General features: G+C 28.6%; 2 protein-coding genes across 2 annotated transcripts; both read right to left on the bottom strand.

Moving 5' to 3' along the window:
• Nucleotides 1–20,542: 20,542 nt before the first annotated feature.
• Nucleotides 20,543–42,368, bottom strand: LOC119676003 (serine-rich adhesin for platelets). Its single transcript, XM_038087226.1, has 6 exons — nt 41,519–42,368; nt 34,850–35,922; nt 31,611–31,845; nt 29,813–30,351; nt 26,784–26,889; nt 20,543–21,478 (listed from the first exon to the last, which is right to left on the bottom strand). The coding sequence occupies exons 1-6, from the start codon at nt 42,366–42,368 to the stop codon at nt 21,036–21,038; spliced, it is 3,246 nt and encodes a 1,081-aa protein (XP_037943154.1). The 3' UTR covers nt 20,543–21,035.
• A 9,469-nt stretch (nt 42,369–51,837) lies between these two features.
• On the bottom strand, nt 51,838–55,567 carry LOC119684231. The gene is made up of 4 exons (XM_038098235.1): nt 55,397–55,567; nt 52,672–54,180; nt 52,281–52,481; nt 51,838–52,227 (listed from the first exon to the last, which is right to left on the bottom strand). Exons 1-2 carry the CDS (start codon nt 55,435–55,437, stop codon nt 52,815–52,817), a joined length of 1,407 nt encoding a protein of 468 aa, XP_037954163.1. The 5' UTR covers nt 55,438–55,567; the 3' UTR covers nt 51,838–52,227; nt 52,281–52,481; nt 52,672–52,814.
• Nucleotides 55,568–72,089: the final 16,522 nt, after the last annotated feature.

The following is a 72,089-nucleotide window of genomic DNA, read 5'->3' as shown; positions in this document are numbered from 1 at the left end:
CCATTGCCTCTGAGAGTAATTGCTTTTGGCTTTGTGTAATAATTGTTAAAGATGAAAAAAAAGCACAATATGGTTGTGATGAATGCGAAAGAAAACACTTCGTCTCAAATCCTCAAAGACTACAATTACGCAGAACATAGAAAAACATTTATATTTTGGACAAATATTGTGCTGGTCAAATACAAACTTTTGCTCATGACCACGAGCGAAGACAACGTGTTAGCTTTTATTTTGTATTATTATCATTCTCAATGCTAAATAGAATTCGCCAAGAAAAAGTGTAATTAATATTCTCAACTTAACACAACAACTAAATTTCCTAAGGCAACGAAATAAGAAAGTTTTTTTACTACCCATAAGGTATTGTGTATAGAATATTTACTTTATAAAAAAAACATGAAATTATTTTTCCATTTGCCAATATTGAAAAACATTTAAGTTTAATATAAACAATAAGTTAAACTTAAAAAATATATATACTCCTATTTTTACTTTTTACCCATTCAAACGTAATCATATGCTAAAAATTTCTCTGCACCTCATCTAAAATAATAGTATTAACCCACATATGTATAAATATAAGCTGTTGTTTTTTCATGTAAATCTTCTTACGAGTATATGAAATAAAATATTCGTCAGTAAGTTTCTTACGTTCGAACCAGAAAAGCCATAAATTCTCTTAACTAAAAACTCACGTTTTCTTATTAAGCATACAAAACTCTCAGAGGAACCATGTGTAAGTATTAAATTAATTAACTTTTGTTTGACTTTTCAATAGAATAAACCAGTTGGTACAAGACGCTGGTGTACTGTGAAAAACTGTGGCTGGCTTGGGCCATAAGCACGTTTATAGATTCACGCCATAAAAACACTGGCAGCAGTTGCTCGAAATTAGCCAAGAGTAAGCAACTCCCTTACAACAGATAATTGAATTGAAGTTAGTGCAGATATCGTAATCCTATATGAATACGAAACTTATTATTTACCTAAGACTGAATTTGCTATGTTCAAAAATTAATGAACAAGTTTTTGTGTAAGATGCAAATACCATCCTCCTGTCTCATTCTATTTACTACTACCATAAATTTTGTTGTTAATGCTTTTTGTATTTATGCACACATGAAAAACATGAAATTTAAATACACCAAATTTTGAGCATTTCACGATTAATATATTTTTAAACAAATTTATTTTTCAAAATATATAAAAAGTCTGTTGTTCATTAAAATTTCATCAGTATAAAAATATTAGTATACAATTAGGTGCTATTTTTAATTTGCAATGAGTTTAAGGGTCCTCCATTTATTTGATCGAATTAGCTAAACATACTTTTGGAGTCAAAGTTATAACAATTAATAATAGAAATTATAACACTACAGATAAATAATTATAATTCTGTTCCACGAGCTACTCGTAGTAAAACTCAAGTAAAACACAAATAAAATTTACACGAAAATTTGCCGGTGGAACGCATTTCAGTATACACAGTGGACCTTGTATAAGCTTTTCAATTCCTTTATTCGAAAATTAAATAAAAATAGATAGATTTAAGTAATTTAATTTGTTTAATTTAATTCAATTGAAAACAAATATTTAGTTGAAAAGTATTGATCAATTTTAACAAACTAACTTTTAACAGATAATATATGTAAATAATTTTAATTAATTTTATTTAATAGTTTGTTTCCACTGCTTGAACTTACAAAGTAAATTTCATTAACCATACAAGGAGCTACTTAAACATAAAGCAAAGAATATTATAACACACACTGTCTCATTTAGGCGGTTTTACTTATTACAGCCCCTAATGTGACTGATTTACCATACGAAAATATTTCATATACATGAGCTCATTATCAATAAATCACCTCATTTAAGGCGAAAAATATCCAATGCAGTCCTTAAAAATGTGAAATAATATTTATAGATCGTCTTCTTGCTTCGCTTTTTCATTTTTCTCTATATTCTGATATCCCGGGATCCAAATTAAAAATACAGAGTACAATCATGTATTATAATAATTGCAATATTGTTCTTGAATGACAAGTCTGCAATTAGTATTCTCTATATAATCGTAATAACCAACACTTAACTTGAAATACACTATCGAAGTATAGAATTATATGTAAGTAAACCGAAACCACGATTGATTATGAAACCATCTATCAAATTTGCGGTGACCAAGATAATTAACAAAAATGTATGGGACGTCATATATTTCTTAGTGGTAGAATTTTGGGGAAATTCTTGTAGGTTATTAACTTCCAAAAATAAAAACAGCTCTGAGAAAAAAAGGTTTCCTAATGTTTATGAAACATTTTTGTTTTTTTTTGTGTTTTTGATGCAGGTATCTGGAACTTACTTACTTATTACAAAGTTGACAAAGCGCCATCACTTTTCGAGAGTTTATTTTCGTTTTTATTTTTGCGGTGTTTTATATTGTGAGTTTCAAAACCGACACATAACCGTTAATATATACATATATATATATATACATATATGTATATATATATATATATATATATATATATATATATAGTGATAACAATCATGCTAGCATTTATCAATTATAATTTAACTCGTATACATCTGTTCTATTAAATATTAATTATTTTTATATATGTTTGTGTACATTTTAGTTGTGTACTAACTGCATGCATGAATGATGTGAAAAGATATAAGTCGTTATTGATTTTTAAAAACTATATTTCATTGAAACATAAAAATATTTACAAATAAGTTTACTGTATTCAATTAATTGCTTTATAAAGGATGTTCAAGATTGTTTTATTTAATGTTTGATTTCAAAATAAAACGATTTATTTTGAAATGAAATCCTTACCTTATCTTATATTAATGTCGCTGCGGTTATAGCTTAAATTGCGCCAATAAAAACTTAACAGCAGCCAGAAAAACCTAAACAATAAAGACGAACGACAACAACAAAACCAACAGCAGTAGAAATCCAACCAAACAACATCAATAAGAACAATAAGAACAATAATAATAAAAATGATGTGACTGGAATATTTATTCCCTTTGGGGCGCGAATACGTGTTAATTATTTTATGCTGCAACTCGAACGGAAACGCGAACAGCAAACGGCATCGAGCAACACCGGTAGCAGCAGCAGGAGCAGCAGCAGCAAAAGTGTTCTCAGTGTTGCTCCCGGAGGATTCAATGCGAAATCATTACTTTTGTGTGTTTTGTAAATTTTGTGTACTTTGTTAAGTAAGCGATAAAGCAAAGTTTTCACTTGGAATGCTCGTAATTTATTGTATTGTAAATATATTAAAATATTAATAAATTGTACATCATTTATACGTAAAAAAAAACAGAAAAAAGCCAACAACGTCAACAGCAACAAGAACAACAGCAATAATAGCAGCAACAACAACAGCAACAGCAGCAGCAACAACAATAGTAGTAAGAGTAGCAGATATCGTATCTACAGCTGCAATTTAACTTGATGATGTATTGCTGAGATTATGACGGTCGAGTTAAGATTATCGTTGTGTATCTTAAGATTTATAAGTGTTCATAACTCATAATTTAGCTTATAGAATTTTTGATACTTGCAACATCTGTTTTGCTGATTTTCTGATTCTCTGATTCTCTGATTTTCCTCAGCGATTTTTGAATTGTAACTTTTATCGCATCGCAGAGTTTTTGGTCTTTAGTGTTGGTCCGCACATTTTCCTTTTTATTTATGAACTTCTCTGCGTTATTTATTATCAATCTTTGGGCAGTAAAATGAAATCAAATTTTCATTATGTTCCCAAAGTTGCCGAAGTTTCAGACATTAAAATGAGTTCATTGCTGACCGTTGTCCATGACATATACTGAATTATCTTCCAGTTACTTCGGCGAAACTTTGCGGCACAAGTGTTGTTTATGAGTTTCGAAATGCGAGTATCTTGTAAAGTACAAAAAGGATGTGGATGTTTACAATACAAATTTGCTTATATACTCGTACACAAATTTGAACTGCTCGGCATCCATTTTTTTTATATTAATTCTTTTAAATTTTATGTATTATCTTTTGCAGAAGTTGCACTTTTGCCAACAATTTTCAACATAAATTTTTTAATTTCTTTTCATATTTTGCAGTTTAGTCAACAATCAATCTTTTTTTCTTTTAATTTCTGAACCGATTAAGGATAATGAATCATAATTCTGAATAATATTTATTAAATTAAATTTTTCACAGTCTTCTAATAATTGATTCTAAGGCATTTCAGTTTAGCAGTTTGTTATAATAAATAGACCTTTTAGAAATGTAAAAGACTGTTAAAATATTTAATATGAAACAAGTAAATTGAAATACTATAGACTAAAAGCAATGAGACACTTCAGTTTAGTATTTTGTTGTAAAAAGTAGACATTTCAAGCATTTCGACGACTGCAAAATACTTAAACAAATTAATGAAAATAACAAAAAACTAATTGATGAGTTATGATATGAGTTATTGATAAAGACATGAGTTTCTTTTGGCAATGAAATATTTACTTATGAAAGTTTTAACATTGGAAGAAAACAAAGTAAAATAATCTTTATAGCACATTAAAAATAATAAAATAGAGCTAATAGTCAAAAAGTTATAGGAACATTATTTATATATATATATAGAAAAACTAAAAATAATGAATATTATCTATATAGAGTTCGATTTATTAGGTGGACATATGTGGCAACTCTGTTACTTTGACAAAGAAGGTGAAAAAGACTAATGATAGCAAGTGTTTGAAGTGAAACTCACGAGAAATTTTGTCAAACAATCTTTAAGAGTTGGTTATATTAGGTGGACCTGTGGCAACTCTGTTACTTTGACAAAGAAGGTAAAAAAGACTAATGATAGTAAGTGTTAGAAGTGCAAACCGTAAACAAACAAAATTTTGAGTTTATTTAATGGAAAACCCTCAAATTTTTAAAAAGCACTCGGTAGCTCGGTTAGTCAATCGGTTGCACCGTCGGGCTAAAATATCCGATTTGGGTAGTTCACAAAAAAAAAAAATAATAAAAATTTTTGTAGTTGTAGTTTATTACCTTTCGAAAAACCTCTTTATTAAAATATATTTATATAGATTTGATAGTTTAAAATATAAGATAACACAGTAACACGGTTATCAGCAAAGTTATAAACTGACAAACGTTTAAACGCTCCTCTTTCGATACCTTCTCGGTAAAGTTGTGAAATCAAACTGCCAAAGTTCTTATTTATTTATTGCGGGTTTTTAAAGAAGTAAAAATAAAATTTGATTAAAATAAGTTCTTTTTTTAATCCCTTATCGCTATCAATATCTCTCTATACCTTATTCTCCCGAACACTTTAAAATTCGAGTTACCGATCTCGTCGAAACTTCTCTGTAGTAATGTTTTTTTTTTTTTAAAAACATACATTTATTTATTGCATCTTCTCTTAAAATGAGACTAACAATAAGTTGTAAAATCTTATAACTAATTCCATAATGTTACAAATTTTTATTTTAATTATACATTGTATAAAATAAAATAAAATAAGTAAACCTTATATCACGAACCTCACTTAGATTAATGGGTTAAATTTCATTAGAGTGAATGTTAAGTGGTTTCTTAAGAAAGTGGTTCAACTTTAACAGATTACTAAAAAGAAAGGTGCGGTTTTTACTTCAAGCTGTTGAATATTAATTAACGGATGGACGGTCAGCTCTTTTTAGACGGGAAGTAATGGATAGAAGTGCGAGATTTCTTGCTAAGGGATTAACATGCTCTGTCAGCCTTTTATTGTATTTTTTTCTTATATTGTCAAATTCAGTTTTAACTAGGGGAATTTGTAGATCTCGGTGTATACTTTCATTCCTAATATACCATGGGGCACCAGTGATAATTCTTAGTATTTTTGACTGAGCTCTTTGTATAATTTCAATATTTGAAGCACTAGCATTGCCAAATAGCTGGATACCATAAGTCCATACTGGTTTTATGATGCTGTTATACAAGAGTACTTTATACTCTAGGCACAGGGAAGATCTGCTATTAATAAGCCAATGCAACTTAGAGGCTTGGAGCTTCATCTGAATTTTTTTAGCTTCAATATGTTTGCGCTAAGTCAGTCGTCTGTCTAGGTGGATACCTAAGTACGTTATATTATCTGCTTGTGGTATGGGAATGTTGTTTAGTAAAATTTTTGGAGATGTACTCCGATTTAAGGTAAAAATGACGTGTCTACATTTTACTTCGTTAATTTTAATTCGCCATTTTGACAACCATTTCTCCACCCGATATAAGTGAGATTGAAGTTGGTTTGAAGCTAGCACAGCGTTTTTGTTTCGGCATAAAATTGCCGTATCGTCGGCAAACGTTGTAGTGATAACTGAACTACTTATCGGGATATCAGATGTGTAAAGTACATACAATATAGGGCCAAGAACACTTCCTTGTGGAACGCCAGCTTCTATTGGGAAATTATTAGAAGTATATGATTTGCATTTCACTTTAAAGCTTCTATTATGCAGATACGATTCTAAAACTGAGTGGACATTTGCAGGTAATGAACAGCGTATCATATATATGAGTCCATTATGCCATACTTTATCAAATGCTTGTTTAACATTGAGGAATACCGCGGAACAATATTCTCTGAGCTCAAATGCGTGTCTTATTTCATTCCTTATACGATTCACTTGCTCAATAGTTCCATGTTTTTCCCTAAAACCAAACTGGTGGGACGGTATTAAGTTTTGAACGTCAAGGAACGGTTTTAGCTTTAAAAGCAGTGCCCTTTCATAGAGTTTAGAAAGGCATGGCAGTAAGCTTATTTGCCTGTATGAAGAGGCAAGCGTGGGGTGTTTACTTGATTTATAAATCATAATAATCATGAATGTTTTCCACTCTGTTAGATAAAAGCCAAATTTAATTATGGCATTAAAAAGTCTTGTGATAAAATGTATGGCCAAAAGGGGTAAGTTTTTTATCATGATGGGTGAGATATTATCATATCCCGGTGCTTTTTTGCAATCTAACTTATTTGTAATTATTTGGACAAGATCATTGGCCGTGATATTTATGTCAATAGATGGTGCTGGTGGATCTTGAGTGGGAAAGTCATATTGTCCTGTTGCAGGATTTGGTTGGAACACCTCTTTTAGGTAATCAGCAAAAACGTTAGATTTTTCTTCATCACTTCGCGCCCAGTTTCCAAGAGAGTTTCTTATTAGAGAATCGAAGTCTATGGGAGGATTTATACCTTTGCTAGCATTCCACAAAGATGAATGGTTTTTGCCATTTGGACATAGGTTTTGAATATATTTATATTGTCTGACTTTGACTTCCTTGTTTAATGCAGATCTAAGTCTCCTTTGGGCTTCCTTAAATAAGTTTTGCGCTAAAGGGGACCTAGATTTTTGCCATTCAAGCCTTAATCTACGGTTTTGTAAAACTAAATTCTCTATGTCACTATTTGTAAGTACTCTATTGAATCTGTAAATTTTATTGCCTTTAGGGGTGGAGTTTTCTGCTGCTGAAATCAGAATTGAATTTAAAACCGAGGTTGCGTCCTCAATATGAGACTTACACTTTATCTTGTAATTTGTGTGTATGTGTGAGTTAATATACTTTTTATATTTGAGCCAGTTTGTTCTAGGACTTGTAAGGCTATAGGAACAGTCATATAACTGAGGACCATCAAGTAAGCAAAATGTAACTGGAGAATGGTCAGAAGACAAATCGCAGCTAGTGTATGTTGAGATAAAATTTTTGCTTATGCCTTTGGATACGGCGAAGTCTATTAGGTCTGGTATTTTATTGTTATCAGCAGGCCAATATGTTGGCTGCCCAGGAGAGATTACGTCTAGTGCATTTTTTCTACTTACAATTGAATTGTAAAGCTGTTTTAGTAATGTTAATATCAATACACAATTTTAATTTCACAGTTGGGGTACAGTAAATATTCTAAGTTCGAGTTCTCAAAGAGTGTCTCCTAAAAACAAATATAGACGATTTTAAAATATTGAAGAAATATTATTATTACTGTGTAGATTGAAAGAAACCAACTCCTTTATGCACATTTTATTCCCTCATTGAATGCTACTTTTTTTGAATTAGTTTTTATTCTATTTTGGAGAAATCAATTGTTTAAAAAATTTATTTAATATATTAGAATATAATAATCGAGTTAATATTTCTAATTAAAATATGGAAATTATGATCAAAATATGAATCGTTATTTCTCATCTTTTTTAATATTTAATTCTCTTACGAGTTGCAGATAACATATAATGATTATCAAAACTGTTGTATAATATTTAGATATAAAAGCTTCACAGATAGAAAAAATCTTTTCTTGTTGAGCCATAAAAACGTAGTTTCCCTCATTTGCATATAGGAAACTACTAAAAACCCGATGTTACGAACGTAAATGCGTTATTTGCAAGCGAAAGCGGAATCAACTGATGGCGCGGAAAATATGTTCTGGTCCAATATTAAAATCCCTCAGACATGTTCAGATGATATTTTTGTTGTAAAATTGAGAAGTTAATTAAAAAAAATATATAACTTTCTTGAAGTACAAATAATTTTTTTTTTCAAAATTTAATTGTCTCACTTACAACAACAGCTAAATGGCATTTTTATACAATTTCCAAAAAGCTTGAGTGAATCTCCTCCTCTTCATTTTTCTTAACTCACGACGTGAACTTCTTCTCATCATCATCAAGCAACCTTGTTGAATTGTGCTCATCAAGAGTGTTCTTCAGTTTCTGGCACTTGAACAAAGAACATTTTACAGTAATTTTTGTAGGTAACTTCTGTTGTGTGCGTGTTAATAGTTTGTCAGAAAGGTGAAAAGGGGGAAAGGTGATGGTGGAAGAGGAACAAGGTATGAAAAGTACATTGAATAGCAATTTACTGCTTCAAGTGTTTCTTGATGCAGTAAAATTGGCAACAATATGTGCCATATACACTCACAAAACGCTCTAGCTTCCGACAGTCAACAGTCAACAGCCGCCCATAAGTAAACACTCCTCCGTCTTTTACTTTTAGCACAACTGGCAATTGTCTGCACCTTAATGTCGTCACTTTGCTGTTATTGTTGGAGGAGCTCATAAAATTTAAGCATTTCAAAAGTTTTAGCATTTCTGTACCGCTTAGCAGTGAATGGCTCATTACACGGTTGCCACGTACTCATATTAGCAAATTTTTTCATATAAATATTTCCAACATTTTTCGCAATTTTTTCGCAGTGTTTTCGCAGTGTTTATTTTCAACAGTTTCCAGCTTTCAGTTCACAGTTTAAAGTTAGTCCTGGCGCAAATGTGTGCAAATATCTAACCGAAACTTTTAACGTCATAAAGATTTCTTCACTTCAAATCGACTTTTTCTGCTACCTCCGACTTTTGCAGGATGTAACAAAAACGTCAAGATTTTAACGCGTTCTGCATTTGCCGTATGTGTGGATACGAATGTGTTGCATCTGCAATCGCACATTTATTTGCTGCTTACATAAACTCAAATGGAAACAAATTGACACATTTTCACACTTGTGACATGTTATGCAAGTAAACATTGAGAAAACTATTTTTTATGGTTTTCTTTGTCGGGCTGGAAACTTTTTATAACACAAATTTTGCATATTCACAACATTTCAGCTTCGGCTTCGGCTTCTTTGGAAAATTGCCAACCGAGCATAATTTTCACACCCCAGTTAAGATGACAATATTCCCCCCGCCAGTGATGCCAGTGATGGCATAAAAATTTAAATCGTTGACATTTGATAACTTTCGGTTTGGTTCCTTTTTTGTTGTCATTTCACGTTTAATAATAAGTTCCTCAGTATTTTATGCGACTATACTAAAGAGCTGATTTAATAACCCACAAAAAAAAACAAAAAATCTTAATGTAACGAGTTAATATATTGACTAATATAAAGTTTGAAAACTTTACAAGGAAACTGGGAGAAAAGTTGTAAAAACCTTTTTAATATCTTAAGCAAATTTAAAATAACGACGGGATCGCTTACAAAATATCCCTAACCACATACGATGAAGTCCTTTCAAAATCAAAGTAAAAACCCTGTCAGTCATTTGCAATAAGCTAAAAAGCATTATTAAAAGCTCAACCTAAAGGCTATTCTTACAAACCATACTATAACTGGAGCTACCCATACCCAAAATAATAAAGATTCGATCAACAATCCAAATAGAAGAGGGGTATTCGCTCTGTCTTGCAAACTCTTTAGAAGGTGCACGAAATGTACAGATTATGTGAGCTTGCAATGGATGACATCAAAAAACACACACAAAGTTTCTTGCAATTGCTTGCAATCTTACTATACATAAACCCATGTATATATGCTTACAATGAAACAAAAAAAGAGAACAGAGGCTTCTGTTGCCTCTCAAGTGGATGTAGTAGTGGATCCATATACTGCAAAAACCGACAGAAAAAAAAAAAGATTACACTCAGTTCTTTTAAATTTCAAGTAGTCGTTTCCAAAGAGTCCTTAAAGAAATAATGCACTTTGTCTACATGAACTGTTTAAGCACCCCACTACAATCAGAAAAAATGTACTTAAGTAACACCAAGGCTTGCAGATTATTGGCATAAGACATCTAACCATTTCTAATTAGATATTTTTCCATTTCCAATGCTCATAATATGCGATTGTTAAGAAGAGAACCTAGTATTTAACTGGCATTCATTGAACTGAATGAGAATGAGATCTATACTATTGAATCAATGGAAATCACTTTCAATCTATTTACTAATAGTTTTTATTTGTCCACGTTAACTTATCAAGCTTATATGCTTACATTATATATCACAGGTTATTATGTTCTATTGATCATTATAATATGAATAGAAAAAATTAATTAAACTGATTAATTAAATTAATTAATTAAATATATTCCACTAAATTGTCTGTTATGATCATTTTTCTGATATAAATCAAAAATATATTTTAAAATTATTTTCGAAATAAGTCCCACTTAAATATCTGTTATAATCATTTCTCTGAATTGAATCCTGAATTGATTCTCTGAGAATCTATACTCAGAAAGAGAAAAAAGTACTTTGATTGAAAGAAAAATTATATTAAAGTATATTAAAATAAATGTAGTCTAATCCAGAAGTAATAAAAAATTAAATGTGATTTTTTTTGAAATATATTCTATAATTCAATTCTATAAAATTATATTTAGAATTTTGAATATTAAGAAAATTTAGAAGTGCCAGTACCAAACGATTACTTCTTAATAGATCAAAAAAATTTTTATTTTATAGACCATGTTCTATTGATAGTTTCTATGGAATATAGTATACCTTACTCATAACTCGGAAGGCTTGTAATTTTGCTTTAATTGATTGTATACCTTGATTCACTGGAATTATTTGAAGCGTATGTTCGCTTCAAATCTTCGGTAGGGATGTACTTTTGGCGTACTTAATAATGTTCTTTGAATGTTGAGTTTTGGGAAATTTTTGAGCACCAGTCTTATACAGACACAAACGTTTTCACGCTTTTCTTTAGCTTTTCTGTAGAATGTGGAATCTTGTGTAACTTTTGAATATCAGACTTGATCAGTGTTGATCGAACCATTGTCATGCTTTTTTGTGACCCAAATGTTCAGTCAGCTAAAATCCGCATTAAAATTTCGTGAATTGCTACTAAGTGTCCTAAGAGTATTAATTTGTCCTACAAAATATATAGTCACCTTCAAAGCAGGTCTTATTGAGTCCAATACAGATATGCCGAAGTTTAATTCATTTCCCATGCACTTTTTGTAGGCTAACTTAGGCACTGACTGCAATTGATTTGAAACGTTAATAATTGTAGCTTCGAGAAAGAAACAAGTAATAAGGGCCCATGCCTATTAATAAGATACAAACTACATAGAATTTATATTCCAATTGAAACTAAATAAAGCTAACATTTGACCCTTCTTGGTTTTTGAATATATAGAAGTATCAGCTGTGCAATTTTAGGAAAAAAAAATTTTTTTATTAAATAATCATATTGTATATACTTCGTAGTACTGTTAGACCAAAAGCATTCTTTTGCACAATTTATCAAAAAGTTATAAAATGATAAAATTTATGACGTCCTTCATAAAACTCCAATCAAAGTTGCATCTCACACATCAATGCCACAACAGGCACAATATCCTCTGGGAGCAAACATTTTGATTAAAAACTGAAAATAGAAATACATGGCAAATTTGAAGTGCATCGAATGGGTGCACCCAATCATACCTACTCATGCAAATAGTTGGCTAGGAGTTGTGCTACTTATTCCTTATTCCTTATTCCTTTTTGATTGAAATAATAATAATGCTCGTAAAAAGTATGCACATGCAGGATACGCTTTTACGAATGCAAATATTTTGATATGAACTTCACTCAAACATATTTGATCTCTGCCAAAACGAATAAAGAATCAATTTGTGCATGTAATAAAAAATTCATATGCGATTTATTTTCATTCGCACAAATGCATAAACAGCACAGAGTAACTCCGAGCTGATAGCAATAAAACACTGAATTATTTTTTTGAAATATAATAAAAATATTTATTATTTAAAGAAAACTTTTCATTCAAGTATTTCGTTTGATTCGCAGTAATCAATATCCCGCTTACTTATTCCTTTCCAAAGATAAACGTTTGCATTTAATCAAAATTTTTTCGACATTGAATCAGTAAAAGAGGAAAAACAAATTTTAATTTTTAAAAATTTCATACTTTCATCCTAAACACTGAAAGCATGTTAAGCAAGTTCTTACGCATTATCAAAAGATGGAAAACTTTTTAAACTTTAAGAAATATTTACGAAGAATAAAATTATAATATTATTACTTATTACTTTTATGAATGCATGTGATTTAAATTTTAATAAGACTTTTGGTTAGCTTTTACCTTATCAAAATGCATATTACTCAAAAACAAATGCATTTGTTTGAAAATTTAGAAAGCGCATTATGCCAAGTTCGATGAATATGGAAATGCCTGAACTTACTGACTCATGTTACTTCTGAGAAATGACTTTGGTTGGTCATAATCGTCAATAAGTAGTGAATCTTACCACATTCTTTGCAATAAACAAGAGTTAAAAAAAAAACTAGGTCTATCCCGCGTCTATCCCTAAATTTAGGAAATTTAGCAGTACTATCTTCTTTGTCGATGTACTTCAGTACAAACCTTACTACAACTCGCGCAACTTGTTTTATAATAAACCAACTTTTTAATGATTTTTTTTGAAAGCAATAAAATCTAGTGATGATAAATTCTTAACTTATCAAAAAGTCATCATCGAAGACTACAGACATATATGAGTACTTACCTTAAACACGTAGATAGCTATTGACCATTGTCATAATCTTTAAGTTGCCAAGAAGAAACGAGCAATACTAACCATTGTTTCCTTAATAGTTTTAAGTGTAGTATTACTAAATCAATTGATTTTCTAAATAGAGTTAAGAAGATCACGTGTCTACTCCTGCCAACTCTGTCAGGTTAGTAAACAAATACGTACTAACATATTCGTCTGTAGTCTCGGGTAAAGATTTAATAGGTGATTGATAGATTCCACTTCCTCTTCGTCATGGGTTGTCCTGCGTAATCTGTCAATGTTGTACGATTGTTAATACTTCAGTAAGTATTAACAATCGAACTGCAGATTTGTTTTAACCCAGAAAATCCTTCGCTATTCTCCTATCTAGTTTAAGCCGTAGAGCCCTCGTTTCCTCACAGTCTACGCGATTATTCAATAATTTTTTCGCCATCGTAAATTTCTAAGTAATCCTCTAACATATAGGGTTTTATATGAAGTATCCTCGTTATTATGCATATCAGAGCTTCTGCTGATGATCTCATCTGCTAGTTCGTTTCATTCAAAATCTTTATGTTCAAGAACCTGACAAAACCAGACATTTTAATGATCAATGTTCTATATATAACGTGTGTTACCTAGTACTTTTGTATCAATAAATATTCCAGCATTCTATAGATTGATTAGAGCATTACATTATACACAAATTATGGTGTATTTCTAAATGTTAGTTAAAACCAAAAGCTTCTATAAATTTATTTACTTCCACTTATGTCAGCAATTGATAACGAAAATAAAGCAACTTTCTTGTTTTGAAATTAAAGATATATAACATAACTATATACTACTATATATGAATAATACAATAATACATTTTAATACCAGTTAGAGACACTGCATATAGTCACTACCACACATCAGTTTTTCCACATAAAAATACACAATTCCTTATATTAAACATAAACAAGTGATTATTTCACATATGCAGGCTCCTAGCAGTTTCCTGACATGGTTTTCGTTTAAGCCAAATATTTAATGTAAGCCTACCAAGTTTTCACCCTTAGCAAATACCCAAACCGTAATTATCCTAAAACAAAAGTGACCAAAACACAAACAAAACATTAATTTAATTTAATTTACTTAATTATGGGCCTTACACATATATGTGTGGTTGTGCACATGCATAAGTGTGTAAATATTTTGGCTAACCAAGGTGCAATTAAGTCAAATTTTGATGAGGGAAACAAATTAGAGAGAGTATTGTTCATTTTTGGGTTAAACTGGCAACTGCACACCGACATATGCAGAAATTCCATGAAACATGTGATTTTATGGTTTTTCTGCTGGTACCTCTGAATATGAAATGTGAACTTAATTGTTAGAAGCTACAAACCAAGCAAATTAGATTTAATTTCATTTACATTACGAGTATGTGAAACGATTACATGACCCAAAAGTTTTTTCCAAAGGCTTGGTTTTTGAATGAAAGATTTTTAGAAAACTGTTGGCAGAATTATAAAAAGAATATTAAGTTAAGAATTTTCAAAAGTAAGTATTTGTTATGATCCCATATATTTGTAATGTATGGTCAAAATTGTACAACTTTTGCACGAATAGCAGCAGAATTATTGTGTCATACCCGACAGTTCTTCAGGTTATCGGTGCAGAGCAACCATAGAATAATAAACGAATCCATATTTGCTGTTCATATGCTCTAAAACGACATTTTAAACCAGTAACGGAGTCGATTTTTAATATCGGTACAAATCGACTTGTAACCATTTAATTTTTTCATTCAGAGTAGCAAAAAAATACTCTCAACTTACGAAAGAAAACAATGGAAGCAACAACAATGCTCTTAAAATCTTCAGAGTTAGGTTTTACTTGTAAAAAATGTTAAGTCTTAAGTTTTAGTGCAGCCAAGTTTAAAAATCAGTGTATTGTGTTTACTGGAAATATGTTGGAAAACTCCACTCATTCCTTAAAAACATATGAGCATTTCATTTACTAATAAATTAATAATAATTACTTTTATTTAAATTAATTAATTTTCAGTGTTTAGAATTTTTATATTTCATATTATACACACCACAATAAAATACATACATATGTCAAAAACTAGTATTTAAAATATTTTAAAAGGGATGCCAATTTGTTTTAATCTGACTTAAAACTGTTATTTATTATTCTTAAAGAAAAAATGACGTCTAATACAATATACATTCTTTATAGAAATAAAATATATTTTATTTCCATATATATTTATATTATATATATATATATATATACATAAAATTTTTTAATGTAAAGTTAAGTTAAAAAAATGGTTGCCTAATCATGTTATCTAGATATGATTCGAAAATAAATTTGTAAAGAAAAGAATTACATTAGCAATAGTTTTCTTAAACAACTAGATTATTCCATAATTTCATCTTTATTCCATAAGTCTTCCATCATTATACTTCTTCTTCTGGTATCCTTATCTCCCACTGCAGCATAGGGCCTCATCAATATACTTACTATGCAATAATTAGACATCACATTAGCAATTGGAAAAAACTACCCAACACATATATGCAATTATTTATAACCAGCAATAATAATAATAACAAATAATTAATTTGTCAACATTATATATTATTTGGATAATATGATGGTCACTAATAGAAAAGCGTTCAGAAAACAATATGAAAAATACCTAGGCTAAGCAAGAGTAAATATCATTCGGGTTCAATTTACTGCAAAACTAGATCACATGTAATGCTATCATATGAATGTAAACTATAAATTAAACAGAACTATGAACGTTCAAGTTATAGAATGACCTGCAGTGAAGTATATTAGAAAAGCTTTTATTTTCTAAATTTTTATTTTCTGTCTATTAACAACTCCGCCAGTCTGGTGCAACGTTTTATTCGATTCTATTCAGCACACAACTAGACCGTTTGAACACAATAATCAATGCAAACCGTCTAAAATTGGCCAACAGAAAAATAGTTATTTTTCCATTAAGACAAGGCCAGGCTGCACACATCTTTGATGACTCGGCACAAATTAACGGATCTAGGTTGTGAAGTTTTGATATATACACCATATAGCCAGGACTTTATTGGACAACCAATTATTTCAATCGCTGCAAAACTCTTTATGGTAGAAAATTGAATGGTCGGAGTTGCTAGAATGATGTTAGATAAACAATACTTTTGCTACTACTTTTTTAAATTAATTTATTTGAATTAATTTAATTAAAAATTAATTAATTTATTTGAATTAATTTAATTAAAAATTATATTAATTTAATTAAAAATTAGATTAATTTAAAAATTTAATTAATTTAATTTTAAATTAAATTAATTCATTTTAAATTAAATTAATATCAATTGCTAAATATTCTTTAATAAAATAAGAACAAATATTTTACGTAAATAATTTTTATTGATATTATGACGTTACCTTTGGCGATTTTTAAATAAATTTTAATTAAAATTAAATATTAATTATTATATTATTTAAATAGATTAAGTATATATATGGTATTAAATAACTAGAATATGCTTAGAAATTTACACACGCATATTCATAATTACTTGCTTAATTTTAGTTTGATATCTCAGTAATAATGCTTTTGCACAAAGTTTTACACAGTCAAAATATATTAAATATTTATTTTTATATTACTTATTGTGGTTTTATATAATAAATACATACATTAGATTTTATTTTAAAATATTAGTACTAAATTTACACTAATTTTTATTTTAAAATGAAGTATTTTCTATGTGAGATTGTTATTTCTCTATTTTATACGATTATTTTACTTTCATCTTCTATTCCAGTATTAATGATTAATTATATCAAAATAAAAAATAGTGAAAATAAAATTAAATTGATTAATAAAATCAGAAAGTTTCATTTTATTATTATTATGCATATATTAAAATGGCATGAATAACTGAATTATAGTTTAGTTACTTACTAAATTGAAAAATAAATTTCGATTCTTATTTTCTATTTCAAATACATCTTTATGGGTTTTATATGGGTTTAGAAATATTTATGAATTTATTTTATTTAATTTTTAATTCTTTTATTTCATTTTTTTTTTTGTTTGTTTTTAATTATCAATAATTTTTGCTTTTATTTAATTAAAATGGAACATATATTTATTTAATTTTATCTTAGAGTAAATTCTTTATACTAATATATATAATATATTATATATATATATATATAAAATTTATATTTACAAAATGTTAAAAACTTAAACTATTTACATTATTTTAATCTTTAGGAAATAAAATATACAAGTACTATTTTGTATGTGAAACTATTTTATTTATTTATTTATTTATATGAATTAATATTCATGTTTGCAAATAGTATGAATTTATTTATTCTAATGTATGTAGAGTAAATTTCATACAAATATTTCTATTTATCCCAATGATTAAAGAATGGATTAGTATCTGAATATTTCAGTATTTATATTTCTGCATTTTAGTTGTTTATTTACTTTCAAAGTAATGAATAAATAAATTTAACAAAAAAATATTTAACAATGTAATACATATGTTCTGCTTAACAAAAGGACACGAATTAATTTAATTGATTTAAATAAATTAAATAATATATGAAACTTTAGTTAATCAAATTGCTTTATTAAACTGTATTTAGCAATGACAAGATCGAAATTGAAGAATGAATGTTAGAGTATAGTTTGATTTATTTGAACTAAATTGATAAAGATTTAGTTTTATTCTTAATCAAAGCATGATTAAATCTTGATAATCAATCTTTTGGTAACATGGAAAACCATATCTAACTATATACTTCAAATACTCTTTGTTGTAAGATCATTTCTAGCAACCCTTACCAACTACGTATATCGTATACGTATATCACATTAAATACAAATCGGATTTCTTGTCGATTAATATAGACTCGATTTTATTTTCAAAATAATTATTGTTAAAAACTGGACTACTGAAAGTTCCATTAAAGAAGGTTACTGCCTTGCTGTGAAATTACCAAATTAGATGGATTTTACTGGGTTGCTGTTTTCACTAACAATGGTGTTTCACTATCTGGTGGTCAATAAGCTGTTTCAGTTAAAACTAAATCCCGAAGAAAGACTTAAATACAATTTATGAAATCGTTTTCCATGAACGGGCGCTGGTTTGAATAGAATTCATATGGAACATACTTTGTTCACAGCATAAAATCATGTAATCATTTTCCGAATTTAAATTTAACTTTGAGCTTACAGCTGGATTTTATGAAATCTAACGAATTAGACCATATCTTTTAGAGTTGCATCTAAATCTCTTTTAAAGCGATTAAACAATGCCTTTACCAATAAAAGAACATTGATTTAGTATTGAAAACATTGTTTGAACTCTAAGTGCGATATAATCACTCGATTAAACCATTAATAAATTTCAGTAGATGATAAATGAATCAAATAATACTCTTAATAATTACCCCAAGTCATTTTTTGTGAAAAAACTTATTTACAAATTTTCTCAATAACTACTTTCATGTAAAGACTTCCATCTATTCTCTTGATTCCAACAAAGGCCTAAAGTATCTTCAACGTGCTGAAGAGAATATGTAAAGCGATGGCCCGCTGCACATCACTATTCTGAAATTTAAATTCATGGCAATCTTATAAGTCATATCGACTTAGTTTGTGTTCCAGTGTTCTTAGTCAACTCCCTTTTTAACTTCAAAGTTATTACTCTAATTATTTGTATGGTTTTTCTATAAATCAAAGCAATACTTATTTCAAAAAATGAATTTTATTAAATTTTGAAAATTTGAAAAAATAGAAATTTAAATGAAACCAGCCTGATTGGCTGGACACCCGCTATCAGAATAGATGACAAAGGATAACCCAAAGTCGAAGAGTCCTACTGTACCAAATTTTACTTTTAACTAACTTTTAACAAAGCCCTAAATCTGGAGCTTTGTGAATTAAATCTGGAGAATAAAATCCATATGAAATAACTTTCTTTTGTGCGGTGTTAAAGCTGCACAATCACAAAGAATATGCATATCTTTTTCTTCATCTTCGAGGCATAATCTGCATTTCGAATTAGCAGATTTCGAAGTTTATATAGGTAATATGTCATAATGAATCCCGTTAGCAACCTTAAATTAACTTTTGAGAATTTAAGAATGTTTTGTAGGAGTACGGTTTTATCCGTGCTTTGTCTAACTCCTGGGAAGTCTTCTCAGTACACCAACCGCAATCGAACACATACAAAAAAAGTCACTAAAACTGATAAACGAAGAAAATGTTAAGAGTTTGGATTATAGAAAATTCTGGAACATCCCTTATGTCTAGGTCTTACGTTGTCAGAAATATGTTTAAAACACTAGGGGGTACATAATTAAAAAAGTTGAGAGGCACTCCTTATATACGTACGAGACGTCAATATTTTGCATGATGTGTACTAAACATCTGATTCTGCTGTATCTGGTTTTGCTAGACACTAATAGACATTAGCTAGATTAACTAATCTACACCAACTTATGCAGTGTTACGTTTTCGATGTGGATTGATTATATGATTCGTTAACTTGAATATGATATAGCTAAAAGTGCACTAGACAAAAATCCTTGAGCCAATAGACGGGGAAGAAAACCTAGAAACACTTGGTAAAGACAATCACCTCAAAAAGTACAAAATCCGTTAATTAAAAAATGAGCTATAAATTAATTAAGTTAAAAAAAATTTTTGTTCAGGTGATATATTTTTACTAGCTAAATAATAAATGCAAAAAATGCAACTGTGTGAAATAAAAAAGGAGAGATGGTACAGGTAAAAAAGAGACGATCTGACATCGGAGTAAATATGTCAAAAATGGCGTTATTTATAGTGTTGATTATGATTTTATTTTATTAATTGTATGGGATAACTTTTTCATACCATCATTTTTTACATACAAAAATACACTCACAGCACTGAAAATGAGAACAAAAAAATAATATAGGGATCGCCTCGTATACATTCAATTAAGAAAAGTAAAATGCTTATATTACATTGTTCAATACTATAAATAAATAATAAATTTAATATTTGAGTAATTTCAAAATAAATGATAATATATAGAAAAGTATTACATGATAATATATCTATAATTATTTTATAATTCGACATCACACAATATGAAACTCATAATTTTTTAATTGCAACAAAATTGGCGCTCGTTGTAAAATGCTTTTAAATTTACTTAGTTTATTTATTGAAATTCTTTACTGAACTCACTTGATTTGCTCTAAATGGTAAACATTTACACAAATATATCTTATATCCTTTCTAGCTTATTGACACATTGTGCCTTAGTATACAAAACTTTATGTAATTAGTACTTAAAACTGCTCAAGATTATTTTTATATGTCTTTTTTTTTTTTTTTTGTTAATTATTTAAGATAATTCGCCTTACAATTCATTATCTTTGTCGTTATTTTATTGTTTTTTTATTGCCAAGTTGCGTTGATAATGGAATTTAAATTTAACGAGTTAAGCATTTAGACAATTTACTCGTTAATGGAATAAAATTCAACTTCATTTAAAAAAACTTACTAAATTTAAATTCGCATTTGTTGTATCTCAAAATGTGCAATTTACTTACAGATTCTTTTAAAACATATCTAAGGGAGGAGTATGGAGGGTTTTGTTTTGTGCTTAATTATCCTTGTTGTACCAAAGTCCGTAACAGTTCGGTAATCAAGTTTTTTCCCATTTCTTTTGACTTAATTGTGTTGCAGGTGAAATTGCAGTAGCTGCTGTTGTTGCTGCTCCTGGTATTGCTGCTTCTGCTTTTGCTGCTGCTTCTGCTACTGCTCCAGCCCCTGCTCCAATTATAGTTGCTTTGACGGTTTTTGTAGGTTTCAGAATTTCTCTAGCATCTGCTGGCCAAATAACGTATTGTTTCTGTTCCGCTTTTGCTGCATTTGTAACTGCAGTTGAATAAATGCAAATTGTGGCAATTTCCATTTTTAACTTCTCCAGCATTTTGGTTTTGCCAAACTGAAAATAGAATTTGGATATCCAAAAAAGTAGTAGCAATGCTACCAAATTCACTGTTTGTAGCTGCAGTCGCCGCTTGTTGTCTGCAATTATCAAGTTACCGCTTACACCGGATGTTATGGCTGATGCGGAATATTCACCTTAAAACCATAGAAAAGAATTAGGAGAAAGAACAAAAAAAAAAGTAGATTTAGTAAGGTATTTTATTGAATTTTAAAGTAAAGTACAAACTTGATTTTCTTAAATTTAATCAAAGAAATTTAAAACAAAAAAATATTTTTTTTAAGAATTTATAAAATCATTACACTTAAAAAATCAAATTAAATTAATTAGTTAAATTTAAACCAGTTATTACATAAATTAATTAAATAATGAGATAAAAATATAAAGTGAAAGCTATAAGGCTTTTAATTGTGTCCAATTACCAAAAGTTAGATGTGGTTTTTAATGTCTACATAACCTTCGTTGTTTCATACTCATATTTATTCCTGCGGCTATAGTTTACTCTATTTATTCCAAATAATAATTAAGAAAGTTTACATCTTTTCCTAATTTCAGGACTATTTAACAATATAACTGTATATAACTAATTATATATAAAATATGGTATTAGAAACCATGATAATACTTACCATAACGTAATTATATGTAAAAACTATGATTTGAATAATTTTTATTTACTTCAAAAATAAAACATTCAAAGTATTCCAGAATTATGATATTCGAGTTCGAATACTTGAGTAACATATTTTAAATGCTCGAAAAAAAATTGAACTGTTCAAATATATTCAATCCTGTTGGCAGGATCGCCATTATTGTGGGTTGGTCAAAGCACTCTTGAAGTCGAACCATTATTATGTACATAGCCGAATGAAATTATAAATGAAATACTATCGCTATCGAAAAATTATAATACTATTGCCACTGTATTCTTCAGACTGATAATCGTGATCCCTACCAAAGTGGTTGAAGAGATATTCATAACATAGGGCTTTTTAGAGATTCGACAACTGATTTATAATCAGTATGTTTTATAGTTTTAAAATAAATAAATATATGTCAGAACAGTATTTCAAATTGTGTAAATGTTTATTGAAAATCGTCGTACACTTGATTTACCATCGTGTACAGCAATTGAAACTTTGTCCATTCACTTTATGATTTATTTTACTTTTTAGTTTTTAAGTTTATAAGAATTCAAGTTATTTAAATAGGAAACATTCCCGTGGGTTCGGGAACGAAATCTTTTCTAACATTAATGCTTATTTATGATTAAATTGCTACGGCAACAAACAAAATTTTCGGATTTTTTTGATGTACTTCAATAGACTGGTAAAATCATTCTTTACTTCCATTTTTAATCACATATTTGTTGTCTAACTAAATGGACTCAATATACATTATCTTTGGTTTGAACAAAAAGACGTAATGTGCTACATAGCGTTCTACACATTCAGATTCTCGAAGAAAATATTCGAAAATAATATATAACATTAAATATAAAATAAAATATAAATATATAAAAAAATATTATATATAAAAATATATAATAAAATATTGTATATAAATATATATTAAACTATATATAAAATAATATATGTTATTCGAAAATAACGTAATAATACATATACAATTTATATAATATAATGTAGTATAAACTTCAATGTAGAGATCGTAACGAGAAAAAGTAATTGATGGTGGAATGGGGTTCAGTTACTTCAATAGTGACGAAAGTGTAATGAGCTGGAATTCAGTGCGCTATAACACATTGAATTAATATCCTTTATTTATTTCAACTTACATACATACATACATACAATTTATTTTTTTTGTTTTGATTTATTTTAATTTAAAAAAAAATTTTGATTCATGTGATCTTGAACGGTCCCGGTTTGGCATATAAATTGACTTCAACGATTGCGTAATCTGAAACATCTAAAGTGAGGGTATATATGAACTTGCAGTATTAATTAGACAAACTAGGGTCGTTGAACTATTGGGACGACAACATATGCAGAATTATTGCTAATATATATCCACAGTAACTTGAAAATTAAACTACCATTGCAAAAAATTAAATTGCATTTTTCGATCAAATTGAAAGAAACTCCTTATTAAGGATTACGTTTAATTATTTTATATTCATTTGAAATTTCATTATTTTTTTAATTAAATTTCATTGAAGTTTGTATTAAAAGTTTTATTTTTATATGCAATTTCCGTTTAATTAAAATCATCTCTTAACGATCAATCACTTTTTTAATAGTCTTCAGCTTATTCATTTATTGCCAACATATAATTCATTTATTATATCATATATTAAATCCAATTTGTAGAAGAGTTAAAAGTATTCAAAAATATTTTTTTATTATAATTAATTATAATAAAATTAATATTGAGCGTAATTAAAAAGTACAGAACGCTTTACGGGTTCTTATTGATCTCATTCAGCAATGCAAAATCATCAGTCATTTCAATGAATCTGTGCAACAATCACGTAATTAAAATTTTATTTCATAAATTCGTCATATAATTGTACATAAAATCAACAAAATTGTAAAATTTGCAATTAACATTCATTTTGATACATAACTACCATGTGTCCTTCCCTTTCCCGTTCCAAGCCCCGTCCGCAGCACCTAAGTATGAGAGGTTATTGTGGTAATTTGCTGCGGCAATTAAATTGCATGTTCTCACGTTTAATTCAATTATTTTTTAATTTTTAATGCGAAGTGTCCATCGCAGGCAAATTTTCTGCCATTCAATTATTTGCATAAATGTTTTTAAACGAGATATGCATTTCAATTACAATTGTCTGAGTGAACATATTTTTTTAATATTTTAATATAATTACGACGATTCATTGATTTTGTATTAAAGAAGAAAACAGCGGAAAAACAAAAGACGGGACGGAAAATTAAATGAAACTTCCAATTGGAGCTTTTCTTTTTAACTTCTGTTTATAACTAATAGCTATTATGTTATATTATACGAAATAGGTACCTAAAAATGTATATTCTTACGAAAGAGGCAATAAAACTTTGTAAAATAGGTTCTATACTATTTTTATTGACGCAACAGAGCATAAAAGACGTACTCTAAGTCCAGAAGGGGACACAATAGACCCGACGGCCGCAATGCCACATCACCTAACAATAATAATAATAATATATTATTATTAGTAATTATATTATTACAAGATTTTGAGAATTTATTTTCATTACCTAATTACAAAAATGCATTTATTAATAAAACAGATGACAGGTAACACATAGTAGAGTCATTCAACATTACAACCTCACATATAACCTTATAAAATATTTATTAATTACATTAATTCATAGGTCATAACGGTGATCCTAGCTATTTGTTTAGACTTGGTTGCTTTTTATGTTGAATTTTCTGCATAACTTTCACTTAATAACTTAAGCTCACTTAATTTTCATACTTATATCTGCAAAATTTTATGATTATTTTGAGGTGTACCAGGATAGTGACTAATATAATAAATGTTTCAATTTTTTTCGAATTCGCAGAACAATACTGAGACTAACTTCTTGTTACTACACGGTTCTGTCATGCAATTGCAGACACCAATATTCCTGTGAAGTTAGTTGCTTAACAATCGGAGCTGCGATTAGTGATTAGATAAAAATCGAACAATGTGGCTGCTAGTATTACAATCCAAATACACTAAAACCACATAAACACAATAACATTGATGTAACAGATTGATGTATTACTTTGGAACGGCATAAAGCAGTCACATCCTTTGTGATTGCTCAACTTTGCTTCAGGTCAGATGGAGGAATAGTGGAAGGATTTCATTTCGCTGTACGCAATTAGAAACTTCTCAATGAAAAACATTCCGGACTTTATTCGAAAGGCTGCAATTTTAAGCAACTTTACCTTAAAGTTTTCAAAATTGAACTGTGAAATTCTAAGAAGAAGAAAAGTATTTCATATAAATATCGTATTCAGGCTGTAATTGTGAATATGATTTGGATGCAGTAATATCTTGGATTTGGTAGCAGCATTGATTAATACGAATTTTACTTGCAATACTGAAATATTGAGCAATATCTACAATAGTGTTGTCTATATATAACACATATATTTAAAAATTTTTTAATATGCTCTATTGCATAGAGTGCATAACCATATTATTGTTGAGTGACTCTGATAATAGAGCTGAAAAAAGAAATGTGCCTGAGACATTTACTGGTAAACAAGTCGGTCGAAATATAGACTTCACATCTCTGTGGTACTATCAATTAGAACATTGATGAAAGTGTTACTGATTAATATAACTATTATATTGTAGAGAACTAATGCTTCTGCTTAATTCGACCAGTCATGAAATGTAATAGAAACAATATGGTTCCGATTAGCTTCTTAGTAAGAAAGTAATGTGTAGATACTAATTTCAGTATATACCTGTTTGTTTAGATCTTTACATGAACAGAAGAATCTTGAGGAGAATGGTGAGTGGTATTAAGAAAACAAATTATACAAGTATTTTAGAAAACAATTATTAGACCCATTCTAGTTTTCTTTTCGCTATAAGACGCGTTACATTCAACAAAAAAAATCAACCCTAAATAATAAATAGACCCGTTTACTGATTGTTACCATAAACTGGCTATGCCAATTTTTTTTTAGTTTTTCTATATAATTATAACCAATATGTACTTATTTTATTACTTCAAGAATGATTTGATGTATGACAATAAAATAGATATTGGAGATATCATTACATTACATAAACAATGAGTAATAGGCAAAATAGGAATGGGCGTGTTCGTTAGTCTTTACTAATATATTCCAAATAGTTTTTAAAGTTAATATGTATTATAATATTTTGGAACTATGGTCTTAATTTTATGTATACGATGTATTGAACAATTTAGCAACAATGTGTGACCATAATTTTAATGGGTGCATGAACTAATATTACTCTATAAAATTAAATTTCATAGAAAAAATGATTTTTTTTTTAAGAAAAATAAATGAAATATAATAAAAATCATTCGCAAATCCCGAAAATATTCATAAAAGCATCACTGTTTTACAATATATTTTGCAGTTCTTCAAAAACAATAAACAAAATAAAAAGGAAAAATAGATAAATGTGTTTCAAGTTGACAGCAGTAATAAATAAAATAAAGAGGTTGTTTCATGCCAGGGGGGTACATGTATTCGTAGATAACTGCCACTCCAACCACCTATGTACCGCCACTTACGGCAGCAAACGTTTAATATAGAGCATAAATATTTGTGTGTCCACAGATAAGCCCACAATTTAAGTGTGCCTGACACTAAAGTTAAAAATACATAAGTGAAATAGTAAAACGAATTGAAAGGATATAAAAAGAAACACCAAAAAAAAGGAAAAAACAAAAAAAGACAAAAATAAGTATTCATTTTAATTCAATTAAAATTTACCATTGAGCACATGTAGAGCAATCGTTCTGGGAGCACTGTTCGAGGGACTGCAGGTATAATTGCCAGAATCTTGCTTCTCTACTGATGGTATTATCAATGATGCAATCTGAAATTGAAATTTAAAGGTGAACACAATAGTTTCGCAATAAAATAGAATAATACAGAATGAAATGCAATCGCATTGTGTCAGAAGATAAAATGTTTTACATATAAATTCGTGTGTAACCAAGAGCTACGTTGCACACGGAAATTAAATTAAATTTATTGACACTTTCTAAATAACTGTAAGTCCTTGCGGAATAAAATATTACCACTTTTTGTATATATATTAGGTAAATCATTTAATATTGCACAAGCAAGAGCTAGGATATAAGAAATAGTAACAGATTTATCATTTTCTTGAGCTGGGTACGCTATTTGTGAAAATATCTCATTTCCATTACAGAAAATGTTTTATGACTCTTTATCGTATGAATAGAATGACTTAAATTCAAAATATCACAAAAACATAAGCACACTATTACTACTATTAAATAAAACTTTAAAAAGAAATATCTGAAAGGTTGAATTTCTATAACATCTATAACATTTTGAAAGAAGACTTATCATTTAAAACAACTTACAATTTTTTAATTACTTTTTAAAAAAACTATTAATCGATAGTTCTATAGTTTACACATATAGTTTTATAATCATCTTCAGAGTGGAATGAAGAATATAATGGGTATAACATACATCAAATACATTAGATTCCTAAAAAAAGGAAATACTTGAAAACACTTTATATATATTATATATATATTATATTATATCAAATTGCCTAATATAACATATAGGTATATAATAGATTAATATCCCGATTCACGTCACCCCGATTGGCGTTGATTGGAATAGCATCGCCAAAAATATATAAATTTTGGCTTAAAATTGCGTCGGTGGTATTTTAATTTGAATCGTTTTTTAACACATACGTACGGAGGGGATTCCCATTTCATATTTTGTACGTCACATTTTTTAAAGAGTGACTTACATGTTTCAAGTTTTTAGTTTAAAAGTGTCAGTTTACATTTGTGTGGTGAAGTGGAAAGGTAGATTTCTGCTTATGAAGTACAAAAATAAATCAAATACAAAAAAAATTTTCTTGGAACAAGATTAAGACATTTTAAAACGTTTTAAACTGCTGACATTGGGAGAATTCTAGGTTTAACTCATTGATAAATGTACAACATTTTTTCGCCACATTTTTTCGCTACATTTTTTCGCTACATGGAGCATCAAAATTGACTGTACATAATCATAGTTCTACAGTCTAAGTTTAGCTATATAATCACAGTAATTCTATGCCTGTCACAGTTCGCAGATTTCTAATAATGCTAACTTCAATATTACATTAAAAGTATTTACATCATACAGTTGGGCTAAAACGAATAAAATGGGAGAGATATCATACCAAAGCCTGGTTCAAGTTTAAAGTCCACCAAACATTTAGAGAGTTTCGGAAATATAAATCTTTATATTACCATAGAGTTCACTTTTATGAAATAATTTTACAGTCATTTTAAACTTCTTTATATAAAGTTGTTAGAAACATATTATTACTGTACACATTATTATTGTATAATTACTAAAATATCTTTTAAAATAAAATCAGGCAAAAAAATAAAGTTAGAATAATGTCTTAATAAAGAACCGTGTATATCTAACACGGCAATTATAAAAAAAAGAGGTAAGGTTAATCTAGCTGGCCGTAAGCAACGCTTACACCAATTAGATCTATAATACATTGTACTTTTAGGGCCGTCCCAATTTAAAACAAAAACAAGACCACAGCTGATAGTCTAAAGGATATTCAATTTAATGCACAAAATGTTATTTTTTATCAATTGAAGTTTTTAAGCTGCCGATAGCTGACTTACAGCTTCTTTGGATATTACCGAATATGCTACTTGTTGTTTTCTCATATAATATTAAAATTTTAACTAAGATTCAATTTCATCCGAGAAATAACAGTAGCAAACAAAGCAGAATATATCATTGTATGATCATTGTAATGATTAAACATAATAATAAATGTTTCGTCTAAAGATATTTTTTAATATGAAACATTTAAGTTATTGTACTTTAGTAGAAAAAAAATATCACCAAGTAGTGATATCTTTCTTTTATATAAAAGTTATGTGACTGATAGATTTGTCTATGTAAAATACTGGCAGAGGAGATATCATTATACAAAAAATAAAACATTGCAGTGGACTACCTCTGTACTTGTTATATCCAATCGATATGTAAGTATATGAGAGTAGTGACTGTATAGGTTTAATATTTGCTAATGATAAAATTTTATTATGCATACTGAAAAAAATCTGAATCTAAATTCTAAAGTGAACTGATATAGACAAACATATAGTCTGATATAAGCAGATATGATATAAGCATATATTAACTAAAATGTAAAATTTACCATAACTATGAAGCTTGGAGATAAAAATGAAATTGAAAGACTTCATATTTAATGAGAATAAAAATTAATTATGCCAAAACTGGTAACTACTTAATGTCAATGAAAAATACAGAAATTTGAACTATTAAATTATTTGCTTTGTGTTTTAATTCATCATCTTTCCATTTAATTGCAAAGTAAACATAATTGAAAATGGATATCAATTAGATTGAATATGATGTCCTTTTAACCTAAACCTACTTAATTAACACACCTTTACTTCACATGAATTAATTAAATGCAAATCTGCACAAAGACCTAAAATTTTGTGTTTCAGATACCAAATCAACGCTCTCTTAAATGTGAATTGCATTTATTTTCATTACAATAATTTTCAGAATATGTAAGCAACATATCTTATGGACGCGTATATCATATATCGCATATCCTACAACTCATCAAACGTCTTTTGACATATTCATTTGTCGCATGCAACTAACTCATCTAGCAGCGAAATCCTTCAGTGCATATTGCAAATAAGTAGCATTAAATCGAGCTTATAATCTCCGCCTGCATTTATTACACTTACTGTGATGTGCCTTATTTCTGTCCAAACGAACGCTGCTGTTGTCGTTTCTGTTGTTGTACTTGTTGTCGGTTCAGTGGTGGTGGCTATTGTTGTTGTAGTCGTTGTAGATGTTGCTGTTGCTGTTGCTGGTGTAACAGATGTTGATTCTGTGGATATTGCTGCTGCTGTTGATATAAGTGAATCTGTCGAATTACTATCGTTGACGGATGTTGGCATAGTCGAAGATGAATAAATTATTTCCGTGGCTGTTGACGTTTCAGCTTCATCAATTGATGTTGTTGCTGTAGTTGTTGCTGCTGTTGCTGATGTTGACGTTGATGTCGTTGTGGTTGTTGTTGTAGTCGGATCCGGTGGCAATTCAATGCGTTCTACTTCCGTACGCCAACCCTTGCGATTATGCAAATAAATTTGTTTCTGATTAAAGAACCAATTTGTAAATAATGGTGGTTCCAACGCTTCAGAAATTATGCAAAGCAATTTCACTTCACTGCCAGCTTTAACATGCCGAGTTGATTCTCCAATCAATTCGGTTTTTGGTTCTAACAAAAATAAATATAAAATTTTGTATATATTGTAACATTCTTTACATCATATGTTATACTATATATAAATATGTATTATACATATAGAAGGAATTTAATTGACTAATATTTTAATCATAAGGACTACGACAATATAAGGACTTCTTAAATATAAACAAATATTATGTACACAAAAAAACGTTTTTAAAGAAAATCAACATTTCTCAGAAATATTATACATAATATATTATTATTATTTTTATCATTATTATTATTATCATTATTGTTATAATTATCATTATTATTATTCGAAGAAATATTCATACTTTATACAAAATTAAGTTTATCGATATATTTAAATATATGAAAAATATGTAAAACGTAAGCTAAACAAACAGACATAACTGAATTCAATTTATATAATTATTTTGTACAAATGATGATGTCTTATAATGTGATTATAGGTAAATGTATCGTATGTAGAGTCACGTAGCTGAGAGATAACCGAAAAATATGGATATCACAATTAAAATTTTTAAAAAAAATAAAACTTGATTATTCAGGTTATTTAACTTTAGCTACTCGATTTGACTACTTTAGCTTTAGTGTCAGCTGCACCATTCTGTTCAAGCAGTAAGATATAGATAGATATATTGGTTAAATTATTCTCGGACACATCACTTAATTTCTGAATACGAACTTCTATAATTTCTTGCAGTCTGACATAATGACCATGCACCTATAAACCTGATAGATCCATAACTACCAACTACCCCGGATTAGAGTTGAAAGTTCTTATTAACACATTACTTAACACATTTGTGTAATTAGCGAAATTTTTTTGTTTCTATCTAACTACACAGATTACAGTTATTAAAGATTGTTATTAATGACGCTCATTACTTAAGATTTATATTTAATTAGCGAATTTTCTTAGATTGTTCATTCCAATAAATGAGACGAAATTCAGTATCTTTAAACTTATAGCTGACAAAGTATTATATTTGATTTGTTGAGGGAAAGATATATACATATGTATATAATATATATATACAATCAATTAGCTTATAATTATTTTTTTTTATACTATAATATAATATGTATAGATCACAACCGTCAGTATTATTATAAAAGAGCCAATATAACATCAAAGATTATTCTAATAACGATATTTTTTAACTTAACTCTTACCCAATTATTTATTAATATGCTATATTATTTCACTCTACTTAAATATATTAATATATATATGTACTTTTAAAAGTTTGTTTACTCACCAATTATACGAAGACTTACAATCGCACTGGACTTGGGCTCTGTTGACACTTGACACTCATACGTGCCTGCGTCCTTCAGTTGGACGTACTTTATTTGCAGTGACCAACGCTCGGGATTCGGCGTGTAGATTGATTGAAAACGTTGATCGGCTATAAATGTCGTTTGGTCAACGGTCAGAATGTGACCATCTCGTACACGCAACCATGAAATTGGCTTCTTAACAAGTTGCTTGACCTAAAATTATAAATTTTTTATTTACTCATAATGAACTTGTTTGTCTTATTTTGTTGCATCTTCTATCAAAAAATTATTAATAATGTCGTACCATGTTTCTGACATTTGACTTCCTACGAAAGGAATTACATTAAGTCTTGGGCGTTTCATTTAAAAAACGTGCTATTCAACCTATTTATGGTATCATAAGCAAATAACAATTCATTACTCTCAATAATGACGCAATGACAGTAATAATTTGGTAGCAATTTTCTAAAGCTTCCTTAATGTGCACAAAAGCCAAACTGTATTCGGTAGTGGCGCAAGGATTCAATATGACAACAGGACACAAGCGGCTCCTTTTAAATTAATATGAAATGTGCCCTGCTTTGTTGAGAGTAACCATTGTACAAAGTAACTTTGTCATGAGATATTGTTGTTGTCAGTATTGTTATTGTACGTGATGTTGTTGTTGTTGTTGTTGTCGTCGTCGTTGGTTGTCAGTTTAATATCTAGCGTACTATTCATAAGTATTGTAGTTGGGAGCAGCTTTCGAATGGCAACCTCAGTCAGTGTCGCTCTAACAAAATATATTAAAAAAAAGTTTGTATTTGACCTTCGTGGCAGTTTCTCTTAGTTATTATTTTCTAAACTTTATTACGCTGCCCTGATTTCAGACATTGTCATTGCATGTCAACTAAATTATGTTTCGGTTACATTTTCTTCAATGGGAACATTTTTAATATAGACTCGGGATAAGATTTTAATGCTCTAACATCAACAAAGTGCGAGTAAGTATAGCTGAACTATATTAAATTGTGCTGGAACAGACAGACAATGAACAGCAGCGTAGGACTCATAATATTGTAATAAAGGACAGCAGAGCAACGTCATTATGATGTGAGCTTATAGCTATCATTGAGTACTGCCGAGCCACTCGAAAGTGTGTGCCGAATGGCACAAGGTAAGTTGCTTGGTTCGTTGGTTGGTAGGTTGGTTGGTTGGTAGATTGGTAGGTTGAAGGCGCACAATATTGAGGTTATCTCAAAATTAGCCAATTTAAATTTCTTATTATCACAGAACTTATCCTGTTATAAATTTTGGTTAATTTACGCAAACAAATGGCAGGATTAGATAAGTGTGGAAAAGTTGAAGTACAAGATTCTGTGAGGATAAAAGCTGTTGAGTGCATGTTAATAAAAGTTTACGACTTTGCAAAACGGAAGTGAGTAAAAGCATTTAAAGCTTTTAATTGTTTTAAGGTTTGCACAATTAACGCAAAACTCAAATTACTTTTTGAAGTGCATGGATAAACTTTTGAAGTGATTATAATTAAAATCTTATTGTATCTATTTTTTTTTTAAATTTTTACTAATTCATGATTAATTTTTGCATAAATAATTAGGACAAAAGTAAATTATAGAATACATTTGTATATAAATGAGCTCCTTTTGTATTTTATATTGCTAAAGTTACGTCTTATTTAAAGTCTAAAATTGATTAACTAAATTTAATAAGTTGATTTAATTTTCAATTATATAGATATTTAAGTAATTCATGATACATAAAACAACAGTTATAAGAACCTATTGCTCCTTAATAAGTGAAAAAGTATTCGTCGTTTTTTGGTATATGTTTGATTACTTATTTTTTTTATTGAAAATTTGATTTTAAAAACTTTTATGATGACCATTATTAATTGTAACCTTTTTTTGCCACTTTTTAGTTAGCTTTATAAATCCATCGATATAAAAATTCTGTGGTGTATCGACAAAAAATTTAACAAAGTGATTTTCACTGGCTGCTTGGTGGGCTAATTAAGAGAGTTCCACAAAAAACGATAAAAATGTAGTCAGGTTGTGCAAGAACTGAGCTATACGATGGATGCATCAAAACTTTTTAAACAAGCTTCACAAATTTATTTACAGTCATTAACGATGTGTGTATCTTGGCATTGTTATTGTTTCCATATGTCTACTATTCCATTAGAACAACGCATGTTCTAATGCCCAATTCTAATCGCTTTTCCTTTATTGTTTCGTTCAAGCAATCTAGTTGTGGGTAGTAGAAGCCGAATTAATGGTTGTACTGGACTGGAGCAGTTTGTAATATAAAACTAGACTTTCAACCACACCAAACACAGCATTACCTTATTTGAGTGAACCAATGCTTTATACAATATATCTTAATATTTATAACGGTGATTTATTTTACAATTACTTTGAAAAACAAATATATATATATATACACCACATAATATTTCTTTACAAATTAACAGGCTACATAACGCTGTTACCTGCATTATAATAGCAACCAATTGCCAAGAGGCATTCAGAATTGCAAGCGATACATTTCGTTTCTAATTTATTTGAAGACTTTCATACAAAAACAGAATTTCATTGTTAAAATGTTGTAATTATTAGTTGATGCTTTTATTACCGATAAATAATATAAACACTCCTTTTTAGGTCCTTTTGTTTTTCTTGTATTAAAACTACTCAGTCCCATCTATGTACGTGCTGTGGATTAAAAGTCAACAATACAGTCTTAAAAAGGATAGAGGAAGAAGCAGTCGAAATAAAAAAAGGCTATAGTGATAAGGTTTTGGATGCAAGAAATTAGGGTCCCTTAATTGAATGGCCAATTAGATGTCATTAAATTCGTTGTTTTCAGTTTAATAATTTCTATATTGAACAATTATCTTTGACCTCAAGTAATTTTTGGTGTTATTACGATAAAAATAAATTTTACTCTGATGACAGGTTACAGATTACAACTTATAATAAACGAATAAATATTAATTTTATAATCAACACAATTATTTAATAACTTTAATTTTTAACACGTAGCTTATGAGTTCGAATACAAATCCCTGATAATGTTCTCTCTTGACCTCTTTATCAAAGACTTAATGTTTTCGTGTTAAATTTAAATATGAAATAAAGTAAATATGTACCGATAAACAAAGGCTGAATTACATAAAACCAATCGCAACAATATCTCTTTTAAATAAGGAAGTACTTACATTGCAAGGCAAATAAGCGTGTGTTCCGGCTTGGCTTATTATTGTCTGAAAATCGTCGATTGGTGGTGTTGGTCTTAATGTTGTGGTCGGTATCGCACGTCGAGTAGTTGTTGTTGCTGCTGTTGGTGTCGGTGTTGTCGTTGTCGTTGTCGTTGCTTGTTGTGCAGTTGCGTTTGCATTCTCTGCAGATAATGTTGCAATTGCTGTTGCTGCATTTGCGGTAACAGTTTCGCTTCTAGCCACTTTATTATTTAAGTGCTCAACTGCTGTTGACAACTCATCATGTCGCACTGCTGGAGATGTTGTTGACGTTACTTGTGTTATGGCATCAAATTGCTGTACTTGGCGTGTGTATTCCATTTTAAGTTGCATTTTCAGCTCCTGCTTTTGCAATAGCATAAGATTTTCTTCTTTATAAGATTCATGGTCGTTGCTAGTTTTTGGTTTTGGCAGCAACAGTGGCTTGGCATTTTGTTCCAAAACATTCTCTGTGAATTTTCTTACCTCAAACTTGTTGTTATTGCTGTTACCTACATTACGACCAATTAGTTGGTTGTTGTTACTGCCATTTGAATTGCTGCTATCATCATTTTTCCAAATTTTTCTCTTATTTGTTGTTATTGATGTTTCTGTTGTTAGCAATTTCGTATCTATTGTTACGTGTTTTGTGAATTCTACAGCAAATGCTGGTGGGGCTTTTGTTGTTGTCAAATCATTTTCTGTTGTAGGGAGAAATAATGAATCTCGTGTCCCTCTTAAGAAGCTTAAATTTTTAGTCTTGTTTGTTGGTTTTAATGTGGGCTCTATTGTTGGAAATGTGCTATTGTATGTTGCTGCCACTTGAATTGGTTTCTCTGCTGCAACTTTGCTTATTGATGTTGTTATTGTTGGATATTTTATCGTTGGACTTGTAGACTGAATCCTTAAAAATGTGCTGTCATTTGTATTATGGTCTTGTAATGATGCAGCTGTTTTAGTTGTTACAACTCTTGCAGTTTCTTTGGCTACTGCATTGGATGATTTTGTTGAAATTGTTGCCGTAACGGCGCTTTCAATAGCATTCAAAGTTGAACCTTTTGTAAATTATATAGAAATAAAAATGATTAAATTTTATTTTTTTTTCTTGAAAAAAATTTTAATTTAATTTAAAATACATTTAATATTATAGTAGTTTAGTTAGTTTTGACTTTGTCGAACTGTAAACACCCTTTAGATAATGATATTAAAAGCTTTTAACTAAAAGTTTTCCAACTTAAACAATAAGTTCTTAAAGTTTATCAGTAAAGATTAAATACTATAGACTAAAATAACTGATATCGGTATTTTGAATAGTTTTAATTGCTCAATTGCTCAGAAAAACCCAAAATATATTATTTGTTCTAAAAGTAAAATATGGAAACAAATCCATATCATAAAATACAGATTTTGATATCAAAGTAAAAATACACAACATAAAATCTATCCATTCTAACATTCTTAGAGTGTAATAGACAGACATGGAATAGTAGACATTTGGAAAAATGAAAATGTAAATATTATTCGATATTTCGTATGTTAAATTCTATATTTGTCAACATTCATACAAGAACTAAATTCCATATACTTAAGATATCGAATATAGCATATATATATTTGCTTTCACTCGAGCAAAAAGATGGAGTTATTCGAATTAGAGATAGAGATATTATTCGAAATAAAACCTCAACATTATTTAATAATGTAACAATGGAAAAAACTGAACATTATGCAGTGATTCAATTTGTTGTAAAACACATTCAAATAATGAAAAAAACCTGAACATAATTCTGCTTTATAATAAACAATAGTATGTGTATGGGTCGTATTTTTTTAAATAAAGTTCTACAAGTTTTGGAGACAATTCTCAAGATGAACATCCAAAAACTCAATTTACGTCAGTGATCATTGCAGATATACGGAATTAAGTTTCAGCATATCTTCGATTGAGTGAAAGATATATAGTAAAAGCTCTAAGCGAAGATTAGGAAGAATGAGCAACTTTTGTAACAACTTTCAGTTTCCAAAAAGCAGTGTCTACAATGCGATTTTATCAGCAACATTTGGAACAACATTTTAGAAAATATAAATACAGTTTTGTAGATAGTTTTATTATTATAGATAAGACCTAATTATACAATCATGATCCACTAAGGATTGGTGTGTACCCGACTGTTTGGTTCCGGTGCAAATTTGTTTCTAGATATCGAAACATTAGTTCGTTTCTAATGTTAGTTTTTTGAGAGGAAAAAAGAATTTTGTGAATAGATAAACTCCAAACTGGTACAAAATATGCTATATTATCTTTTGTTAGTTCCACGCTCTGGTTCATGATATATATATAAAAGTAGTTTAATGGTTGGTTATAACAATATTAGACAGTAGTATTAATTTCCTATAGAAATGTTCCGAGTAGATAAATTTAGACAGGAATTGATAAATTTTATACAATCTTGTTTAAAATAGTTGTGAATTAAATACTTTAAAATTAAAAAATACAATAATACTTTTAAATTAATTTGATTTTTAATAGATCTCAATTTTCCACTCAATTTTAAAAATTAAAAAAATTAATTATGTAAATATATGACTATGCACTGAGATAGATAAATATATTAAACAATTTTAAAATGTTTTCTTATTTATTGTTTATTATTATACTTCAATATTATTATTGTTTTCTTGATTAATAAATTTTATTTGTGTTTGTAACCACTTTAATTTTGAATGTGTTATTTTACGACATTGTGGAATTTTATGTTACATTTCAAATAAACAACTTTTTTTTTTATCATTTTCACCCAAACGCAACATCGATTTTTGTAAACAACTTCAGATGTATCTGTAATACATTTTATTTAAAAACTTTTTTATTGACCGAACACTCAAAAGAAAGCTTTAACCTAAGCCTAGGAAAAGCTTGGTTTATATACAACACATGACAACTTCAATAGAAAAAATCAACTTTCAAAATTGTCATACAACTAGAATTGGCATGAGACACTCGAACGGTCACTACACCTAAAACAATGGAAACTATTAACAGATCAGAGTTTAAAAGTAGACACGATTTTAAAGTCCATAACGATAACATATAACGCAGTCGTTTGTTTGGGACGATTGTTTTTAAATAATTGATGGCAACTGTAATCATGTTACAATTATAAAGCATTATTTGATTTAATTTAAAACTAATTATTAAAATTTTTATAACCAACTTAACCTTATATGTATAATAATATACCAAATACTAACTATAAAATAAGAAGGTGGGTTCTTTCACCAAATCGTAATTGAAGTAGACTGGACTATATCAATTATTTTTTTTCTAAAAGCATGCGGCATACCTATAATCCATATATTTTTGAAAGATTCTTCTTTTTTCTATAGTGAATATTATTACAATTATTTTGAACCATTTTAACGATGATTGAAAAAAATATTGATGTGTTTAATAATGAATGTCCACGTGCGTTATCATCAGGATGAAATTTCATGATAGTGGTTTAAGATTAGTTACGTTAACTGATATATGTTTTTTTTTTAATAATTATAAAGACACTCATTTTTTTCTTTTCACCAAAAGAAAACAATAATATAAAGACATAAAAAATATCTTCAAGTAACATGGCAAATAATAATATTCTTACATTTTTGTGAGAAGTCCTGCACAGATAATTTAAGTATTAAATGAAAATTTATGGTAAATTGAATTTCAAATATTTTTTAATGTTTTTCGGACTGACATTGCCGAGTAGTCCTTATTTGCATTCAATTTCTTATTGAATTAGAAAAAAATTGAAATCAATAATTTTTATATTTTGTTTTCATAAAGCATTTAGCTTTGAAGAAGCAAAAGTCAACAAAAACCAAATGATACCGAGACATACCAGTGCCTTCTTTATAATTGTGTTGATTGTTTTTTATGCAAAGAAATTAATAATATTAAAAAAGAAAAATATTGAAATCAAATAGGACAACTTTTTATTTATAATGGCGATTTAAATAAAAAGCAACTAGAATCAAATAATTTTAAAATTTAGTCATTTTTATTTTTCCTATTACATTTATGTTGAATTTGAGTTCATTTAGTTAGAAGGAATCTAAGTATGTATACATAAGATAAAAAAAACAGAGTAAACTTATTAAGACTATTAGGATATTAAAAAGAAAATTTATTTATTGCATATGAAGTGAGTTGGAATTACATATAAATTTTTTAACTAAACATTTAGTGTTCTTCATAAAATCTTGGTTATATCAGTAGGCCGTCAAAGCAGCTCTAACATACACAAAGAGAATTTGGAAATGGTCAGCATTTTCGTGCAATATTCATCTCCTCTATTGACGAATGACTTAAACAATACCACAACCCACAGATGTAGCTTTCCACTTTCCATACAAACACCAATATGTTTTTGGGTTGCGCATTTTTTAAAAATTACCACTTAATTTGTTTATAAAGTTAGAAAGCCGTGATGCTTCCGGGCTACTTCTGTTCTAAAATTTAGAGTATAAATTTACTATACATTTTACACTCGTCAGTAAAAAAGCTTTCACGCTTAAATGTACTAAATGCCATAAAATATCGGCTTTTCAATGAACGTATTCACCTATAAATTACTATAAACTAAAACTAACAAGAGCCAAACCGCCAGCTAATAATACGAAAAAATTAAAGAAAACTCCAACCAAATTGTGCGCAAACGGTAATCGAGCTCAAAAAGGCTCACAACTAAAACCAACTTTATATAATACCTAACTACACAAAATTAATAGCTACTTAATAACAACCTTACCTTTATAGTTTTTCTATTACATGTTTTTAGTTCCCTTAACCTCAGAGCTGCGTCATAACAAAAAAGTATCTTCCCTAAGTATTGATATTAAAATCAACATATTCTCTCTTCTTTCTAAAAATTTGACCACGTAACCTGACAACCAATTTGGTAACAAATTTTAATAACATTAAAGTCTGTTTACCAATTTTCCACATTTCAGCGTATATTTTAACGATATTACATATAAATTTTGACTTAATTAAGCAATGTTCAAACAGTATCTGTACCGAAACCTAAGCTCCTTGTGGCAATGAAAGCGATTTAATATGGTTGCAGATGATTTTTGACACGCTGTGAACGTTTGATAGCCTTAAGCTACGTGTATTCTGTTGATGCATAATCAGTTTGGCAAATATTTTAAAACGAATTATTTACGCACATTTGTAAATGATATTTACAATGATGAATTGAACATTCAATTTGTTAATTTTTCACAAAAACATTGTTACTTAGCAACTAAAAAAATGACACAAATATTGAACGTTTACGATACATTTTAATACTTTTAATTTCAAGTAATCGTATTTGAGGTAGCATACGTTTTAATTTAAGAAGTCTAAGAATCCATGTCTTTAAATTAGTGGAATTATTCTAACTGGGATCCTTATGCGAGCCTTGCATATTCTAACTAACACTCTTAATAAAGCAATTGCCACGTCAAGTCATCATGATATATGTGAAATCTAAATGAAGTTTCTATCGACGGAATTTAAGCAACTAGAAGGAACTGCAATTCACATAAAAAATAGTTTGATGTGTTATTAAAAAATTTTATATTATAAAGTATAAAACTTTTTTAATATAGATCAGCAGTTTTTACTGATATTAGATTATTTTATAAATACACTGTTCGTTTTAGTATACTACATAATAAATTTATCTTCTCTAAGAAAATAATTTTAGTCGGTTTCATTTACCATGAAACCGACTTTTCTGTCAATAACTTGGTCAACAAAGAAAAAATGGCAAATTTGGAGTAAAGTGATTCCAAAGAGGATTCAGCAACATATGCATGCTCCGAAATGTTCCAATGATGGCATAATTTTGATCCATACTTATACTCAGATGAAGAGAATTGAAATGTCAACATCTGTAAATACCGGTGAATCGTCGTGAGACGATTAATTTTTGCTATTTGTTGGTTAAGCATCTTTGAATGGTTAAAGTTTTCAGAGAAACCAATAGGTAGCAATAAGTTGAATCGTCTCTAAGATCGTGTAATTCACTGCCGCTAAAGAAATTTTTATTTTTTCGATTGACATCGATTGAGAAAACAGTTTATAACGTGCAACTGACACGAAATCTTTTTTCTAGGATTGATACGAAATTGAGATCACATATCTGACCCGAAATTTCTATATTGTTCAGTATAGAATTGTCACATCTCATCTCATAAATTTCAGATTGCATATAATAACACCACTTAAAAATTCTACTGCTACCAGGAGCTTGTCTTATCAATTTTTGAAAGATTCTTTGGATACTTTGGAGAAAAAAACAAATGTAAAGACCTGAATTTATTTTGTGTTCCAGTATTTTTTCAGATTTATTGCAGAAAAATAAAATGTTAAGTCTTTAATTAACTAGTTTAGTTAATTTACATTACTGGTTAATGCAAATATAAAACAATATAAATTCAAAATATATTTTTACTCCTCGAATGCCCTCATGCATTTACAATACTGTCGCGTTTTATAAATAAGTTTGTAAATTTGTTAAATTTTGTAGATATGAATATGATGAAGTTCTTCAACCACCACTTTAGGATTAACCTAAATTGATACATCCTCCGGAAGGCCTTCAGAAATCACACCCCACTTCTCGTATAAATAAAAAGCAAGGTCACGAAAAGCGAGCGGCAACGGTTTATAGCTTAAAGAAGAGCACATATAGGACTTAAAATCACGTGATTTATAATTATGTGCTCTCATGCCAAAAGAGCACTTCCAAATATGTGCTTGTTGAATCATTATCAGTTTCTTAATAAGCTCTTGCTGCATTGCTTTCCCATCTGGAATCGCACCTAAAAACTTACACAACAAAGCAGAATCAACGCTACCGGAACTATCGTTATCAGCAAGAAGTTGCAAACCATAACCTTCCATTGGCATATCAACTAAGCCTGGCGTGTTTAGAACATCAGAACCCACATTTAAGTTGAAGTTATACTTTTTTATCCAGTAAAGAAACTTTCGCATGTCATCTTCACTCATGGCTGGATTCCTATTCACACTATCCATTACGCTCAAAAAGTGTGAAACACCACTAGCCAACTGCTTACGCTCCTTTAACCACTCGGGACTCTTTGCACCTTGCAACATTCTTTCAAATTTCTCGTCAGTACCAGACATACCCCTGATAACGCCAGTCTCCTTGACAAGTACTTTGGCAGGCACATAACGGCTACATGAAACAGTACAGCTTTTCATGAAGAGTGACGTCTTTTTAAACTGCTCAAATTCCTCTTTTGAGAGTGTCTTTTTAGCATACTCTAGGTTACCAGTTTTGTCCTTTAAGCAGATAACATAATGATTCTCACGCTCAGCTGGAAGAATGTACGTAATAACTTGAGATGGATTTACATTCTTCATTACACGCATCAGCCCTTCAAATTTTCCGATGCCTCTTCTGTAATTTTCAATTGCTAAGCCGCCTTCAGCCATTTTTACAATTTTCACAATACAAAACCGAAACAAATTTTGACTAAAAGTTCTGTAAGGAACACAAATTCATTTTATATTCTGTACACAAAATTTATTACATATCAATTTTTTTATAAAGTTCAATTAAATAGCCTACTTAACACATTTATATATGTTATTTATTTTTTTTTAGTGCTAGAATTTTACAAATAACTGAACAGTATTTATGACGTTTTCGATTAGTAAATTTGTGCTTATTTTTTCAATCGAGATGCTCTTTTATCGCATTTTTAGTGCAATTTTATTTTCGGTTAGTAAGTCTATCACAAAAAGGTTATTACTCTGTTCGATTGGGTAACAAAATTTGACACATTGAGAGTTAATCTAGATTGAATCTAGATTTACCAATCGAAAACGTCCTTAGATGAAATAGTAATTAAAAGATTGATTTTAATAATTGATAATAATAAGATGATAATTGATGATGATAATAAGATTGATTTTAATAATTTGTGCTTTAACTTATATTTTTCTTTATATAACTGAACTAATTAAAAACCAAACTGCTTACAAGGATAGTTTGAAAAGTTTTGCTTTGCTGTTAATGTCATCTCAATTAAGTAGAGCTCTTCTAATAAAGTGCGATATTTATCAAGTATGATGTAGTGGAAATTTTTCTAAATTCGAGTTATTAATATCAATCTAAAAATCAATATTTATTAGATAAGCTAAAAAGAGAGTCTATGTTCAATTATATGGTTATATATGTGCTTATTTTAAATTATTCCAACAGACGGACGTATGACAGGACGAATAATTCTATTACATTTCATATTATTCTATATTAAACAAACTAAATTAAAAAAATTTTACTTTCTTATATTTCAAATATTACAAATCTTATTTAACATTTCTTTGTTTTTGTTATTGTTTAAGTCTCTCTTTTTCATTTCCGTGATATTATATTTCATTCGGAATTTATTGTTTCATTCCATAGTTTGAAGTAATCTTTCGTTGCATCTTCGCATCATCTTAGACACAGTTTGTCTGGGTTATTTTGACGTATCGCATTTAAGTTATTGTTAAACTACGATATTCTTTCCTTGTATTTTTAGTTTTAGAAAACTTTCCTCTTATTTCAAAAATTTCCATTGGGATTTATTTAACTACACTATTCAGTTGTGGAAGGTTATGTAGTTTGCGCACATCTTCGTGTCATCAATATTGTTCAACTCAATTATGGCGATGGTCGCCGAGGGATCATTTCTTAAACAACAAAAGAAAATTATCAAACAACTCTGATGAAAATAATATCAATGATGGAATTTATACTTTATTTTATTTATTTATTTTTCTGCAATTGCACTTGTATATTTTTTTCCAAAAGATTTACAAAGTTAATGCGTTGAAATAATGCACAAAGGTGATATAAAAGAAAAAATTAAAAGATTTTTATTTTCATAACGAGTGAAAAGACAAGTAAAATGTATTTTAGTTTTCTTTGAAATTTCATTTAGAATTTATGCAAAAAAATCTGCAATTTTCTTAAAAAATATTCAAAAAGATATTCTCATTGTTAAATAACTTAATATTTGCGTTTCAACAGTTTTCAAAGAAATTCTGTAGTTTCGAAATAAAAAAAAAATAAAGAAAATTTAAATTTAGTCTCAACAAAAGCTAAGATGTATATTTATATTTGACAGTAAAAAAGGAGTGCATATAAATTATTCTTGATTCTTTTTCTTGAGTTAGTGCTATTACGCATTTTTACTCTATAACGGCTGGGGGGCTTATCTCTACCCCACACTAGGCTGTAACTAGGCTAAGAAATCATATCATTTATTTGTCTTTTAGTTGATGACGAACCTTAAATCAGCATATCTTCCTGAGAGTCCAGAAGTGAACTTGAGGATTGTTAGGGCGGGGTATGCATATATATAAATATAGATATCAGTAGTTGACAAGTAAAAGACGGGTTCCCTTACTCAGACCTAAGAAATATTGTAACATATTAAGCACGTAAACATATTAAATAAAATAGAAAATTGTTATTAATATCAACATTTTAATCCAAACTGAATTTTGAATTTCATTGCAGTTTCTTTCCATTTAATCCTATTTATTGCTGGCCTTTAACAACATCCCACTCCCATTATATTGGTCAACTCTATGTATCTTGAAATCATTTTTCAATAAATATAAACTTTAGTGGAAAAATTATATTAAATAAAACATATATGTGGGTATCTAAAATTGATCCTTCATCCGTGACTTCATATTTGAATAACTTCAAAACGAATACTGAAGGTCGAATAACTTGGCTCAACAAATTTATACGTAAATGATCGGTTATGAACTCAAAAAAAAAATAGTATTTCAATAGTCTTGTAATATTTTTTGATCTAAATTAATGTATGAAAAAAATATATAAAATATATAACAATTAGTGCTTTGAATATATATTTAAAATCGTGAAATAGTTTATAAAATTAATTAAAACAAATAATTAGAAAAGAATATAATATTAATATTAACACAATAAATAAAATAAGTCCTACATTGCCAACGAATTGCATTCCTATCAACTACGATGTCAACCCCTTCACTTTAGACACATAAGAAGTCAGTGCATTACTTAATTAGATTCAATTAAATTCATTAAATAAGTGAAAGTTCTTTAATAAGTGGTCAGCGTTTAATATAGCATAATAACTATAAGTGCAATAAAAAAAATAAAAGCTAAAGTGTCAAAGTATCAGTTAATAGCATCTTGTAATAAAACTTAACTGCAGCTAATAAATCTGAAAAGGAATACCAAATATCAAATATTATATATAAAATGCTGGTGTGTCAATTTCTACCGTATGGCTACGTGATAGGAAGAATCAAACTTTAAAATAGTTTGCTATTTGAACGAAAAAAATGTAAAAGAATAAATGGCAATGAAAATCGAATTAAAATTAGCTTAACGTAGAAGCACAATAACAACAAATTATCATCCATGCTGTTAAAACACAACGAATAACACTGACTCGTTACCTTATCCGAAAGTTGGATGACAGAACACTTAAATTATATAGAAGAGCTATTGTATAAGAATTGTATAGAAGAACAAAAACAATGATTCCATGGATGAGGACCAAGGGAATTACAAAATTGGAGTTCTGCCACAGTCAATGTGTTTCTTATGCTTATATAGCATATTAAGCATTATTATTTTAAAAATATCATTTATTGATTTATTTTTTATAAATATTAAATTTTAATAAATAAACTAAAAAAATATTAAATAATTTTAAATAATACATTTATAATGTATAATATATATTCAATACATATGTTATAAAAAGTTCAGGTTGTCTTTGATGAGTTCGTAGTAGAACTATTCGATTTGAATAAATTTGGGTAATTAGAAAAAAGCCTTTTTTCCATCCTTTTTGAGCACATGTTTGTTCAAGGTTTATCTTTTGAAGTTCAGGACGAAAGTTTGTGAATACAACCATCCTATCCTATTCTAGCCTAGGAGGCAAGCCTTTTGGGACTAACAATTTTGAGTAGCGTTATGTGTTTTAGGTACTTTGTTTATAAAAGCATAAAGTGCTTGAAGTGTTTCTTTTCAATTATTTTAAATTTTGTTTGTATAAAAACTATGGTGTGACAACCCAAAAAAAAAATTGCCTTAACATTATAAGAGGTGTTTTTATTTGTTCAAGGAGCGCAAAACTTTTCAATTGCCAAAAGGCACCGAAATTTCTTAGAATGACTCTGCATTCACAATTTTTATTTCTTAATCTAATATTGCAAATATATAAATTTTATTGAAGAATTGCATAGAGTTGGTCGACACCTCAAATTCAATTAATAAAAAGAAATAACTATAATTAATTAATTCAAATAATTCTACAGCGAGTTCATGATTTCCTTCTAATCTAATATAACACAGCAAGTAAATTTGTTAACGAACTTTCACAACAAAACTCCAGAAAAATGTGCGAACATAAAAGTCAAGTACGGCTTTGGGTCAGTTGGTTAAGTTGGCGCTGACTCTGAGCTTTAAATTTAGCAGGTCACGAGCTCGATTCTTAGTACTTGCAGTCCCAAAAAATAATTTATGAATAATTAAATATGAGAATTATTTCCTAGACCACTGATGATGGGTATTTGGCAATACTCGATAGTCGACAGCTGTATAGTCAGCCAAAAATTCAATTAATTAAAATAATATAAAATTTTGTTATTGCAATTCATTACTGTTTGAAACCTAATGTAAGACAGTAAGCAATAAACAATAAATTGTTAAAACTATAAGTTAGATAAACACAAATCAAGTACCGTATAAAGTCAATTGTATAAAATGTGACTCTGCTCTTCGTATATATGATCAATTTAAATAAAAAAATTTTAAAAAATGTTTTTAAAGTCTACAGATTATAACTATTTTGTAATATCTAAAATAGCTGTATGATTAGACATTAATTAATTAATTAAGAATTAAAAACTAGTTTTTTTTAACTCAATATTCACCCTATTTCTATTTAAAATATTTGCGTCAACAAGATAAAATATATAATTGTACTACAATATAATATTTAAGCTTGTTAAATTAGTTAACAAATTAACTAATTTCTTCTATGAAATGTAGAAATGTATGTATTTTAAAGATTTTTTTTTTTTAAGCAACTGAATTTAATCTAAGCTCATCCAAATCTCTACATCTATTGTACTTACCTAATTTCCCTAATGTACCTAATTTCAAGTAATTTTTAAAACCATTATTCCAATTGTTCAATTTATGTTCTGCTAATAGATACAGCCATTTATTTATTTCCAAATGGCGATTATTTCTATCTGCGAAAGCAGTTCTTCCTGTTCTAGCTTCATTTTCAACTATTCTTCTTATAAGAAGAAAAGTTAATGATGGAGGTAATAATCAAAATCTTATATTATTTATTCGTGTTTATTCGTAAATTATCGAAATTCAAAAACTAGTTTGCCTTCCAACAAAAATACATACAGGCAGTCAACACTCAATCTATCGTCATACGGACTAAAATATTTTCTTGATATATAGTTTTCAGAATTTCTAATATCTTCTTTGCTGTATTGCAACATCGTAGCTAACTTAGTATGTTATAAGATTTTGAAACGATACTTGCGAAGGGTATACATATAAATAAAGTCTTTAATTGGGTTACAATATCGATACTCAACATCTTACTTAGTCTCATCTGCACATTGCATTTATCATACAAACTGAAAGAGCTTAAACACACCTAAAGGCCTTAACAAAGCTTTAATTGTTCTTTAAGGATAGATCTTAAACTTACCTAATATTTTTAGAAAGTTAGTTCTTAGCATATTTAATACGTCTGTCTTAAGAGAATTACATATTTGTGATAAATAATTTTATATCACAAAAAAAAAAACTAGAACTATTAGTAAACTTTGTAACCATTGTCAAAACTTTTTCCCTTCTCATAACAGAGTAAGATAAGATAAAGTAAAAAAGTGCATCATTCGACTATTCACTTTGTTTAATTATTACCTCACTTCGAAGAATTTTGCTTACTTAATTTATATTCTTAGTTAGAGAAATTTCACAGCATTTAACTTTCATTTTACTGCATTATCGAAGAGAAAACTATTTTCCCCACTAAAAAAAAATTAAATATTCACTTTGTATCTACGAGTCTTAAATAAATAAATGGATTCCACTAGATATGTAACTCTTTGTGCTGATTTTGGCTAGCAAAGCTCATATGTAAACACTAAATAAAATAAAATAAAATAAGATAAAATAAATAAATCTACATATTTGTACAAACTTACCAGGAACAAATATTAAAGCAACAAATAAAATAATCCAAATTGATGCTTGCATATTTTTAATATCCATTAAAGGTGAGGAAATGTCCAAACTAATCCTTTTAGATAAATTATTACGGAGCAAAAGCTGCAAAGTATCTTTATTTTTTGTATTTCTATGTAAAATTGAACAAATGTATAATAAATTTTTTTATTTTTTTACTCTGTTTATTGTTTTTTCTCGTTTTAAGTTTGTTTATTTATTTGTAATTTTTGAATTTAGCCAAATCCAATAGCAAGAAAACTCATGCTTTGGAAGTTTTGTGGTTTGTGCTGGTTTGTGTATTTTAAAATTGTACAACGTATCGAGGTTAGCATATTTCACGTGTTATGTTATTTAGATAAATTTTGCTTACAACACTTAAAGTAAACACAATGTATTTTAAAATTTAATAATACCAAGTTTGTATAACTTTTACTGTTTATAGATTGCGTTTAACTTCAGCTACAAATAGCGACCCTAAAGGATATGAAAAGATATGTGCAATAAATTTGCTATAGATTTAGATTTGTTAAGCTGATTGCTTACAAAATTGCCTAAAAATTGATATGAACGTGTTGAAGAAACATCAGGATACAAGAATACGAAACTAAAGGATAATAAAAAAAATGAACAATTGTTCAATGAAACGTGAAAGGAAATGGTCAACAAATAAAATGTTATGGACGACTGATTTTTGAATGAGGATATCTGCTAAGATTTTTTAATACAACAATGAAACACAAACTCAAAACAAAATATAAAAAAAAAATTTATAAACAGAAAGATATAAGCTCTAAGTTAAGTGCCTTAAAAAAACAAAACAAAAAGAAAGACTAGAAAAAAATTTAATAAAGTATTAGAAAAGTTTTGACAAAGGATAAATGCTTGTTTAGGATTTAAGACATATCAGTTTTAATTGAAAGTAATTCGGTAACATAATTCGGTTTGTAATATGTAATTTTTTCATTTATTTGATTTTCACTTCTATATTTTTGCACATTTGATTTCAATGTCTTTTCTAGTTACTTAAGTTTTCATTTTGTTAGTTTCATATCAAACTAACTCGGCACACATTTTATTTTACTACTGCACTGTTAATGCAACGTTCATGCACCAAAGTTATGTGTGCTGACAGCTGTTTAAGTGGCATAATTAAGTGCCACAAATTAAAAATTACTACCGTTGCTCTTTTGTCTCTTCAGTTTATAGTGGCAATTAAAAATAATTAATATTTTTTTTTTAATTATTTTTTTTTTATCATTTAATACCCGCTTATTTTAAAACATTTGTTTCTGATTAAATCTACTGACTTCATTCATTATTATTTATTTATATTTATATTTTCATGCGCAAATCGTACGACACATTCCACCGGCAGAAATTAAACTGAACCTTCAAACAATTTTATTCTATAGCAACGGGGCATGATTTTAGATTTTTTCTCCACATACAAATTTACTTAAACGGTTCGGTTTCCGTGTCGTATACGCAACCTACTGCATAATGCGTTTACGAAGTTTCTATGTTATAGTTCGGCTTTGACTCTATGCACATTTACACTGTTTAAAGGCAAAACTGTTAACAACATGAATTGTATTAAATGTAAATGTATTGAGTGGATCATATTTTACAGTGCAATTATAGTTAACATACAAGCCGCACTACTGTTAATGGTTGCTGTTAATAACAGATTAGCATAGCGTTTTTTAATACGGGTTTGTTGCAATAATAAGATTTAAGATTTATATTTGTAATAAGATTCTTTAAAGTGTACGTTTAATAAATTATTCTCAATTTTATTAAAATAATATTCTTATTACGTATTTAATCGCCAAATGATAAGCTATATACTTCCGAATAGGTAAGTGGTTTCTTGTGAAGAAATTTTTAAGTGGACCTTATCAATGTGTTTTCAGACACGGCAAATCCGTAACATACCAAATATTAACTGTGTTTTAAATCCTAGAAAAGACCTAAGAAAAATAAATTGACACACAATATCTATTTGTCGATATGAAGTATTCTTATGCCGCTATATTTGATTGGGACGTAACATATTGCGAAAAACCTCTCCGAATCGTTTCATACCAAACAAGTTTTTAGACAGGCCAACTCATTGTCGTAAAATTTCTTCAATATAAAGTTGAAAATATTAGTCTGAACAGTAAATTTGAACTATACTGGCACAATATTTTCCAAAACTTTTATGCTACTTGTGTATGTGGATGACATTGATATTATTAGCCTACTTACACGCGACATCAGTGCATCTTTTTGCAACTTAAAAAAACACAAACGAAGCAAACGGGTCTTGTGGTAAATAAAGAAAATCAAAATACATTCTGTACTTCCTATATATTCTAAAGTACTTTCTAACAACAAAAAAATTTCGTGAGCACCTTGGAACCTACGCCACTATTGACAAATATTAGGTCGAAGTTGTGAAATTTGTTTATTTTGGAGCGAAAACAAAGAACAAAAATGACATAAACCTAGAGATGCAACAGAGAAACACTCTTGTTAACACATGTTAGTTTGGGGTAAGTAAACAAGAAATTAAGCCCTCTTTCGACAAACAAATATTATGTTTTACATGCCAATCCCATCTTACATGTCTTGCTGTATGGTGCAAAAGATTGAACAATAACGAGAAGACATTCGAAAGAAAAATTGTTCGGAAGATTTATGTTGTCTTACGCATTGGTAACGAGTATCGAATTAGCTGTAACGATAAGCTGTATGAGATGTATACTACGACATTGATTATGTCAATGCATAACATTATAGCGGTTTCGCTGGCTCGGTCCTGACATGCGAACGAAAAAAAGTGCTCCGGTTCGAAAGGTGTATGATTTGGTACCCGCAGATGGAAACTCGGTAGAGCACGTTCGCATTTTTAATGGAAGGACCAGATGACCAATGATTTGGTACTAACAACTGGCAACAGAGTCACTGAATATCTACTACGAATATGGACTATTACAATATATCTATACAAGACATTGGTTTTTTTATTTTGACTATGAAATCACATTACGAAGTAAATGTAGCTTGCTAGGATATAGCATGAATAAAATTTAAAAACTTCCAAAAATAAAAATACAGAGAAACTAATAGTAAATCTATATACTAGACATTCATAGACATACATATACTAAAAACTTAAGAATGTCTGGGATATGGATGCTGTGTTATGTTAACTCATTATTGGTATGTTAATTACATTGTATTGTTAAATTTCGTTAACAGAAGATTTTTAAACAAATAACATTTTAAATAATAATCTACATTACCTGTGTTCCTTTGCCACTGCGAAAAATCTGTGATAAACCAATTATTGATAGTAAGACTTATTTCTAAGCACAACCTTAAAAAATCTGCTCCTTCCTTATATTTTTGAAATTACTGAAGACATTACGTTAACAGCTCGTGTTATTTTCTACCTATTGTAAACTAAAAAAGTACATTTAAACACTAATGTACATTATATTTATACAATTACCTTCATATTCCATGATAAATATGATTAATAAAACTTTACAGTAATTTATTTGGCAAAAATTGAGAAGTAGTTAAAAGTTACTACCATAGAACATGCTTTTTAGATAAGAAAAATCATTACCATAGCTGAGGAATCCCTATTAAGATTGAAATAGTTATTTGATATCAGTATAAATAGAATAAACATAGTTTTGCGACTATGTTATTGGTTGCCAGAATCATAATGGTACTATTATTAAACATATTATTACTTCAGAAGAATTCATACACGTAAAATGTATTTATAACAGTTGTTTAAGCTTTCAAAAATATCACAGCAAAACAAAAATATATCCAGTTAATTATTCCCCAGTATTTGGCACGATAAAATTTTTGTCTATAAGCTACCACATTGATGTCAATATACATTTTTGCCACTGGTCTCTGTAAGTCACATCTGGAGAAATTAGTCAGCGACACTTATTTGACGCTTATTATTAATAGTGCTCTTAATCAACATAACAGAAACGCTTAACATGGATATTTTAAGAGCTGTTAAATATTAAATGTTAAAAATGAGTAATCGTTCATATAAATTATATTACCTTTACTTTTATTTAAAACCTTCAATATCAGCTTTTTTTACTAAATTTCGCATCTTAGATTGATAATGGATTACATAAGCCAAATTTTAAAATAAATAATATTTGATTTATAACAAAAAATCAAGTTATTAAAGATTCTTCCGCATCGTTCAAAGGTTATAAGTCATCTATGTATCTGCACATAGCAGGAGCTGCATTGTGCTGTCAAATAAATTAAAAGAAAGTTCATGAAAAAATCAGAAACTTATGTTGGCTAATAAATGGTATAAGTTGATAAACAAATAATAAGTAAAAATATATCTAAATTAAATTTGAGAAATTAAAATGAGGAATATATTTATTAATAAAATTATATTTGATAAATTTATATAATTAGATTTTGCGTACTTACTTGTCGTTTTATTAAAAAAATATTCGTTAAAAATAACATCTCCATTTTGTTTCCATTAATACAATTCTATAGCTAAAATATAAAAAAAATTAATATAAGTCGCCCTCTCAAATTCAACATATTCCTTCACAATCAAGAACTGATTAATGATATCGTCTACCACGACATTTGGTAGAAGATTTCGAAGAGCTCGAGGAAGACTGCTCATTAGACAGACTATTAGAACGATTAAGTTTACGATCATTTCTTAAAGCGCTTGTTCCAGTTTTTCCAGATGTACCATCTGTACTTGATGTAGCCATTGTAGTGAAATCATCATTGTCTGAATTCAAATCCGACCAGTTTATGTTAGTAGAAGTGGTTGTTTCATTTTCACTGTTATGGTGTTTTTTCTTATAACAACATCGAGCTCTTGGATCATTGGCATCAATATACGTATTCCAATAGTTTGGTGAAGCGTTTTGTAATCTTTCTAAATAACTTAGATAAGTACAATATGTTAATTCTTTTTTTTTAGTACAGTCGCTTCTGTGATGATAATTACAAAGCGGGTCAAAAATCCAATTACGTGGTCTGTAAGGTAAATTTAAATGTACTAATAACAGACGTAATTCCGAAACTGGGCATGATTCTGTAGCTGCAAAAAACTCTAAGGCACGTTTTATTATTACGTCAACATCTTCATTTTGGACAATTTTTCGGACTTCTTCGCAATCACCACCACGGGATAAATACAACAAAAATGATGGTGGCATTATAGTAAAGCGTACACATTGCATTAATGATACTAAATAAATACTCCGTTCTTCCCAACAGTGATCCAGCCAACGTACAACGGAAAAGAAAACTTCACTTTCCATATTTACCTCAATGTAATTGGATGAGATTAAAAATTTCAATTCTTCAACAGTTAAAAAGAGGAACTCTGCAGTGCATGTTAAATGCAGATAAAATTTACGTACACGTTTTAGCATAACTTCTTTAAGCTCCGGAAAGTCGTAAGAGCGTGCTTGAAAGAATGCAAAAAAAGCTACGTCTTCGGTAAAATATTCCTCATTGCTAAAAATTTTCCAACAGGTCTCTATCAATAATGGAACTTCGAAGTATATTGCTGCTTTTATTACTTCCATAACTCCATCACATTCAATCTTTCTGCTTTTATCAACCATCCAGTAGTATAACACCTGAAAAGCTCCAGGACTTATGATATCATCTGGCAACTCCAGAGTTGTAACACTAGGGCGATCCTTAAAGAAATTAGAATAAGCTCTGAGAATCATTTTGTGACATTTGAATGCACAGTTTCCTATTTTGATATTGACATCACCATTGGATGTATCTTTAAAAACAGTTGATAATTTATCATAAGTATCAAAATCACGATGTTTTAAAGTCTCGCTCCAATTAGGAATTGAGTTACGAAAACCAATTTCATGTAAAGTTTTTGGAACGGTTTCTTTTAAATTTCGACGAGTAGAGCTCACTGTAGAATCTGGAACAACAACAAGGCTGTTTCAAAGAGATAAGGAATAAAAACAAAACTGTAAATATTAAATAAAATATTCAATAATTAGAAATGTAATATATAATATTACATTGTATAAAATGTGCAATATAGAATATAAAATATAGAATATAGAACCTAAAATATAGAATACAAAATATAAAATATAGAATATTGAATAATGAATATACAACATAGAATATAGAATATAAAATATAGAATAAATAATATAGAATACATAATATGGAATACTGAATATAGCACTTAGCACATAAAATACAGAATATACAATAAGATTAGATATCGAATAAGATTAGTTTAAAAAAACAAAAACAAAGTTATTATTGTGATGATGTTTTATTCTTGTTTGTTCAAAGAATTATTCTTCCAAATTAACATATCGTTGCAAATATTTTAACTAATTTTTTAAATAAATTTTTTTATAACAAAGCCATTTAAATGACTAGAATATTATCGAAACAATGTTCTCTTATCGTCAATTTTAGAATATATTGTAGGGTGCTATTGTAAATCAAGTGAATAGAGTATATAATTGATAGCAATGAAGCTTTTTTTGATCAAGAACGCATACACCATTACTATTTTGTGCGGTGTTGTAATATTATCCGATTTTCAAATTGTGTTGCACAATTCTGGCGCAAATTATATTCTTAAATATTTAGTTAAGTCGTAGCAAAACATCAAGTGAATTTACTAAAATTGGTAGTAAGTACTATGTTATGCAGACTGTTATTTTCACAGCAAAAATGCAATTGTTGTTTTTCTCAATGTACGTTACAAATTTGAAAATGGGAGTAACAGAGAAATTTCGATTAAAACTTGGTTACGGTAATAAGTGCCTCGTCACATTAATCAAAACAGAGTTATAGACTAATATGTGTCTAAATGGCATATATATTTATGTATGTATGTGCATTTTTGCGTGGATATGTGATTTTATCTACATAAAATATATTATCATAATATGCCTTTACGAACATAATGTGGTCTAAATAGACAACCTGTACATTATACAACTACCATCATTCATTTATAGATGTCACTGAGTAAAAAAATTTCTTTAAAGCTGGTCTTGTCAATACTATCTCCAACTGTGTGTGAAAAGCTATAGTTAATATAGTCTTAATAACTGACGCAAAAGTACAACTAAAGCCAGAAATTACAAAATTATTTGTATTAATAAAATTTTATGTAACTTACCTCTCCTGTAGACAGGAAGAGAGTGTGTCATCTTTATTCATATTGAGTGTAATTAATATATATATATTATTATTTTGTAAATTCGTAGTTTAAAAGTACTTAGTTAATAAAAATATAGAGTACATTAAATAGCACAAAAGTTTAACTGATTTGCATGTCGAATATAATACATATAATCAATAACTATGTCATTTAAGAAGTTTAATTGTCAAGCCCATGGCAAGCTATGTCCAAATTTAATAAATTTAAAAATTCAAAATAAAATAAAGATTAACCATAAATGTTACATGCAGAGAATACAGAGTTGTATTTTTTAAATATATTGTAGTTGTCTTTCTAAAGACTTAACAATGAATTAAATAATACATTTAATACATTTGTATTAGTGCTGTTCATATTCGAATTTACGAAGTATTCGAAGAAATTCGAATATTCGAATAGTAAACGAAGTCTTCGAAGTTGAAAAAAACTTCGAAGTTTTTGTGAATTTTTGTTCTCGAAGTCTTCGAAGTTTAAATGTAGTGAAAAACTTCGAAGACTTCGAAGACTTCGTAAGCAAAAGGTGAAGTGAGAGCGCACAATGCAAACAAACGTGCATCACACAAATTATTTGAGGGATGAAAGCGTTTGCTTTGTTTGTACGGTTTTATGTTTTTTGTTGTTATTCTATGCAGAAAATTAATAACATGTTTTTTTGTTTTATTTTATTACGGAAAATTTATTTTATTATTAAATATGTATTAAAATATATATTATTATTAAATATGTTATTATTAAATATTATTTATATTAAATAAAAAATTTACATTTTAAATAACTTATATTTATTATTTATATTTAAAAAATCATATTTGAGAAAATTTTTAATATAATATAAAATATATACGTAATAATATGAAAATATTGATATTGATGGATTTTATTAGTAATGGAATTTTATAAAAATTTTCATTTTCCTTTAAAAAGAAAATCACAAATTAAAACCTTGAAAATTAGTTATGAAAAAATGAGTTTCGCTCATTAATGCCTAATTATTTGACCTGTATGAGCTGTGATGATCACGCAGGTAAGCGCAAATTTATTTTTGCATTATAAAATTTTGAATGTTTTGTTGTAGTTACAGTTATTTTACTGTTTATGGAAAATTTTTAAATCCCTTATTCTAGGAAAAGAAATACATAATATTATAAGGAAGTATCTAAATAAAATGTAAATTAGTGTATAAGCAAAATTGTATAAAAGAAATTCCATCAAATTTTCATGTATTTTATATTATATTAAAAATTTTCATAAATATAATTTTTTAAATAAAAATAATAAATATAAGTTATTTAAAATGTGAATTTTTTATTTAATATAAAAAATATTTAATAATAACATATTTAAAAATAATATATATTATAATACATATTTAATAATAAAATAAATAAATTTTATGTAATAAAATAAAACAAAAAACATGTTTTTAATTTTCTGCATAGAATAACAACAAAAAACATAAAACCGTACAAACAAAGCAAACGCTTTCATCCCTCAAATAATTTGTGTGATGCACGTTTGTTTGCATTGTTCGCTCTCACTTCACCTTTTGCTTACGAAGTCTTCGAAGTCTTCGAAGTTTTTCACTACATTTAAACTTCGAAGACTTCGAGAACAAAAATTCACAAAAACTTCGAAGTTTTTTCCAACTTCGAAGACTTCGTTGAAATGCGAATATTCGAATATTCGAAGAACTTCGAATTTTTAAAAACTTCGAATAATGTGAACAGCACTAATTTGTATATCAGAAATACAACGATTAATTGGCAAGTAAAACTTCTGATATAATTTTTTACATAGGTAGTACTAGTTATTTTTACTCGTCAATAGTTTAAAATTAGTTGCTAACAGCTATTTTGCTATAATAGTTCATTCGCTATAAAAGCAATTTTTTTATGATTTTTGGACAGGTTACGGTTATGTCTCACGAACGGCACATTGCGTTTGCTACGCTCATTAACGAGTAGAATACTAGTATATATTTAGGACGTGTGCGAGTTAGGCTAAGTTGATGCTAAACCAAATGGGAGATTTTTTGGGATTGTTTGCACTGCACACATTTAGCCACTTATCAACACGTATCGATACATCTCTACATTACCGGCACAACTTAGTATTTCCCTCATTTAGAACGCAACTTAGCCTAACTCGCACACGACCTTAATATTGTAAATTACTACAATTAACAAATAATTTACATTGAATTCTTTTAAATGTCAACTGCATATTCTTCCTATAAAGTCTTAGTTCTGGTTTAATTGCATCTTCTATGTATTGTTTGGAGCTCTTCCTCTTTGAAGAATATAGTTTCCAGTTTTTGATTATATCTTTTGTAGTCAGTCATATTTTCAGCTTATAACTTTCTCACTAATTGATATATGTTTACTTGACAACCATAGCTTTGCAGACACCGGGTGGTGCATATCATTATATCTCAACTCCCACTGTCATAGAAAATTTAGCATTGGCGTTGAACGTTCTTATTATTAGGCACAAAGAAATGTTCGGAATATCTATATCCATTAAGAATTTCAAAGACTTATTTGGGTTATGTTATACTATTTTATATATGCCGTTGCCTGTCACAATCATTTGAAATGCAGCCACTTAACTGTTTGAAATTAGAGACATATTCGATGCTTCAGTTTACTAGTAGGAATACTTTACTAGTAATAGTAGTATTTTAGTTTTCTTTTATTTCATTGTAAATTCGTTGTATTACAAAGAAATTTATAGCCAGTATATGTATAAAGCTTACAGCTATGGTGTTTTAGCTGTCTGCCGAAGGATTGGATTAATCTATTAACTACTTATCATTAATATTAATATATGTTATTCCTATTAAATTCAATTACACAATATACATATTAAATGTACTACTAAATGTATTACATCGCCTTTTAATTTAAAGTTGCATATCATGCACAACGTGACTTGACTTTCATACAAAACGTAGCACAAACGTAAGAACCCACTAAGGGTTTTACAGATTTTCCTAATTGTTCTACGTCGCATTGCTCGTGAAAGTAATTATTGACACCCAAATCATAATTTAGTTTACTATACGCATCCCTCGAAAGACTGTTTATTGTTCTTTATACAAAATTCCTGCTCTCTTCAATACTCAGTTTCGTTATTACATTACTTTTGCGACAGTTTCCAGCTATTATCAATACCCAAATCATTAGTCATGTTTCTCCACACCTCAGATTTGCAATGCATAATTTAGGGCCAATTTTACTGTCGCTTCGAAGACTTTGTATTTTACAGGCAGAGACACTTTTGGATTTCCCAGGACATTCTTCCAAGTACAATTAATAGCCAATTTGACTTTTTTAAACTTCTCGATCAAATGGGTATCGAATTACGCATTATATTTCGTATTTATTCCTTGGTATTTATAATTCTTTACAACTTCTAATTGATCATTGTTAACGTATCGTTTTTCGTCATTTTTTAACCGTCTAGCATGTTTCTTAAATAGCATAGCTTTTGATTTGTGGGTGTTTATGAATAGTCCATAAGTTGTAATATTCTTTTAATTTATTTATCATATTTTATAATATTATTGGAGAATCTGCAAACAGCACAATATCATCAGCATATAATAGTACTTTAAGTCACATATTAGCAATCATAATACTACCAGGAAGAAATTTACTTAAGTCATCCACGAACAATGCAAACAGGTCTTAAGATGCAACCATATCTCACCCCGGTAAACATTTGGCACCATCTCGTGGTGCATCTTCAGTCCCATACTGTTGATTGCCTTATAGATTTTACAGTATTTTCATCATTTTCTTTGAAGGACCCAGTTGACTAAGTTTGTAAAAGAATGTACATATTTCTTTGTAGTGTGTCGAAAGCTGCTTTAAGAACTACGCAAAAAGCGTATAATTTAGTGTTTTTAGTTACCAGTATTTGACGACATTAAGACCATCTCAATTTTCTTTAGAGATTCTGGTATTCACGTTCAATTTACACAACAGATTATAATTTTCTTTGTTATATACAACTACAGATATACCAATTATATTTTTAAAAAAAGCAATTACTGCAATGCACTTCACTGAACCATTGACTTATGCTTTTTGCTATCATAGTACATTAGGGATTTAAAATTGTATTTATAATACTGCATGTAGTACTTTAAATCTTAAATAAAGTTTTTAATCAAAACGAATGCATGCATCACTTGTAAATAATTTAAAAAATATGTAAAATGTTGATCATTTAAATGAAAATATGAAACCTGACTAAAAACTCAAGAAGGAAATAAAAGTTAAAAGCTTTAAAAATAAAAATTCTTATACAATTTGGATGGGGAATTATACGTATGTGAATGTCTGCTGTATGAAAGTTGGACCAGAACTAAAAACAAGAAATATCCAAAATCAACATGAAAACACAATATGTTACGCATCCCCAAGGCAGCAATTATGAAAGTTTTCGTTTTTCAGAAATAAAATTTTATTTGTTTTAAATTTTTTAACATATTTCTACTTTTGTAGTAGAAATTGTAGTTTGTAAGAAGGCCAAACGAAATGTGAACCAATTAATAAAAACTAAAAGTTTTGCTCATGTTGGTTTCGTGCGTGCACACATCTTCCACATTCACTTTCGGGTCCCCATGGAAAAATGGAAAATGAAAATCATAGCTGCACATTGAGAAAGCAAAGAAGTGTAAAAAATAATTTTAAAAAAATCCGCCAAAATGACATAAAATCTCATAACCTACGAGGGGAGAAGACCGAGCATTTTAGCAAGTACATGAAACTAATTGATACATTATATACAATTAGACCTATCAGTTATTCCCTCTGACGTTCACAGTTTTAATTTTTTCATTACAGCTAATGCTGGAGGGAAAACATATTCATTCTGAGCCAGTGAAAAATCATTTGTGTAAATATTTTTATGCTTCATTAACACATTTTGAAGACATCAGCTGGTGTCCTGTACATTTGCGTATTCCCAAACAGCGCAGCATTGCAGAATGAATTTTCATATTTCGTCCTTAACTCTGTGAAAACGTTGGGTTCTGCGTTTGCTTCTTGAGCGAGTTTCGCAGGAGCTTCAGTACCAACGTATCGCTTCTATATTTTTCTCTAATTTGAATCGCAATTAAAAACAAAATATGACAAAAAGATGGAAAAAAATTAAACCAAACGAAAGCGATTTATACACGTCCCTGAAGCTCCATTCGTACTTATTGCTCAATTTTGTAATTTATTTTGTTTCACTTGGGAATGCGAAATATTAACTTTTGCAATTTTGTCAACGGCAGATTTATGTTTGAATTTTCAATTAAAATTCTGCAATTACGTATAAATTATGATTTAAAAGTGCTGCATATTTGCATTGTTAATGATAACAATTAACTGAAAATTAATTACCCATGTGCAATCTGCTTACGAAGCTTCTTCTAAATTTATGCTCGAAATTCTACTCCAAAAAATATGGAACGCAGGTACGAAAAATTGTGAAAATTGCGGGAAAATCAGAAATTTATGCAGAAACTGTTTTTTTTTTAGTAAATAGTGAATAGTGAATGAATGAATGTGAAATCAGGGAATTTCAATGATTCAAATTACAAGCGAAATACTATACATAATTACAGTATGTACATATTGAGTTCACTAAAAAAAATGTAAATGATAAAAATATAAAATGAAGTTTCAGTTTCCAAAAATATATTTTTTCCTAACTCATTAACGCTTGCAAATTATGTTAAAAATGTGAGAAATTTAATATCCGTTGTCAAGTATGAATAAAATAATATCACTTTCAATGCCAGTATAGTTGTCTCTCAAGGTGGAGACATTATTTAAATGCACTTCCCTAATATTACTACGTTTTCTAATTAAAGTTTTCAAAATTATTTATTATTAACATTATAAACACCGAGTAGCTTAAAATACTCCAGCTTTTATCGCAGATAGATTTGAGTAATAACATTTCATGCTCACAAAATATGATGATGGTAAATTTGTTTCTTGCTTATTCAGAAGACCTTTGTGCCAGACTTTACCGAAAGCCTTTGCGATATTGAAGAATACAATAGAACACACTTTTATATCTTCAATTTTATCTTTTCAATTTCACCAATAATGCGGTTACTTGATCTATAATCGATCTATAGCTTATGTCGGAAACTAAATTGGTATTAGAATTATGACTGATAAAAGTCTATTTTGTCATTTTTAAATTAGATCATACTGTTTGTTTGTTATACAGCTATACCAATATTAAACCCAATTTCTCATGAGTATAAAACCCGTTGAAGATATTATTTTCAATTCCCTCAGCTAATTCATTTTAAACGGTTTTCTCAAAGATGAAATTTGAACTTTGGCAACAGAAATAAAATCACTTCAAACTATTCATCCTAATTCTTACCTAAATTCTTTGCACTATTTATAAAGCTATGTTATGACTAAACTAAATAGTGAAAATAAGATGCCTTTTAGTATTCATCGTGAGATCTCACAGTCGATGTGGTTATCAACTAAAAGTTTGGAAGAGTCAACTTCTTTAAATTAATGAACTTAAATTGTAATCATTTTCATCTAGTATCATCCGAAATCATTTCTTTAGTAAAAACTTTTTGAAAACAAAACTTCATATCTTATTATCTTATCTTATTAAAAAGTCTCATATCTACCAATCAACTAAATGAGAATGAATTTGAAATATTTATATAATTCAAAGGGATACGATTACCAACGAAATATTTGGAAGAGTCAAGTTTTTGAAAATTAATGGACTAATTTGGTAGTTATTTTCATCTAGAATCATTCAAATTCATTTCACCAAAAACTTATTCGAAAGCTTTCTATAGCATATCTCCAACATTTTAACATTTTCACTATAATAATGTCCGGTCTTTGCATCACCTAATAAATCCAATAACTAATATCGATTCCGAGCCATTTACTAAACTTCGAACTTTTTAGTATATTCCGCTCACTACAATCTAACGCTGTCTTCAGTTTTGTTACTCTATCTGCTTTTAGGTGGATCACGAACATGCCTTAGTTGTAGATTCTTACTTTTCTCGAATGCCTATACGTTATCTATTCGTTTTTAATTCGATTTTGAGAACCTTGACAGACTGTAATAGACTTTGTTGGATTTGGAGAGAAATGAATATTATTTAGATTGAAAAAGCAACCGAATTTTTTGGTTTTATATAACAAAAAAATGGCGGCAAAATGGAAAACTAATTCAGGCGAAAAACTGCTGAAATTAAAATTTTACGTATTAATTCAACTGATTGATTCCGTTTGTGTTAATGGCGAAATGAATGCAAAATTAATATTCAAAATTTTGTGCATTGTTTACGATTTCTGCAAAATTTATCCATGCAATTTCGAAAATTGCGCGGCGTGATTGTGAAATGAGCAGAACCTTCGCTGGCGTCACTCCAACGTGTTGCAAATCATTTGATTTTCAAACATTTTCATGTGTGGTTCAGTGATTGTAGCGTTAAAAGGATAAAAACAGATATCGGCACATTGTATCAATTTTCATCGAATTTTCTCCAAACTACCAAAAAATTTCTCATTTTCTCTTTTTGTAATAAATTGCCAGCCAGCGTGTATCAGCCATGCAATTTGCCAATATTGATATACGCACGCTTGGATGCTGCTGTGTGCGCTTCTACGTGCAAATCCGCAATCCGCATAAGGGGGAGGCAATGTGAACACATGTGGATATGCAGAAATTTGACCTATTTTCCCGCAATCAAAACGGCTTACACATTTGCCAGGCCCGTATTTTTCATTTGCGTAAAAAACGCTATGGGAAATTTTTGGCAATTAAATGAATTAAAATAGTTTTTGTTAGCAATTTTAGTTCCAGAAAACTTTACTTTACCCAATATCTGCGTGCCTGATTTGTCCGTCCTTCCGGCGTTTAGCTTATGTAAATCTATATTTAAAAAACGTCAATAACCCACAAAAGCGGAATCAGATTTTGGTTTAAATTGTGCTTTAAATTGTATAAAAAAAACTTTCCAATTAAAATATTTAAAATGTTTATTTTTGTAAAAACAATTTTTCACAAAATTATGCTGACTTCCGCTAGGATGCTTTATGTAACGCTTTATGTAATTACATAGTATGCCATGAAAACATTTGTTAGCAGCGTATTCCGGTATGAGAAAATATAGGTCAGTCAGCCCGTTATAATGACATGTAAAGCAAATGTAGTCGTCGAAAATCTAATTCATGTAAATTCATGTTTTTATGTAAAACAAGAGTTTCGTAATGCAGACTATTTAAGTTAGTACACCCTTTGATTCCCGTAAATATCATTATTGGACTTGACCCAAATTTTCTGACTTTATTATTTTATATAAAAAGTAGATTCCTTTGTAAGAATAGACCTACTCTTTTGTAAACATATCGCAAAGAAACAACCGCTAATTTTAAAAATAACATATGGAACAACAATACTGCTGACTTATTTAGTTTAACTTCTTTGGAATCGCTTCCAGCCTAAATAGGGCTAAATTTTGATTTTTGGAACTACGTGCAAAAATTTCCAGTTAACTGTGAAAGTATTATATGTTTTTGTTAGTATTCGAAATTTAAAAAGTGCATTAGACTAAAGTGAAATTGAAAAACATAATATTCTAACTAAAAACTCTTCATTATTGACTGACTAAGTATATTGACCACTATACTTGAATAAATACAACACTAGAGAAATTCTACAAAACTGTGGCAATGCCAAATTTTTATTTATAGAGACTATTTTCTTAAAAAGGTTTCTTAAAGCTAAAAGTATCTGGAAAAAAATTCCAAAAATGTATAATTATTATTTATTATATTATATTTATTATATATTATATAAGTTAGCAGCCGCAGCATCTCAAAGTCGGTTCCTGCGCTTAGTTTCATTGACGGCATAGTTATGCGATATTATTTGATCGTCTGATTGCTACTAAACGGTAGATCAACTTGTTTGTTTGGAAAAGTCACGCTTGATCTCCGTAGCTCTCAACTTTATGATACAAGCTAGTTCACTTTCTCTTTGGCTTCAGAAAGAAACGCTCGTTCAGGTCTTTTATTCATATATATTTTATTAACTTATATATTTTTATAGATGTTTTACATATTTATAATATTATATATATTTTTATATATTGCATTTAAGTGCAATATCAGTTTTCACCAAAAAAATCATTAATCAAAAACTCGATGCTTTAGATTTTATTAATTTAGATTTAATCACTCTCCAAAGTGAAAATGTTTCAAACAAAGTTTATAATGAAAAATATCCTTCCAAATTCTTAAAATCTTAATTTGATTAAATTTATTTTTATTGAAAGCAAATGAATGTGCACGCTTGCATCGTTTAATTACTTCCTCCACATTATCAGTTTGGAATGCGGAAACTTGAGCATCTGCTTCCGATTAACTTCGGTCTTGCATACATAAAGTGAAACTAGTTCAGAAATTATGTGCCAACAGAAGATGGAAAAACTTTTAAAAATAAAGTACAAATTGACTACTTCTCGAAAAAGAAAAGTTCTAAGAAGATTTATGATTAAAATCAATGCAATTAAATTTTCAATCCTTTTAGTTTTAAATACTTTTACGTCAATAGATATTAATACTCGATCAAAAATGAAAACCTTTTTTTTAAAATTTAATTTCTGTTCCACCGTCCAATAAAAATAAAATAGGAAATTTAAAATTGCAATTGTCCCTCTACAAGTCCTTTGAAGTAGTGCATTTCATGACGGAGACTCAAATTTATTGTATTTAAATTGCTACTCTTATTGAAATAAAATCAATTTGATACATTCTCAATTACTTTTCTTGGGTCAACGTGTTTGCTAAACTTTATTTTTGTTTTCAACAAGTGCCACATTTTAACCCTTGGAAAAGTTTTTAAGTAAAATTCTTTATTCAGTTCCAGTTCCTTGTGTTCAATATTTACAATCAGTTCTGAAGTAGCTCACAAGTGTTAAGGATTCTATTTAAAGTTGGTAATATAATTTCAACAGTTTCTTGTTCTCAGCACTTGTGTACAATCAAATATACCAATGGAATGTGAAGTGAAGCGAGATGAAGCAAAGTGAACTGAAGTAACACATTTTAATGCAGTACTGTGTGCGTAAGCTTCGTCCAAAGATGCAAGTCCAACTTGCCCAAAAAGCACGGAAACCTAAAGCAATAAAAACTAAATTGCACAAATTGCTTTACAAGCATATCAAGTCCTTAAACTTGCAACATTCAGTACAGGACAATCGTACATTTTATAGTTCGTATATGAACTGTCCATAGCGGGTGTAAATGAAAATGGATATTTTAAAAATTTTAAGAATTTTAAGAAAATATTTGATTTGGAATAACGCATGTTGGGAATCATGAAACACAAACAACACTTTGAAACTCAATTAAGAAGCTACCATTGGAGAAATAAGATATGCAGAAATAACCAGACAAAAAATATTGTTGCAATATTGAGTGTAAAAATAGAAGAAGATAAAAGAAGACCACTCTTTCGCAACATATATAAATTTTAATAAAAAAATTCCATCATTTTCCATTTTCTCAGTAAAATCTTTCAATTTCTTCTGTCAATATTTTAGTAAATTTATTTTTTCAAAATAAGCAAAGATTTTATTCTAACAACTTCCATCTGCCAAAAATCAATAATTAATAAATATTTAATTCACAATTTTTAGAGAATACTATCAACATAATTAATTCATATCAATATCCAAGAAATTGGCAAAAAATTTTAGAGTGTCTGAAATTGTCCAATCTATCCAAAATAGCTTTTAAAAAAAACTTGAAAAGTATGCTCACACAGAATGCTCAATTGTATGCTTTATTCAACACAAAACTTTTTTGGTTTCCATAGTCAAAATCAAAAAAAAAAAAACAGAACCAATTACTTTCTCAGTTAGCCAATGTGAGAGAAAGCTCTTTTAGCAAGTAACAGCTTTTTAGATATTATGAAGATATGTTTGATTACGACGGTAAAGATAACGCCTACAGTTTTTTCTACAAATCGATAATACTGTTAACTCTTTAAATCTGATATTTGCGTTATACTCCTGTATATTAACATTAGCTGTTTTCGTGATTAAAACTTTAAGTGTTCTGTAATTTTCCTGAAGAAATATTGAATGGATGGAGTTACGATCCTTCGATAAATAGTGCAATAAACATAATCTATTATAAACCATTTAAAGAAAGTCAAACTATTATAGCTGATTTGTCGCCTTTTCTATTTCCTTAATTAAGAAATTGAAACTCAAAATTATTGTATGAGTTTTAGAGTTAACTATATAGAGTTGCATATTTCAGTTAAGTCTCTACTCTATAAATATAATACAATATCTCATGACTTCACCTCATGATTCATAAGCCATCATGTAATCATCGTTTTTTACAACCAAACATTTGTATTGGACCTCCACTACTTGATATTATTATTCTATAGTCTTATTGAACCTAACTAGACTAGAATCGTTCGAATTGCAATCAATTCAAATTTAGCTATTTTCATACATACTTTTTTAAGTACACTTACGTTCTATAATGTAATTCATATTCATTTTAAAGTCAATTAATAACCTTTTTAAGAACAGAGAACTTTAATATTATTATCTTACCCGACAAGCTCCGTCGCATGTTTGCCGTCGCCATTAATTCAACTATATTTTTAATATATTTATTTTTAAATTGAAATATAAGTATTTGACGATTTATACACTTAACACTCGTTTATATTAAAAACAGCAACTTTCTCCAAATTAATCATTAAAATTATTGTTTTACTTAAATATATTAGGAAAACTTTTTACCGTTTACTCATAAAGCTAGTGTAAAAGTAGTCTAAAAAGTAAAAGATGAATGAAGATAATATAAGAAACAAATGAAATTGCTGACTTTGGATGATGCCACCTTTAAAAAGATAAATATTAAATCTGTTCCATAAGCTAATCGAAGTAAAATTCAAGTAAAACACAAGTAAAGTACAAACGGAAAGCGTAACACAAATAAAGTGCCAAATTCCGCTCTTTACACAGATTTTCATGGACAGCTTTGTGTAAAGTCTGGTGAGAACACCAGTGCCGCGCAAATAAAAAATACAAAAATTTAAATTCAAACCAAAACAGCTGAAAACACATATCGATCAAATTTTACTTGAAACAAAATATACGAGTAAAGTCTGTGTAACATTTTCAAATTTTGACAGGGATGTTACATTCTCTCAGATACTGTCATTTTCTTGAAAATTTACTGGTGCAACGTAGTTGTGTATACACAGTGTTACTCAAAATTACTATAAGTAGCTCGTGGAACAGAACTAATATGTTTCATTAAGTTATATTATCTTTTAAGAGTTATCGTTTTCAAATTTTCCTACGTGAGAAAGAATTTTAAACTAAAAATATATGAAGTCTCTACACTTTACAGATTAAATTAATTGTCGTAGACATAAGAGAACGCAGAAAATAAAAATGATAGAACGCAGACAAAGTCAACTGCTGTGGCAGAGTAACCATAAAGCAACACAGCATAAAAATACAAACAACACAAATTTAATCCGATCGTCAAATACTTTGCGTTTTGTATAAATACTTTGTATCAGGTGATATAAGATTTTCCTTATGACAAAAAGCAAAATCCAACTGATTCTTACGTTTCCCCTTATTTTAACGTCAGTTTGTACCATCAAATTACTTCTTTACAATACGATAGAATGTATTAACCGATTACTTATAGTACAAAAAATGCAATTTTAAGTAACGCATAACAGCTGACTTTACTTTACTATGTACAAAAAAATCCATTCTGGAAGTTATTAATTGTTGAAACTGTGTATGATAACTCAGTTAGCTCTTTATAAATATTTATAAAAAATTAAAGGCAAAAATATATCATTTTATAATTAAATATAATTAATAGCTTCAATAAATATTTTTTCCAAAATGGCAACAGAAATAACAGAACAGTTGATTCACATAATACAAATTTATCAAGTCATTAAAGCATTGTTTATTTAAATTTAAGCAAATTAAAGTTGTTAGCAGCATTTTAGGTCCTTAATCGTAATAAAGAATAAAGAATAAGTGCTGATTAAGTTGTACTATCCCAAATCAATACACAACAATACATAAATTTACACGTACTAAAGTTAAAATAGAATGAAAAAAAAATTGATCAATGATGGTAGTTTGCATTATTTTGTATGCAAGCAGTTTAGTGATCAGATTGAACTTGTGTTGTTTGTATTTTTATATTGTTTTGTGTGTTCTCTGTCATAAATGATCACTTTTATGGATCAGTTCTTATGTTGTTTTTAGACCAAAAATAAATATATTTTGAATATGGACACGTAAATGGTGCACTTATAATAGTTTAATTAGTGATCTTTAGAAAATTATTCTGGTAACACTATTTTGGCTCAGTAGACACAGTAGATCAGGTGATGATGATCAGGCGCGAAAACAAGATGAAAGAAAAGGACAACAAATGTTTGCATTTCTGTGAATAAAAAACACGTGATAAAGAGAAGGAACACAAATAAAAGAACATAAAAAAGGAAATGATGTTAGATAATTGTGCTAAAATGAATATGTTTTCTAGAGAAGATGAGTCATCTATGGTGTTTTCCATTGATATTTAAAAGGTTCAAAAGCTGAGAACTGTAGTATAATAGCAATAAGTAATGTATTGATGTATTAGTGTTAGCGATAACAATTGCTGAAAAAAACCTGTAACTAAAATAAACCTTATGTGAAAATATATTAACTACTTGAAAATCCGGTTTAATGAACGTAAAAAGTTTTGGGTGCTAAAGATTTGTGGCTACGTATTAAAGTATATCGCAAATCCCATCCTAGTGATTTTGATTGGTAAGCATGCCAAATAGCAGATTTATAATTCAACCTTCGATGATTGAAAGTTGAATTTTGTTTAATTAACAGTTTTCTTAACAATCAATCGCAGAATAATCTTAGTTATAAATTCGTCTGATCTAAACTATATAAATATTTTAAAACGCACTTTTTAATCCCAAAATCATTAACTATTCCTTATATTTTGAACTTTGCTATAATCTTTTGATTTGTAATATAACTATACTCTTCTTGGGTTCTAATTAAATGTAAACATATTTTCAGCTTAGGTTATTATTAAATTCTAATTTTCTAACTCTTATTGACTTTAAAACTATGTATATTCATATATCAGCAAAAAAAATTAAACTGAATTATGGGTAAACTGAACTAATAAATAAAAACAAAGATTGTACTAAAGTTGAGGCGCCTATAAATCATAACATTTCAAACTATAGTCCAAAAGTTATTTACAGACCGCCTGAGTTGTTATTCATTTGTTGGAACTAAAACAAAATTGTTTTTCAATGAAAATAGCATTGGGAAAGATAAAATAGCTACATTCGGTCATTTAGACAGAAAATTTAGTTTTAAATAGTAAGAATTTAATAAAAATGTAACAAGAGTAAAATTATAAATCAGTAAGTAAATCAAAGTTCTCTTTATGTTTGCATTTAGAATTAGTTCTCAGATAAGTGGAGGGTACTGAAGAACATAATTGTTATAAACCACAACAATTATTACATTTTTTCACTCTTTGATCAAATATCTTATTTTTTAGAGAAATATTTCCGAGTGGCAGCTAGGATTTCAAAAGGTTAAGCTTTAAAATGCTTTGTTATTGCACCGATAGTGAAACCAACATTTTTTAAGAGCAGGCTATTTGTTCTAGAATACCAAGGTAAAGATACCCTTATTTTAAATAGAGAAAACACTTTATTCCCTTAATAAAACAAGCAATGTCCTCGATTATGATCATTTAGAGTATTTACAAACTCTTGGTAATTAATAAATACTTTAAATATTTATTATAAAGTAAAGATTTAAATTTAATTTAATAATTTTTTAATAACATTAGTGAAAAATGTAAATATATAATATTTTTTACTAATTTCAGAATTTAGAAGTTATCATATTCATATTTTGGTTTTATCAGATATTTCTTTCAGTTTTTTCAGTCTTTATATTATTATATTAACTGATCAATTCGAATGCTTTTTAATGTAATATCTAAATAAGAAATGTAGTGACTATGAACTTTATGGAAATATGTTTAGTACTCCAAAATAATTCTAAACAGTTCCAAAATAGATATTTTGAAGACTATCGTGATATATATGATATGTGTCAATAGAAAAGTAATTATGTAGAAAAAGTTATAAACAGAACCGTTTTGATAAAGGAATTAATAACGTACATAAGCTGTTAGACGTATCTTAATATCACATTTTAATGCTCTCTCTTTTTTATAATATTTTAACTTAAATTAAATGTGATACTTGTTTTATTAGCACAATGTAGTTTCACCTTAAATACAAAAATATATATATCTAACAAAATGAATCTCATACGTTTGACAGATAAAGATTTTAGCTCTTTATGATGTTGTGTCTCTATGTAAGCTCTATTATAGTGCACTTCAGGCTGTGCTAAAATTAAAAAAAAATTGTAAACCTACAGGATATGCCGGCTATATGCAATTGATCTATGCTGGTCAGTCTTTAATAATAATAATTCATCTTTATTTGAATAACACCACTCTTATTTATTTCTTATAAAATAATTTTATGCTCTTTTATAACAAAATTATTAATATCTTATCACATTTTACTGCAAAAAATGCACTGCACATTAAATTCCAATAACAAACTGCTTATTTCATTTTATCTTTCGATGATAACTTCTTTTCTAATACATTGAAGATACTTTTTTAATATTAAATTTAAAAAAAGGGAAAACTTGCTTATTCTGCAAATATTCACTTAGCTGTGTTAGGTAGAAACACATAAACTCATTTTGGCTACTTTGTTTTCAGATTTTTTGCCTTTTTTTAGTGAAAGCATGTAAGTAGACAAATCTCTTTCGTTATTCTATCTTTCCTATAATTTTGGCAATTTTCCATGCCAATCAAATATTTGTGCAAACAAGTATCGAAAACGTTTATCTGCCCACATATGAGAACATCAGACCTTTATTTGTATCTTACACTCATTTGTATCTACAAGTTTACAATATTGCATGAGTAAGTAAACAAGCTGCTTTATTTGCTTCATAGCAATTTTGTAAACAAGAAAACACCTTTCATGTCTTTAAGTAGGAACAGGCTTAAGTCCTTATGTTGTACTAATAAATTTAATAGTTGGAAATGTTTTGCCATTAATTTGTACATAACAGGAGTTCCTTGAAGTGTTTGAGTCTTTGTAAGCATTTAGATAGATTGTTAATTTATTAAACAAGGTTTCGGTATAATTAGAAACTTGAATTCTAAATAAGACACCAATTTAATATTTAACAGATATCATTTATAATTATAATATTAATTTATATTATATGCTTACAATAAAATTTTAATTAATGAAATAGAAGTTAGACAAAATAAATAATATCAAAATTATTTCAAAATAAATAATCACAGTTTTATTTGATAAATAGAAATTATTATTCTTTAAATAAAAACTTGTAGAAGCATTAAATTCAATAAATTATTTTAAATTATTGGTTAGGTTGGTTAGGTTGGTCGGTTGGTTGCAATGGCAGGCCATTAGATGACTTCCAGATTTT

The sequence above is a fragment of the Teleopsis dalmanni genome, chromosome 2, assembly GCF_002237135.1.
Source record: "Teleopsis dalmanni isolate 2A chromosome 2, ASM223713v2, whole genome shotgun sequence".
NCBI lineage: Eukaryota > Metazoa > Arthropoda > Insecta > Diptera > Diopsidae > Teleopsis > Teleopsis dalmanni.
The sequence above is the reverse complement of the archived record's forward strand: the minus strand, read 5'-3'. Positions and strand labels throughout refer to the sequence as shown.

Excerpts from the sequence above, each read along its gene's own strand:
- LOC119676003 (XM_038087226.1), bottom strand. The coding sequence starts at position 42,368 with ATGGCTGAAGGCGGCTTAGCAATTGAAAATTACAGAAGAGGCATCGGA. Across the intron at positions 30,352-31,610 it reads TGTAAGTCTTCGTATAATTG|AACCAAAAACCGAATTGATT; the intron begins GTGAGTAAACAA and ends TATTTTTGTTAG. Across the intron at positions 21,479-26,783 it reads TGCTCTACATGTGCTCAATG|GTGAATATTCCGCATCAGCC; the intron begins GTAAATTTTAAT and ends TATGGTTTTAAG.
- LOC119684231 (XM_038098235.1), bottom strand. The coding sequence starts at position 55,437 with ATGAATAAAGATGACACACTCTCTTCCTGTCTACAGGAGAG. Across the intron at positions 54,181-55,396 it reads TCTTCCTGTCTACAGGAGAG|CCTTGTTGTTGTTCCAGATT; the intron begins GTAAGTTACATA and ends TCTTTGAAACAG.